We start from the raw sequence: 64,141 nt of genomic DNA, 5'->3' as shown, positions 1-64,141 counted from the left end.
ATTGAGACACAGTCTGCGACTGACCGCCGCCGGGTCCGGTCGCTCGAGCGCTTGCTCCGCCGTACTGTGGTAGCGTGCGTACAGTGTACAGGCGTGTAATCTGCCGCGGCAGCCAGAGCGTGGCCGCTGAGTGAGAGCTAGTGGCGGCGGCGGACGGCACGGTGAGCGTGAGATATGGAGAGAGAGACTCTTAAGAAGGCGATGATGGAGTGCTTCAAGGACGGCGAGTTTCAGTCCATCCTCAAGGAGATCGTGGCTGAAGCGATGGCTGTGAAGGACGCGGAGATCGCCGACCTGCGTGATCAGCTGAAAAAGGCCAACACGCACATCAACGAACTGGAGCAGTACTCCCGCCGGCTGTGCGTCAACGTCAGCGGTGTTCCGGAGACTCCGAACGAGTCCACCGATCAGATCATCATGGATCTCGGTAAGATGGCCGGAGTCACTGTGACCCCCGCTGACCTGGACCGAACACACCGGATCGGTAAGGGCACCGGAGGGAGTCCGAGGATCATCATCGCCAGGTTCACGAACTTCTCAAAGCGCCAGGAGTTCTACAACTCACGACGAGAGCTGCGGAAACCTCGCCCCGTGCGCGGGTCGGTGGTCTCAACGGAAGCTGCTGGGAAGACCTTCGTCTCGGACAATCTCACACGGGATAATCAGCACACGATGTACGTGGCCAGGTGCTTGGAAAAAGAAGGTAAGCTGCACTCCGCTTGGACCGACGTCGGGCGGATGAAGATCCGGCTGCGAGAGGGAGGCCCGACCAAGATCATCCGATCGCTGGAGGAGCTCCGTGAGGCCGCCGACCCTGACCACCGACCTGACGCCGACCCTGCTGAGCCGAGTGATGCTGACCGCGAGGGTTTCCGGCCAGCCCAGGGGCGCAACAGGAAGTCAGCGAGGAAGTAAGAGGTCCTGCGATCAGCGCCACTGTTGAGCGAGATCTGCCTGGGCGCGCCCCTGCCCCTGCCGAGTGCCGACCTCAGCACTTGCCTGGCCGCGCCCCTGCCGCACCCAGCTACCGAGGTCATCCGTGCAGCATTCGTATGCCCCTCTATCTCGCTTGACTGCCCTCTGCCCTGTGTCTGACGACCCGTTCTCCCGTGGACGGCCCTCCGCCGACCCTGACGCTCACCTGGCCGCGCCCCTGTCGAGTTTTTTCGCCGGGGCTGCCAGCGTCTTGTTAATGTGTCCCTCTATCTCGTTTGTCTGCCCCTCTGCCTAGTGTCCGACCACACGTTCTGCCGTGGCCCCGTCTGGCGGGAGCGCCCGGGGCTGTGTGAGTGCACCAGCACTTGACCCCGCTCTCGGACACTCGCACCGCTGGCGACCCCAGGTGGCCTGGGGCGCTGTCTGACGGCCGTGTCTGCGGTGGCGCGTCTCCCTGTTGGTGGCTTTGGCGGCCGGTCGTGCCTCGGACGCGCGGGCCCTCTTGGGACTCGGCAGCGGCCAACTATATTGGGGAGAGCCTGGGAGTGACCTGCCCCTGCCGAGTGTGGACGGGGCCAGTGGTCCGGACCGGTCGGCTCGCTGACATCTGTCAGGGTGCGCAGGTCCGCAGGTCCGGTCCGCCTCACGGGGCGGACCCCGATCGACGGTGGACTTATGTTGGACGGCTGCTGCGGGATGCGGCCGGTTCGACTGACTTGTGTTCTTGTTTTTGATTTGGTACTTGTATTGTGTCCGGGGATTGTCTGTGGGTGGGATCGGGTGTGGACGGGGCTGGAGGGGTGGGTGACACTGGAGAGGGAAGGGAGCCTCTATACCAGTGTTGTGTTCAGGTGCTGTGATTGTGTGTGCGGGGGGGGGGGGGTGAGTGAGGGGAGGGAGGGGAGAGTCATCGGTTTGGTAACGTGTTTTGTACTTGTTTGTTTTATTATTCCGTTCTTCAATATGGAAACTGAATGCCACCCAAGCCCAGATTTGAATGTCAACTGTGCGCTAATTTATCTAGTCTTGCGTTTACACTCGTATTATTTTTAGTTAATTTTGTTTCGTTGATGTGTGTATGCGCTTATCTCTTCTGTTCATTTATTACTTGTTTGCGTGTCGTCCGCCGTCGCCGCTTGATAGTTTACCGACTTGTTTTGTGTTGCAGTGGCCGCCGGCTCACGGGAGAGCATCTCTTTCACTTTTCATCTCTCAGTATCGTCCGATCCCGGCAAAATCGAGCGACTGCCCCCGCCACTACGGACGACAGCAACTGAACTACCCCTCGGCTTCAACCCGGCATCCCTGGTCGCTGGTAAACGTACACTCATCCTCAACATCCTAATCCCCGTACAAAATTGTAAATCAACCTGCAAACCACTGAAAACACATCATCCTCATTCAAGTTCGTACCTTGTCATCAGCATTTCACACAAGCAATGGTCACGTCTAAACGCAAAGCAAAACATAAAAACTTTGCTGCTTATCGGTGGCATAGAACCAAATCCTGGTCCTCTTAAAGAAAAACAAGTAAATATATCCCACATCAACATAAATAGTCGGTGAGACTATTTTTTATTTTAGGTGACTTCAATGCAGGGAACATTTACCTAAACCGAGACAGACAGTACAAGCATAGCGGTTTATCTCCTTTTGACCATCAACTTTACCGTACTGCCGAAACTCATGACCTCGAACAGATCATCCACCAACCTACCAGAATCACCGAAAACACACAGAATATTCGAGATTTGATTTTTACTAGTGACTCACAAATAATAGCTAGTAGTGGAACCATGTCACCATTTTCAAACCTTGACCATTTCCCCGTAATCGCATCCATCAAAATATCGTGCCCATCAAACACAAGCAATGACACACGCAGGCAAATATGGGACTATTCGAACCTCGACTCAGAACTTTTAACACGATTATTGCTTGACGTTGATTGGGAAGACATTTTAGATCACGACGTAAATGAGGCGACTGAAAGATTCATTAATGTTTTACTAGATGCCGGTGAGAAAGCTATTCCTCGAAAGACCATTTACATCAAACCATGTAAAGAACCTTGGCTGTCAACTGAACTTAACAAAAGCATAAGAAAACGCGACAGACTTTTCAAACTAGCAAAACGATCAAACACTAATTACGACTGGAATCGCTGGAAATACCAAAGGAACGTAGTGACGTCATTAAATAGGGAATTAAAGAGACAACATATAGAGAAACAGGTCCGTAAGCTTTTAACTCATAGACGATACCCTTACAAACATCACCAGACATTACGCGAAATAACAGGACGCAAAAAGACTGATACCATCCCACCATTTGAAGGAAAAGACGGAGAAATACTTACTGACAATTACACAAAGGCTACCCTTCTAAACGAATTTTTCGCCGGACAAACCAAAACTGACAAAAGTGGGACACTCTTACAGACAGCTATTCGAAGAACAGACACTTCGCCGGTACCCACTCTGGACAAAATTACCACATCTGAAAGAGAAGTTCTGCAAATTCTAAATTCCCTAGACGCCAACAAATCTACCGGCCCAGACAACATCCCTGTGAAACTTTTAAAATTAACTGCCATCTTAAAGGGACCCTCCCACCTTCAAAAAAGTTTATGAATTGTCATGAAAGTGATGTCGCTCGGTTCAGAAAGAGCGAAAACGAATATCTACCAAATTTCACCGAAAAATATTCACCGGTTTTCAAGATATTAGACTTTTACTTTTGTTTACTTTTTTGGGATCTCCGCTGTTTCTAGCGACTTTATTTTAGAAGTGCAGCGTTTGCGGCAGATGTTGCGCGCAAATAGCATATACCACCGCGTGCTACAAAACGTTTTAGTCAAACATTTAAAAATCGTTAGATATCTGCGCTGACGTCACACATTCAGAGGGGTATTCCTCAGCATTAGCCCCTCTGAATCAAAATGCTGCAATTTTGAAATTCAATATTTCCGATTTAACCCTATTAGTGGCAGGCTCCTGGCTACCCCCTATTAGTGGCAGGGGGGGCTGTTTACGACCCCCCCTTGATATCTCGAGATCTAACGGGCCGATTTTCAAAATTCAAACGGCATTCGATTTCGCGCAACGTGATCTACATTTCTAAAAAATAAAAATTAAAAAATGTCAATAGGGGGGGTAGAGGGGGATAAAAACGGGCAAATTGCAGATACATTTTAGACTGTTTATCACGGCCAGGTTTCTGAACCAATCTTAACGCAACTTTTGCCGATCGATAGAGAATGAACCAGGAATTCACATGGATCCCAAAAATATGCATTTTCAAAAATCATAGGCGGATGCAGATCATTGAGATTGGGGGTACACAAAAAGTATAGGAAATAAGGTTTTTGTTGGTACTGTTTCTAAAAATGGTGGTAATGGTCTTGTTATGTTACAATTTTCTTATGAGAGAACGACCACAATTGTATTGGCCATGCATAGGCGGTGTCAGGGCACCTATGTTGGGAGGTAAAACATAACCCCCCTTTTTGGACGCCTGGATCCGCCTATTATAGCAAAAACGTGTCAAAAGAGGATGCACAATAACTGTTTATGTTATCACATGATACCTTTCATTCACTGTTCGTAAAACTGGTGCAGCATCGTGATCTTCGCCCAAATGACTCGCTTCACGAATAGGACCCCCCGATTCCCAGTGCTCTGGAGCCGCCCCTGGTAAACTTATGGACTTGAAATTTTCAGGGAATGTGCCCAATTTAGTTTTAGGAAAAGTCAGAAAATTTCAGCATCGTAGCTTCAGCGGTTGCGGAGATATTCCCGAAAAACCTGAGGGGTGGATAAAAACAACCCCCCCCCCCTGCCACTAATAGGGTTAAGGCATTTCTCGATGTTGTGAGTGCCGAAACCGGTAATTGTGAGCCAGGGACCCCATTTTGGCTATCTCAACTCAAATCTAATGTTAAGGTGGGAGGGTCCCTTTAATTGCATCCCCTTTGTCGAAACTATTCAACAAATCACTAGCGCTAGGCATTTACCCTTCCAAATTCAAAGAGGCCAACATCAAACCAATATTTAAAAACAAAGGCTCCCCATCTGAGCCCACAAACTACCGCCCCATAAGTCTTCTTTCTTCGTTGTCCAAAGTTTTTGAAAAAATAGTCCACAAACACATATATGCACATCTTTCCCACCATAACCTCTTGACAGATAAACAGAGTGGGTATCGGCGAGGCCATAGCGCAGAACAACAACTATTATACTTGACACATAATTTATACAAAGCATTGGACTCAGAAAGCGATTTTACTGCTATTTACCTGGACATTTCAAAATACTTTGACAAAATTTGGCACGAGGGACTTTTGTACAAATGTAGACATGAATTTGGCATCACTGACTCACTTTACGACTGGCTAAAATCTTACTTGTCTGATAGACGACAGAGAGTTCAGATCGGCGATACCTTTTCAAAAACAGAAATTATCAACGCCGGATGCCCACAGGGTTCGGTTTTGGGTCCTCTTCTAGCCCTCATTTACCTCGATAACCTCTCTACTAGAACACAAAACGACATTTTATTTTTCGCAGACGACGTATCGCTATATGCATCCCATACAAAACAAAATTTGAACACAACACAGACGTCATTACAAAATGATCTCAATGAAATACAAAAATACGGTAAAGAATGGGCGATTACTTTTAACGTAAGCAAAACAATACAACAGACATTTTCACGCAGCCCACAAAACACACCACCTGCTCTTACATTTGGGGACGACATAATACCCATTCACGAAAACCACGCTCATCTGGGAATGACATTTTCAAAGGACTTGCGGTTTCATCAGCACATTAACGAAATTTGCAAAAAGGTAAACAGAACCATGAGCCCATTGTACTCCATTGCTCCATACATCCCCCGAGAAATTTTAGATCAAATTTACAAAACATACACGAGACCACATTTTGACTTTTACGACACAGTTTATGACGGACATATTACGCTCCAGGACACACAGAGACTTGAAGTTTTACAAAACAGAGCGGCTCGGCTTGTGACTGGCACTTTATTTAGAACACCAACTGACAAATTGTTAAAAGACCTAGGATGGAACAAGTTAAAAACAAGAAGAGAGATGCACAAAATAACACTATATCATACACTCAATAGCCACATGCAAAAAACTCCCAACTACATCAAATCAATCATACCGGACACCCGCTCACAAAGAACAGGAAGGACCCTGCGAAATCACAGGAACCATACACTCCAACCACATCGCACCACATCCTATCAGTCATCGTTTTTCCTTTCAACTGCCAAACTATGGAACCACCTCCCAGAATCATTAAGATCCTTGCCACATACATCCTTCAAAAAAGAAATTAACCAGCGACTAGGGATGCCCAAACCCCCAGACTACTACAAAATTGGCTCAAAAACTGGAAATATTTTACATACCCGACTAAGAACTGAAATGTCTTGTCTAAATTCTCATCGTTTTCAAATCAACAAAGCAGATTCGCCTGAATGTTCTTGCGGCCACTTCAAGGAAGATGTCCGCCACTACGTAATATTCTGTCGAAATTATGATGCCCAAAGGAAAACACTATTTGATAACGCTTCTCGTATACTGGGAGAAAATTTTGCAAATTACTCACCCGACCAAAAATTGAACATTCTTATCCACGGAGATCGCTTGAGTGGCGAGGGCAGTCAAGAAATGGCTTACGCCTTTCAAAAGTTTTTGACAAAAACAAATAGATTTTCGTAGTAACAAATAAATTCATTCAAAGTTTTCAAAATTTGCAATCCCGAGGGCTGAGCGGCTGATGGAACACCAAAATTTACCGCTCATGAGCGACTGGTCAGCGGCGGCGGCGGTTGTTTCACATGTTTTATTTTTGTTTCAGAGTGGTGCCTCGAGTTAAGCGATTGCGCTTTTGCACCACTCTGCTATCACTTTTATGTTGCTACATTGTGCCATATGTTTCATTGATCATGCTTTATTTCTCGTGTATCTTTTGTTCCTTAATAAACGTTTTGTGTGTGTGTGTGTGTGAGACGAAAAAGGGGACAATGAGCAATATCTGGGTGAACGATAAGCGTTTGACTTTTGTGTTGGATAAGACTTCTAGATTTGTATTTTGTATTTGTATTTATTCAATAGACCGTCAACAGGCACTTGACCCACTAAAAGACGGAGTCACAAGATTAAAAACAATAAATATGGCACACACAGGCAGCATACACACGCCGGGATAAAAAAGCAGATACACATGTAACTAAAATAGAAAACTGAATTGCTGTTAGCACTGTTTTGAGAGACATGCTTAAACATATAATCAAGTAAAGTAACCGTACTCTCATAGTTAATATCCAAAATCGTAAGAAAAAGGCCTGATAATTCCGAGGAGCTTTCGGCTTACGCCTTCTTCAACTCGCTCTACTTTATTTTCCTTTTTGGCGCAAACACATTGAAATTCAAATCGATAGCAGCTGCAGTTAGGCACAGGCACTTCTCCAAAGGGTTTCATAACATTACATAGGAGTATTATAAAACATAATTATATAATACATTACCAAATATAATGGATAAAATTACAGAATATTTCCTTACATAGGCTGCAGAGTACAAATACATTCACAATGAAACTAATACTGCCTGATTAAACATTTTCCCAGAACAAGGCAAGCCTGCGTTAAACAAATACATAATTCAGTGACAGTTCTACCTAATTCAATACGAATTTTACCATAACCTGAAGATTTACAAAACAAAAACACAAAAACACGCACATATAATACCACTCGAAAAAAACACATACACACGATGTCACAACTAGCCAGTCGAATCGCCACTCAGTCAGACTCAAGTACGAATCAGGGGCCAGGAGGAGGTTTGAGTGTTCAGAGTTTTTTTTGTGCGGAAATGATGATCAGTTTGATGTCCACAGAGTGTGTCCACAGAGTTTGATGATCTGTGGACACGCGAGCGACACTCTGACTCTGAACGTGAGCAGTGCTGCTAACTGCTGAGGGTCAAAGGTAGCAGCCAAGTTATTTGACAAAGGTCTGCCCGGATACAACACCACATAGACGTTAGGCACCAAGCAACACTAACACAATGCGCACACATCCCAATCCATCGTATTGACCAGCATTGTGCGGAAACGACGAGTCATTTTAAGTAGGTGAGACTCGCCGCTCAGTCAGACTCAGGTACAACGAGCACATTCGTGATGCCAAAAACGTAAAACAAGACACCCCTTTTGGCCTCCATCAAACAAAACATCCTGATGTTCAACTGAACAGCAGCAACGTCTCCATTCAAATTCTGCATGTGTCAAGAGACGGCCCAGACCGAAAGATCTGGGAATCCATCTACATTCGAGATCTAAAACCAACTCTGAACACTCAAACCTCCTCCTGGCCCCTGATTCGTACTTGAGTCTGACTGAGTGGCGATTCGACTGGCTAGTTGTGACATCGTGTGTATGTGTTTTTTTCGAGTGGTATTATATGTGCGTGTTTTTGTGTTTTTGTTTTGTAAATCTTCAGGTTATGGTAAAATTCGTATTGAATTAGGTAGAACTGTCACTGAATTATGTATTTGTTTAACGCAGGCTTGCCTTGTTCTGGGAAAATGTTTAATCAGGCAGTATTAGTTTCATTGTGAATGTATTTGTACTCTGCAGCCTATGTAAGGAAATATTCTGTAATTTTATCCATTATATTTGGTAATGTATTATATAATTATGTTTTATAATACTCCTATGTAATGTTATGAAACCCTTTGGAGAAGTGCCTGTGCCTAACTGCAGCTGCTATCGATTTGAATTTCAATGTGTTTGCGCCAAAAAGGAAAATAAAGTAGAGCGAGTTGAAGAAGGCGTAAGCCGAAAGCTCCTCGGAATTATCAGGCCTTTTTCTTACGATTTTGGATATTAACTATGAGAGTACGGTTACTTTACTTGATTATATGTTTAAAATAGAAAACAATGAACAATATAATGAAATAGGCAATGAAGTGAAAATATGAAGAAAAAAATGTGTGAACGACCACTGAGCATGAGTTTTAAAATCCCATGTAAGGTGGGAAAGAAATCATGATACAAGGTAACCAGAATAGCTGAACAAACAGTAAATATGAACACTGAGAGATAAACGATGTATAGGTAGGTACTTTAAAAACACGTAAAAATGTATAAAGTGAGATGAAAAATATAAGAAAACATTAAAAATAGACATATTTAAAATCATTAAAATATAAAATCAATAAGAATCACCTACCAACAGTGACAAGTAGCCCGGAGGTGGTGGTAAGTTCGCAACGTATTTGATAACATGAGCTTTGTACGCAAAAAAGCTGGTCGTGAAAAAGTCGTCTTTGGAATGAGCGAGGAATGAGTTTGTCTCTCTCGCGACACGACAGACCAACCCGTTCTGGACCGTGCTGATTCGGGCGCGACTCTCAGCAAACAGTGCTGCAGTGCGCGTCGGTCGGATAGGCACGCGTAAGGGGAATCGGGATAAGAGTATCTCAGAGTTCAGTTTCTCAGAGAACAGACCCTTTAGGAACAGGAGGTCGTGTTGGGCTCTTCGAGAGGAAAGGAACGGGACACGGAAATGCTTGGATAAATCTGGATAGGTAAGTGATGGGCAAGGATTGTTGGAGTGGTGGTTTAACCAGAGGAGAACCTTGTGCTGAAATTTGCATTTTCAGAAAGAAACAAGATTTTGCATTTTCATGTCGATGTGGATAAATAACCCTCGCCGGACCTATTGATTTTCTACATACGCGCCGGCCGAGGGGGGGGGGGGCGGGTACGACCCCCCTCGCCGTTTCGCCCCTGGTGGAGCTAGCGCGTCGCGGAAAAAACGAGCGTGTGCGCCGTTACGAGACCCAGAGATCGGTACCCGATTTTAAGGTCCCAGGTCAACCGGTGACCTCTGAGGTCAGGTCAAGTGCCCCAAGGTACGGTTCAGTTTTTGGTGAATAACTTCGCAAAAAACGGCCACAGAGCCGCGATTTTGGCAGCATCGTGTTCGCCTTGCTCAGGCGCTTCGAATGATATACTTTTTGTCCGGGTCAGGTCAACTTGGGGTGTTGACCTCAGGTCAAGGTAAGGTCAGGACCCCCAGGTCATGAAGTTGGGCGAAAGAGGTCATGTCGCATATCATTCGATTCGGCAGGTCTTCCTGAGTCCATTGGGGGCTTTCTCGACTCGCTAGCTCAATTTGATCAAGAGTTATTGACGAAAAACTAATATGACCTTGATGACGTCATAAATGACGTCACGCAAGGTCAACATTGCAAAAGTGACGCATCTACCCTTGCAAGGAGTGCATAAAATCACGATTCTGTGTGCTTGAGACAGTTGGAGATCGTTCCCGGCGCCAGAATAGCAGTTTGTATTTTTCCCCATTGACTTATATTGGTGAGGTCACGAAAATGACCTGACCTCATATGACCTTTAGGAAAAATCCGAGATATACAAGTTGTGAGACTCATAATGGATACTAGATCCTGCAAGTTTCATTTCCTTGTGACATCTCCTCTGGCAGTGAGGGCGTTGCGAAGTTGCGACATCTGAAGACCGTGCAGAGGTTCACTTATGACGTCATAGGTCAGTGACCTGACCTGACCCAAAAATGCGATTGGTGTCAAAAGATCCGGCTTGAATCAAAGGTCAGGTATGCCAAGTTACAGCTCTCTATCGCCAGCGTGCTCGGAGCTATCGCGAAAAAACCCTATGGGGGGACGGCACCCGCCCCCCCCCCCCTCCTTGGCCGGCGAGGGATAAGACGAACTAATAACAAAATGAGCCGGGGCACGTAACAACCAATCGCTTTTTTCGGCCACGTATTAGCTATTGGGCAGAAGCGGTGGAACACCTTCAATTAAAGGGGGGCACTGCCGACTTTTGGTCCCACTCCCATTCTTTCCATGCAACGCCCATAGGGCTAATGTTAACCCATTAATGCTGCTTGGGTCATATATGACCCAAAAGCAACATCTTAACATTTTTTCTAAATGGAGGCAAGTGGCACTTTGAGGAACTTGTGCGTGTGTTTTGTTGGATTAGTGAGGTCAGCGACGAGCGTCGGAGCCGCATAAAACTCGTGTGAGCTCGTCCACTGAAGTTTCTGGAGCCAAAGACGACGGGACTGCACAGCCGCCGGTCACTGGCAATGGCGCGCCGTCCCAAAAAGTAAGTCCCCTAGTCGCTTAGGGGGCCCTAGTCGCATGGGGGGGCCTCTGGTCGCATGATATTGAGGCCCCTGATCGCCTGGGGGTACCTTGTCGCCCAGGGGGCCCCTGGTAGCCGGGGGGCCTGGTCGCATGGGGGCCCCTGGTTGCCTGGGGCCCCCGGTCGCCCCTAGTCGCCTGGGGGACCCTGGTCGCCTTGAGCCCCTGGTAGCCTGGGATCCCCTTGTCGCCCGGGGGCCCCTGCTCGCCTGAGGGCCGCTGGTCACCTAGAGGACCCCTGGTAGCCGGGGGCCTGGTCGCATGGGGCCCCCTGGTCGCCTGGGGCCCCTGATCGCTTTGGGGACCTGATTGCATTGGCCCTTGGTCGCCTGGAGGGCCCTGGTCGCCTGGGGCAGTGGGGCGCCCCCTAGTCATCTGGAGGACCTGGTCGCATGGGAACCCCTGGTCGACTGGGGGCCCCTGGTCGTCTGAAAGTACGCTTATCACCTGATTGATCCCAAATCATCTGAGTGGCTTCTGGCTACTGGATATAAGTAGTGACTGGAGTAAGCACTCATCTGAAGGAGCCAATATCTTTCACGGTGCCGGAGATATCACAGAAAAACAAAAAGGCTAAACTCAATACCCCCCAACCTTGGCCCCAAAGGCGTCATTGGCTAACACAGGGATGTGGGTCGATTTGCAATCGCATTTCCTCCAAGTCCTATTCCTCCAATTAATACAGAGTGTCCCAGAATTACCCAAGCATTTATTTTCTGGCTAAAAGTACAACTGCGCTCGATTCCTAGTGAAACATATAATAGCCGCGTTTACATAGGGCTAGTTGCCAGATAGTGGAATTCCGATAACAAGACATTTATTCCCCACTATTATATAATATACCTACATATCCGGAATTGGAGGATGTTCAGTAATTGAGGCGCTCGCTCATAAAATGCCGTGCGTTTCATGTACACTCCTCAAGCAAAAATATTTTTACTTTCCAATTTTCCACATGTTCTCAAGGCTTAGACCGTTACAGAGACCGTTTTAATTGACTTTGATGAAGTTGAACGCGAGAAATTCAAATGCTACATTAGGTTGTAAAGAATTGAATTGCGTTTTCCCACACACGTGGCGTTTTCTCACCTATACGTCTGCATGAGAGACCGGACCCACTATTGCCCCCCTCCCCCCCCCCACCATCGAAAGGTTCTTCATGACTCCCGGGGGCCCCCGGGGAACCTGGGGGGCCCTATACACTGTGGGGGCCCCTTTGAAAGCAGGTGGCCCCCTCCTGGGCGAAATCCTGGGTACGTGCCTGTGCGCACGTGCATACCCCTTCTCCATATCTGGGATCCGCTGGGACGATAACGCTCATATTAAGTATGCCGAATGACACCATGTTGACCTGCAGTTTGTAGTGGTCAGCGAGGGTATTGGCTAGCACGTGCGCACGTGCGCACCCTTTTTCCATAACCGCAGATCGGCTGGACCGATAGAGCTTATATTAAGTATGCTGAATAACACCATGCATATTAGTAGACCTCACAGGTCAGCGAGCGTATTGGTCTGCACACGTGCGGGTGCTTACCCTTTTTAATGACATGTTCCGATTGCTTGGGATCGCATCTTTGGTAGGTTAAGCCAAGGTATCGCCGAGCAGTTATGGAGATTCCAAATGTCGACGAGGGCAGCGGTCTGCTCGTGCGCACGTGCGGACCCGTTTACCTTAGCTCGAATCAACCTGCCAATAATTATTATTTCTTGTGAGCATGCCCTCAGCGTGTAACGCTCACGGCTTACTTTGTATCTTGTATGTGGAGTTCTGAGTTCTGAGTTTCATGGAGTTCTGAGCAAAGTTCACCGGCCATATTGTCCCTGCTACTTGCTAAATTTGATACATGGGCTTGTAGATAGTTGCAGACGTTTGAATCCACATTGACTCTTGGCAAGCCAATCGAGCAGAGGGTATACAATACAGATTCTGGCGTCCGCTGGTATTCCCACCACCCACGAATACCAAAGAATGTAAGAAATAAACTGCAGCGTTGACGGGCATAGACATCCCCTCTTGTAATGCAAGAAATAATGCAAGAATCTCCGTCCAGTGTTCTGCCCACATTGTTAATATGCCCATTGTCATATTAACAATGATATGACTCGATACAATTATAGACCGCTATGTGAGAGTGAAATTAACAAATTAAAAGGAAGAGAGTAAAGCAAGTCTACATTCTGGCGCTCTGATATTAAAAAAACAGCTCTTGGCTTTAGCCCATTTTCCGCTTGTCTATAAACAAAATAGTCTGATGGCCAAGAGTTGCGAACGAAAATTATAATTAAAATCTAAATCTTTTTGTATTTCAGTTCACTGAAAGTTGAACTGAAATACAAAAAGATTTAGATTTTAATTATAATTTTCGTTCGCAACTCTTGGCCATCAGACTTTATAAACATGTCTTACAATACTAAACAAAATAGAGTTTTGGCGCACTTGATTCGAACGGTGACGCTCAGCGATGGCAATTCCCGGGTACACACCGAATCCGTAACCATTACGGCGTTACGGCGTCAAAAAATCGAACTACGCATGCGCGTTGCATTGTGCCCTCCACTTTCGAGATATTTTTTAATCGCCACCGTATTCATTACGGAACGTAACGGTCATTACGGATCCGGTGTGAACCACGCATAATATTATGTTATGTTTGCACTTTACTATCTATTGAATGATCATCCACCTGGCATCTAAATTTGTCTGAAAAAAAACGTGATGTATATTTCTGCCCTTCTTGTCGCCATCGGATAACTTTTTTTCCTCGATAAATATCCTTGGGTCATAAATGACCCAGCCGGCAATAGTGTTGTCAATTTTCTCGTATGTTGAATACAAGGGAAGCAATTGATGATTATACGATTATTTATTTCTGGGGGTTGTGATCAGATCACAGCAGTGGCGCGGGAACCGGGGGGGCTAGGGGGTGCTGAGCCCCCCCAGCTTTTCGGCTGGGGGGGCTCGTAATGTATTTGAGCCCCCCCCCCCCAGCTGGAGGAATCGAAATCGAAAATCTACCAACATAATTTCATAGATTCATACATAGGCGTGGGAACCGGGGGAGGGGGCAGTGGGGGAAGCTTGCCCCCACAACTCTGCGGCCGTGGGGGCGGTGCCCCACAACGTTTCATGAGGCCAGGAACCGTCGGGCAGCTTGTCCTCCCCAAATTAGGGGTTGTAGGTCACAAAGGAAGAAAGCATGTAAGTGAAAAATCCACCTATTTCACTGGCTCGGCAACTCATTTGGCAGATAAAAACATTTACTCCAGGTTGCCAAAACGGTAGTTTCTTCACTCAGCTGAGACGGAATACCTCACTTTTTGAAAATATTTTCTTTTTTTTTTGTTGAAAAGGCCAAGGTCTGAAAAATAAGTGGCCTAAAACCGGTGAGAAAACTAGATTTGGGGGTACCCTAGGTTGATTTCTATTATGGTTCAGCCCCCCCAGTCTGGAAGAAGTTCCCGCGCCACTGGATCACAGTGGCGGATCCAAAGGAGGGGGGTCATATGGGTCCCTCATGACCTCCCCTGGGACCCGGGGACACCACCGACCTATCGTGGGCACCACAGGCCTAGTGTTGCGATGTTGGGATATCATGAGCGGACCGGTTGTCCGGGGCCGTGACGCGGGGCGGGCCGGCGACTCGGCCGGCCGAGGGGCACCACGGGCCTGTCAGGGGTACCACAGGCTTGTTAGGGGCACCACAGGCCTGCAGGAGCACCATCGGCCTAGCAAGAGCACCACAGGTCTGTCAGGGGGCACCACAGACCTGCCAGGGGCACCAGCCAGAGGCCTGCCAGGGGCACCATCGACCTCACAGGGGCACCACCAGCCTCGCACGTGCACCTTGGGCTTGTAAAGGGCTCCACGGGCCTGTCGGGAGCACTTCAGGCTTGTCAGGGGCACCACAATCCTGCCAGGACCCAGGGGCACCAGCGGCCTAGCAGGAGCACCACAGGCCCGCCAGGGGCACCACAGGCCTCCCACGGGCACCACAAACCTAGCAATGGCACCACAGACCTGTCAGGGGTTCCACAAGCCTGTCAGGGGCATCTCAGGCTTGTCAGGGCCCAGGGGCACCACAGTCCTTCCAGGGACACCACAGGCCCGTCAGGCCTATGGTGTCCCCTCTGGAGCACCAGAGGCCTAAAACGCAGTTCACACATGACCGTCAGTCTGTCGGTGTCGGGCCCGTCACCGTCGACCTGACGGCCTGCAGCCCGTCAAACGAAAGTTGAGATTTGGTAGCTCCCATTGGCTGCCATATGTTGTGACAGAAATGGCGCACCATTTTCGAGATTGACGCAGATGGGGAAGGGGATGGGGGGACGGTAGAGGCCGAGAGGTTAAAAATATTCTTTGACCCTCGCCCGCACATGCCATTTTCCCATCCTAGAACGCACATGGGGGGGGGGGGTGGTTGCCACCCCCCCCGCGCCATTTCGTTCCTGTTGGAGATAGAGCTTAGCGGTAAAGACCAAAAAGATTCTTTGGGAAGAGACGAATCCAATGATACCCAGTTTTACCTTCTCAGGTCAGTCATTGACCTTCCAGGTCAGGTCAAACTAAAAAATGTTGCTGTTTTGGGTCACCGTTGGATATCAAGTGGGCTGCTTATCAAATACCGATGACGATGCTATTTTCTGGTGCCAGGCCAGCTAGAACCTCTTTGTCACACTACCCGACCAGAATTTTGCGGCTGAGGTCATTTCAGGTCAAGTTAGGTCAAGGTCAATTATATGTGTTTGTATGTCTGTGTGTGTCTGTGTGTATACTGATGTGTGCACCGATTGTTTTTGGGTCCATATTACATGAAATCATGCTCTGAGAAGCTTTTACCAAAAATGCAGTCAAAAAAATTCAAAAAAAGTAAATTCAGCTTGCCTAAAACGCAATTATCTTAGATGACCTAGGTTGACCTTGACCCTGACCTTGACCCCTGTACATCGTCGAACAACATGTTCCATGATAGGTGGGAGGTAATACTGGCAAAAAGGCCGAAATCAGGGTGTCAAAAGCTCGCAAGGCCCATGGCAAACGCAAGATGTTGAGAATTGGCCATTTGGGTCATGACATGACCTGAAAAACAAGGTCATATCTCCGAAACCAAAAATCACAGAAACTTGAAATTTTCAGTGGACATCAAGAAAGGATAGAGGAGCAGCTATACGAAAAATCAGCCTTCTAGCGGTAAAAATGTTGAGTGCAGAGCAGAAAGACTACCTGCGGGGGGGGGGGTGGCAACCACCCCCCCCCCCATGTGCGGGCGAGGGTTGAATTGCAGAAATAAAATACCACGCATTTACATTTATATGTCAAATAATGCTGCAATTTTATTTAAATGAAAGACACATCGGTTCGCTGATTTAAATCGGGGATCGAATCTCAAGATATCTTGCCGTAATAAACACTTTCATCTCAACAAATTGATGGAGAATGGTATAAATGATCTGAAAAATGCACATAAGCTTCATGCTGCATGAGAATGTTCCATTTCCTCTTCCTCCAACACGCAGACAGCCAAACCGACGGGCCCGTCACCGTCAAAAGTTGAACATTGCTGAACTTTCCAAAGCGACGGCCGTCAGGTCCGGCGCCGGCGCAGTCAGCTGTTGCCGGCCGTCAAACGCTGCCGGTTCACACATGCCCGTCGACCTGACGGCCGTCACTCCGTCGGTTTCGGCCGTTTTGACGGTGTCGGGCCCGTCACCGGCAGACCTTACGGGCAAGTGTGAACTGCGTTTAACAGGGGCACCACAGGCCTGCCAGCGGCACCAACGGCCTCGTCAATGAGACGTTGCGAAGCATTGCAATGCAGTGCCTCTTAATATTGTTTGGCTGAGACCGCTATACAGTATACACAATAAGGTATCTAGCTAAATCGGTTTTCGTGATAACTCCTTATTTGTGACTATGCCAATGCCGGTTGGGTCATTTATGACCCATACTTATAACTTTAGAACCGATGGAACAATTTTTTTAAGCTTGCACAGTTTTCTTACTGGGACCCGTGTGGCTAACATTTGTTAAGGACAACTAAAGAATCAAAAAATAAAAATTCCGGCATTAATGGGTTAAGGTGCCAAAATCAAAGGGGGCACGGTGCCCCGGTGCCCTCCCCGTTCCGCCGCCCATGCTATTGGGGTATCAAGTAAACCATCATTTTTTTGTCAAACTATTTTTCAGTTTGCCGTTTGATCAACGGAGTGATCAATCGTGCTATTTCACCAAGTAGTGCAAGTGGAGTTTTTGTAAATAATATAGGGTGCCCCTGAAAAAGTTTACTCAAAAAATCTTTCATAAAATTTGAAAATTTGTATTCAACTCGTCTGAAATTTGTACAATCCTTTAACAATGCAATGAGAAGTAAGTGTACTTTCATCGGAATCGGTTGTGTTTAGCAAGACTGGTCACCGCGACGAAACAATGAAAATAACCAAATGCTCTCTAAATTACCTGTAATATTTACTCCTCATGGTCTTGGGTCAACACTGTGTGAACATAAAATGGATTGACCCTGAAATAAAAGTTGCATTACAATTTTCGTGTGGAAACTTTTCGGGACACCAAGGCAGTACGTTTTTTTTGCCACCATTCGTTTTTTACGTGCTTTTACGTGCCACCATTCCTGCTACCTACCATCGATTCGCATGAAACTGTGCCAGCTTACTTTTCATTGCATTGGTAAAGCACCGTATAAATTTCAGAATAGTTTAATAGAAAATGCGAGTTTTATCAAAGCTTCTTTGGATAAAAGTTTTTTTTTCAGGACACCTTGTAACTAGGTACTAACTATTGCCAGATCGTTTTGGGTGTGTTCCAACTTCCATAGCAATGTTGTTTAGAGGGCGTTTAAAGTAAATAGGAGTGGCTATTACGGAGTTGGGAGAAGGGAAACTCATGTTACGATTGCTACGTCACAATTATCAAGACGTAACAAAAAATGTTCGTAATTCTACTTTACCTTTAAAATGACATCACGGTTAACCCGCGCGGGGATGGGGTCTCCAGCCGAACGCGCGGGGCTGGGGGGGGGGGTAAATTTTACCCCCCCCCCCCTGTTATCTCCCGAACTAATGGTCCGATTTAGAAAATTCAAACGCCAATCGAAAGATCTCATCACGAACAACTAAAAACATGTACTTAATTTAAATGTACTTAATTCGGCCTTGCACCGTAGTTGCCGAAGAATGGAGTCATGGACTGAGACTGATTGCCTAAAACGTGTTCTTAGGCTACCAAGACAATATTCGTTGCATACAACATCATTCAGAGGTCAAGGTCAAGGTCAGGTCAGGTCAGGTCAGGTCACCAAAAACAAAATATAGAAAAGGCCATGTGCGACACATGTTTTATGGGTCATTTTACTCATAGAATTCAAAAGGCACACTCAATAAGTGATATGGACCACCTCTGGATGAATTTCAGGTCGAGGTCAGGTCAAGGTCAGGTCAAGTGAGGTCAAATTTTGAACTTGGTTGTTAAGGCCTAAAAAGGTGTCTATCTGATGCAATTTTTCACGGCGAATCGAATGGTGCTATTTTTGTTTCCGTACGAGGTCTAGAACTTCCAAAAAATCATTTTTCAAAAATTTTTGTGTGTCGTGACGTCATAAAATTTTGAATAACTCCCACATTTTTGAACCGATTCTTCTGAAAATTGGTATGTAGGTGCACATAGACCACTTCTCTGAAATGTATTCCGGTTTTTTCGATACACTCAAAATTTTTGATTTTATAATCATTTTCCCAAAAAAGTCAGTTTAAAAACAAAAAAATTGGGCCAAAATCCAAAATTTTCAAAAAACCGAGATAGCCATTTGATAGACAAAGAAGAATTACGTATAACCTTATTGTTACGTCTTGATTCCTTTAAAAATGAAGCTGTTAGCGGCGTTTGAAATTTTGCCGTTTTTGAGGCGAAAATGGCGAACATGACGTCACTAAAACGTCAATTTCTCAAAAATTTTCCGACGGATTTCGCTCAAATTTTCAGGGAACGTGTCAAATTGATGTAAGAAAAGGTACTGAATGTTTGGCGGCGCTGCGCGCCGCCGTTTTTGAGATATTGCAAAAATTCGCGAGGGGGGGGGGTAAAATTTACCCCCCAGCCCCGCGCGGGTTTTAATGTTCTAAAAATCCAAACCTTTGATTTATGTACGGCCTGTGCACCTATATTCCAACTTTTCAAATAAGCAATTCATAAATGTAGGTCAGGAGCTATTCAAATTTTAGTGGCGTGATTGCACATACAATTTCCAAATATGAGATTTTTTGACGTGTAAGCCTGGTACGGGAATAGGTACAAATAGCACCATTCGATTCGCCGTGAAAAACTTCAGCATTTAGACGCCTTTTTTGGTCTTAATAATTAACTTCAAAAACTTAACCTCATTGCCCTTGACCTGACTTCGACATAACATCCATCCAAATATGGCTCATATCACTAATCGAGCATGCCCATTGAGTTCTATCGGTAACATGACAAGGCCTGTAATAAAAAAGCTTGCAGTTTTACCCTTGGCCTGACATTGACCTGACCTGTGACGTACTTTGGTAAACAAATTATGCTCCGAAGGTCCGTCTTGATGAGAGCTTTTAAGTGTCATTTTCCCTATCAGTTCGGCCATCTGCGGCCATCAGTTCGAAATTTAGACATGGGGCACAATGCCCCCCCCCCCCGCCAGTGGGGTGCGTGAGACTGAACAGCCCAGCGGGGCACGGGTGAAGGCCATTTGATCTTAGGTCATCATGTGACTGGGTGAAATGTTCAGTGAGAAAATAGCTTCCGGTCATGTTCAGCTGCCTGATGCCATCGGCAGAGCTGTAGTGTTATTTAATGGGTCCCAGTACGGTACCTATGCTTTGCCAACTTGAGGACAGTGACCTTTGTTGACCTCTCTAGGTCAAATGGCCGGGAGTGCCACTGAATGGTTTTAGCTGTTTTTAGGGCCTTGGCTTGAGCCACATACTCCCTACATCCACACTCCACAGGCCGCCAAGGGTTGGTGAGAGAGTGAGACGTTGGTGAGAGAGTGAGACGTTGGTGAGAGTTGGTGTGAGCTGAAAGTCGATCGACAGGAGTATAGAAAAGTCGACGTTTTGACGTCATGAGAGGCCAGGTCAACTTTTGTCTCTGAAGATACCAATTTGGTCGGAGGAAAGACATTGGAAGCATGAGATCCCCACCACCAGGGTTCCGGGGTAGCTGTTCCTAATTTGTAAATATTTGCCACTGCTACTGAGAGACAGGTGGCTCCGATCCTCCGTGGCATCGCCGCATCATCTGTCCGTAGGCGGCGGCACTGGTCGCTCGCTAGAGGGCAGCAGCACAGAAACATCCTCGCCAAGGTGAGTGGTAACTGGACAAAAGATCGTAAAGCAGAAAATTGTAAGGGAGAACTGAGAAGATCGAAGGAAGTTGATTATATGCAAAATATCGTAATGGATAAAGATCGTACGACATGATACTCGTATGGACGAATACATGGGTGTAGGAGCGCCAAAAATATTGGTGAAGGATGCCACCTGAACCTTATGAAAAGGGACAGGACCGTGCCAACCAACACGCACAGTGCAAGCGGGGGGGGGGGGGGGGGCGAATTTCGCCAACCCCTTGTTTTTCGCAGATATCTTATCATCCCATTAACGTCAAATTTTCAATGCCTGCCTAAAATTGAATTGTGCATCTTGCCATGACAGCAAGATGTAAATCAGGGCCTCGGCTAAGGAATTTTTCGCTACTGGGGCAAATGGTCAAAGTGTGTTAACCCGCGCCCTGCTGGGAGGGGGGGGGGAGGTTTTTGAACACCCCCCCTGCGGTTTTTCGTGGATATCTGAAAAACGGCGGCATCTTATCATCCATCAATTTTATACATTTTGTGAAAATTTCAGACCAGGGTCCTTCAAGGTCAGGTCACCAGGTCGCTACATGTGACCTCACCTCATAAACACATCATAAAATGTTTCAATGTATGCCATAGCTACACCAAGTGACGGATCGCTTTGAAGCTTTCAGCAATTGATAAGTGCAACAGTATGTACAAAATTCGGAATTTTCATATCGGTGACCTAAGGTCGGGTCAATTTTGCGACCTCTCTAGGTACCTATTATAAGTCAATGGGAGAAAATTCAAAACCGTCTTTTTCGGACGAAAGTCATTCTAAACACTCTCAAACACTAAATTACAAGTAACTTTGACACACTGAACATGAAAACGGCACCCGTGACCCCTGTTTATGCCCCTAAGGTCATCTCAGGTCTTGAATGGTATCTAACAGTTTTTTGCGACTAACTTTTGAAAGAGGCATGCTAGAGCGATGAAAACGCCTTATATATATGTTCAGCTCGACGATACAGATTCACTAATATGCAACATGACAATGTCCGGTCAAATCATGACCTTGACCAGAGGTCAAATTTTTAAGTTGAACTTTCAATGTCAAATTATAGTTCATTCGATGCGTCTTGACAAGAGGAACACGATGTCGGTAAAAGAAAGCTCGTGCAAGGCTTGAGTCAAAAGTTATTGCAGAAAAACTGTTCCCGAAAAATCGTCTATTTTGGCAGTTTTTGCCCCCTGCAGGCAAAACTGTTGACGTTAGGTCAAATCTGAGAGAATTACTCAGAAAGGGCGTTAATAGGGCTATCGAATGCGCTTTTCCGTGGCGCTGTAGCTCTATTGGTTCCCGAGCTATGCGTTGGCTTCTTGGAAATTGTCGACATTCGACCTGGAAATCGGCGAAATTTTGCCTTCAATGACCTCTGGTGACCTGACCTTTGACCTGACCAAAAAAGCGACCGAAGTGATTTCGTCATTATTTTTCGCGCTCTTTCGAACGCCGCCTTCCGCGTATCGCTACGTGGCCCAGGAGCCGAGTTAGAAGGGGGGGGGGGTGTTCAAACACCCCCCCCCCAGCAGGGCGTGGAAATCCAGGACCCCCAGCCGGGCGCGGGTTAAAAAACAGACATTTGATCAACCGTCGAATCCAGTAGTTATAAGCATAGGTAGGTGAAGACCCTCCCTTGCATTGTCCAAGATTGGTGAAGGATCCTTCACCAATCTGAAACTTTGGTGAAAGGTATCCTTCACCAAAGAGATACGTTGCTACACCTATGGACGAATATACATTCTTGTATAGTCACCGTGCATTCTTGGACGATACCACGAAAGCGAAATATTTCTATCGAGAGTTTTCAAAGGATTTCATGCACGAGGCCTTGGCCGAGTGCATGAAATTCTTTGAAAACTCGAGATAGAAATATTTCGTCGCGGTAGAGTCCTAGATATTATTTCCTGTATGTTTCTTAATATCGTTCGTTATTTGCTTAAAAAAGGCCGAAATATGCATAAATAAAATACAGTAACAACATATACAACAACAACAACATAACAACAGTCATATATACCATAGGCGCGGGAGCCGGGGGGCAGTGGGGGCAGCTTGCCCCCCCAACTCTGGGGCCGTGGGGGCGGTGCCCCCACAGCTTTGAGACGGAATACCACATTTTTTTTTGCAAATGTTTTCTTTTTTTGTTGAAAAAGCCATGGGGTGAAAAATAAGTGGCCTAAAACCGGTGAGAAAACTAGATTTGGGGGTACCCCAGGTTGACCTCTATTATGGTGTGCCCCCCCAGTCGGAAAGTAGTTCCCGCGCCCCTGTTAACTACACGTTAAATACTGAAATACTGGTAGTTCTAATTACTTAACAGTTCAGCAAAGCTTACAAATTTTCTTTAAAACAGAAGCCATCGGTGAAATCAAGCTATCCAAGAAAACCATCCAAGAAAACGTCTCGCGCAAAGTTTCTTGGATGGCTGGATCAGGGTATATTGGCTGGATTGCATTGCAAGACTGCATCAAACATACAGGAAAGATCGTATTCGCTAAAGATCGTCAAGGAAAATGACCGTAGGTATGCCAAAAAGTTGTATGTGATAAAGATCGTCCTACGGCACAATGATCGCGTGGACAAAAGATCGTATGCGCAAAAGATCGTCAGTGAAAATGATCGTGTTTCAAAAGCTCGTAATGAGATAAAGATCGTAAAGTCAAGATATGGTATTTACATGGTGCAACCCAACTCCAGCGCATACAAAGCTTATCAATTTCTGTGTTCGTGTCGTAAGTGGCCGTCGTAAGCTCGACCATACGTTGATGTTGTGTCAGATCTTAGGTGGCTCAATGGCACCTAAAAGCAACGCGTTGTATATGTGCCGAATAAATGAAAGTAAGTTCACTTTCAACTAGTTTCTGACCAATGATCGGTCCTTAATAGGTATTCGGTTCCATACCTATATCGGATATATCGTAAGAAAACTACAAAGAGTCGCAAATCTATAATTTGGCATCTGACGTTACTGTGACGTCATTTGAAATGCAATCGACATTAAAGGGACCCTCCCACCTTAACATTAGATTTGAGATAGCCAAAATGGGGTCCCTGGCTCACAATTACCGGTTTCGGCACTCACAACATCGAGAAATGCCTTAAATCGGAAATATTGAATTTCAAAATTGCAGCATTTTGATTCAGAGGGGCTAATGCTTAGGAATACCCCTCTGAATGTGTGACGTCAGCGCAGATATCTAACGATTTTTAAATGTTTGACTAAAACGTTTTGTAGCACGCGGTGGTATGTGCTATTTGCGCGCAACATCTGCCGCAAACGCCGCACTTCTAAAATAAAGTCGCTAGAAACAGCGGAGATCCCAAAAAAGTAAACAAAAGTAAAAGTCTAATATCTTGAAAACCGGTGAATATTTTTCGGTGAAATTTGGTAGATATTCGTTTTCGCTCTTTCTGAACCGAGCGACATCACTTTCATGCCAATTCATAAACTTTTTTGAAGGTGGGAGGGTCCCTTTAAATTTGGACACAACCTCGGCCAGGTATTCAGAAAGACGTGTGCAAAGTTTCGCTTCTCAATCTCTTCGCGTTGCGACGATATCGTCGCAGAAGTAAAGGGGGCAACTATTTGCCCCCCCCCCCAGTGCAGTGGTCGGCAGGTGGCGCGGAGCAATGCCACTCGCTGCACCCGGTAGGGGGGGGGGAGTCTCGGGAGCAACAAAAGGTGGCAGCAACCTGAAAATTTTACGACCACCTTTTACTCCTAAAATGTTGTCGATATTCCGCAACCACGATTGCAAATCTTGAAACAAGTTCTACACGATTGCTATTGATTTATCGATGTCCGATGTAATCCACTATATAAATAGTACGACATTATTGGTAACATGTGAAATATGATGACCCTCTTTGGCATAGGGGGCACGCCCAGCCGTGAGGGGCACACCTATGTCTGTGATCCCCAGTTTTTTTTTTTGGGGGGGGGAGGGAAATCCACACCCTTGCTCTAGCATCGAAACCCATGGTAGTCAACTAGTCACACTCATAATTGTGGATTTCTTGGTTCTTAGGTGTTGTTTTTATCCGCTGGGACTGAGAGCGTGAGATGATGTTTTTCGTACTCCAGCGTAGATGGGTAGCCATACGGCTTCCACGGTTGACAGTGATGACATCAATCATCTTTTGCAAACTCGTTAAAGATTTGGGCTGTACGGGGATTCGAACCCCGGGCCTTTGGATTAGCGCTCCAATGCTCTACCTCTGAGCTATACAGACCAAATACTTTAACGAGCTTTCTGCCAAGATTTATGCGGATCATTCTTAGGTGTTGTTTTTATCCGCTGGGACTGAGAGCGTGAGATGATGTTTTTCGTACTCCAGCGTAGATGGGTAGCCATACGGCTTCCACGGTTGACAGTGATGACATCAATCATCTTTTGCAAACTCGTTAAAGATTTGGGCTGTACGGGGATTCGAACCCCGGGCCTTTGGATTAGCGCTCCAATGCTCTACCTCTGAGCTATACAGACCAAATACTTTAACGAGCTTTCTGCCAAGATTTATGCGGATCATTCTTAGGTGTTGTTTTTATCCGCTGGGACTGAGAGCGTGAGATGATGTTTTTCGTACTCCAGCGTAGATGGGTAGCCATACGGCTTCCACGGTTGACAGTGATGACATCAATCATCTTTTGCAAACTCGTTAAAGATTTGGGCTGTACGGGGATTCGAACCCCGGGCCTTTGGATTAGCGCTCCAATGCTCTACCTCTGAGCTATACATTTAGATTGTAGGAATACATAGATTTCTATGTATATCTACATTTAGATTGTAGATATACATAGATTTCTTGGTATAATTGTGGGCATGTCAAATTTAAAAGTTGGTGGATATCATGTCGTCATAAATATTCCTAATTTTTATATCTCGGATTCCTTTTATAGGTGACCTAAGCATGGGTGTGTAGGGTAATATCATTGGGGGAATGCTAGCTTGAGCACCCCCAATAAGACAATTGAGCACCCCAACAGGGACACCCCACTGGCCACAGCGGCACACCCAAACGTGGCGATTTTTCGTAAAATATTTTGTGACTAACGCTCTTTATCCTATACAATAACTTGCTACAATATTATTCTTCACGATTATTTACTTGAAGAACTTTGCGTAACGGTCGTGCGATCTTTTACAACATACGATTTTTATCTTACAATCATTCACCCACGATCTTTTTCATACGACCCTTTGTTTCACGATCTTTAGCTTACGATACTTGGTCGTGCGATCTTTTGCGACATACGATCTTCATCTTACGATCATTTCTTACGACATTTTTCAATACTATCTTTTGATCTACGATCATTTGCTTACGATGTTTAGCCGTGCGATCTCTTGCGACATGCGATCTTCATATTACGATCATATTCCTACAATCTCCTTTCATACGGCCATTTTTTACGATCTTTGGCGGACAATTTTTTCGTCGTGCGATCTTCTACAACATACGATCTTTATCTTACGATCATTTTCCTACGATCTTTTTCCATACGATCTTTTGTCCTACGATCTTTTGTCACGTAATCATATAATACTTTCAATAACAAAAAAAAAAATGTTATATGCAGGTTTCAAACACATTAGCTACGTGTAAAGCATTTGGTATAGGTACATAGCTGTTGAGTTTATGCAGGCTTGTACTTGACAAACGTTGACAATGCGAATTGCGAGCGATTCACTTGACGGGTCGGCTCACGGTATGTGTTTGACCAGCGTTCACTATTACTGGCCTCAGGGGCCTTATTAGTCAATGCGAGGGCATCTGATCTATGTAGGTACCTACCCGTCAAATGAACAACTATAAGCTTCATCAATATAGTAAATTTGCGACTCGTCGGCGGTCACAACCGCAACAAGCACTAGAGCACTTAAATTCACATTGCGCACAGCAAGAAACATCTCTCTCTCTCTCTCTCTCTCTCTCTCTCTCTCTCTCTCTCTCTCTCTCTCTCTCTCTCTCTCTCTCTCTCTCTCTCTCTCTCTCTCTCTCTCTCTCTCTCTCTCCTTCTCTCTCTCTCTCTCTCTCTCTCTCTCTCTCTCTCTCTCTCTCTCTCTCTCTCTCTCTCTCCCTCTCCCTCTCTCTCTCTATCTATCTATCTCTCTATCTTTCTCTCTCCTTTTTCTTTCTCCCTCTTTCTCTCGCTCTCTCTCTCTCTCACACTAGGGGAAGTTGGGGGAACGCCGAAGACTTTTTTTCTGACGCCCGTAGCACGCAAGGTAGACAACATAAGCTATTCTTGTTGGCGTCATTCGAGAGGCCAGTCTTTTGCCTTTCAAACATACCAGGCGCATTTGATGAATTCGCATACCGTTAAGCGCACAAACTAAAAATATCAAAGAAGTGACTTTTTCGGCGTTGCCCCGGACTGCGGGGAAAGCCGAAAATGGGAGAAATGATCTACGGGGAATGCCGACATTGATGTTTTGCTATTTTATCTCAAACTTTATCCAGAATTCATCAAAGCTGACACGCGTTTTAAGAGCTTGAGGACGCGGTGCACACTGGAAGTTATAATTGTGTGATATAATAAGAACATGCCAGGTAAATCATTCCTTATAGGTAACAGGCCGTTGTGTCGGTTGAAAGTGTAATTTGTGTGACTAAAAATACGCGTTGCTATTCTACAGCAGTAAAGTCCACGTAGCGTGCTTTTAACACGTGCGTAATCGCACGTTTTCGGCATTACCCCAGCCTGCCATACTTTCATTTGCAGGCCCATAACTTTTCAACGTGCTGTATAAATTTCAAATAGGCAGCACACTTATGCAAAGACATGCTAAAGATTACTTGACCGAATTGGCCAGACAAACGGTAGCATAATGAGTAAGAAATGCAGCTTCAAAGGCGCATGTAGGACAAGGGAAACGTACCTTGAAAACGCTCTTGGCGCCCTCACAGTCGAAGTATTCCGAATGACGACTCGTAACAAACATGCGATAATTGTAGTCACTTAAGCTTCAGAGCATCACTGACAGGTGGCATCCATGTCTTACGGTTTTCGAAATATCTCGAATTTCGGCTTTGCCCCAACTCGGGCATTGCCCCAACTTCCCCTACAACAGAGCCTTGGAAAGCTGGGTCAAATCAATTCCGTTCATTTTACTAATCAACTGTTATTGGAGTGAACACCCAATCCAGGCGCTATCACACTACACCGGTCAATCAACCACATCTGTACAAAAGGGACCAAAACACTAGATACTTCGACGAATTCCTGATGAGCTTAGGACACTGAGCGAAAGCTACTCTTGATGGAGACCTATCGTAGCCAGCAATGCTAATCTGTTGATAAACGTTTGCTTAATGACAAAAAGTGTTGAACTCTGATCTAGCTCTGCCCCTCTGCCGGTGCCATCTGCACAGTGCGGCGGGCGGCGGCGCGGCTGGAGTCTGGGCCGCTCTGTCCGCTCCGGGCGTGTGCCACACCCACTCTGCCCGGCATCGACCTCCCGCCCCCCCCCCTCCCGCCGGCGGTCGGCGCCTGCGCCGGGGGGGGGGGTCTGCCTCCGACCGTCGTCGGTGACCGCCGGCGCCGCTGTGCCAGCAGTCAGCTGTCGGCCCGGGCTGATGACACAGCGACCATCAGCGCCGTGAGACTGCAGAGCAGCGCCGTGCCGCGCCAGCCGCCGTCATGGGGTGGTTCCAGGATAACCTGATCGCCTACAAACTCCAGTACTTCCTCAACTTTGGAGGTAGGTCAGCTGCACCGCGATGGTGTATGCGGATTCTTATGACAGAATGTGCATTTGCTATATACCTAGCATAAAACTCATTTTCTCACATTTGAGCATTGGTGGACATTTAGGAAAAGCCGTTTTCACGACGGAACATCTGGCCAATGCACCAAACGTGACCAACTATGCACCAAATCTCTTTTTCAACAGATATCTTCATATCAAGAACTTATTTCAGTGTTTTAATCGAAAAAATGTCTGAAAGTTTGGAAAATCAGGTATATAAGCAACTGTGCAACCGAAACTGTAAATTCGAAGGAACACAACAAGCTAATTTGACCAAATCTGCACCAAATCTGCACCAAATCACACTTGTGAACCAAATGTTTACCAAATAGCTATCGTGAAAACGGCTAATACCTACCTTCGTTGGCTTCGATATGATAAACTATTTACCACATCTTAAACTAATAATTAGGTATTAGGCATTCACTAAAACCATTTAATTGCTATCTCCAGTCCATATCTTATCTACATTTGGTATTTATCACCAACCCAACGGATATAATACCAGCAAAACGCATTTTGGGCAAAGAACGAGCGAGCACGAGAGGGCCCTGCACGTGTGGAAGAGCGAGTGGATACTTCTGTGATTTAAGTGGTCCCTGTGTGTGTACCCAAGTGTTTCTCCCAAGTGTTTTAGTTGCGTTACGTCTAGGGGATTCGTAGATAAAATGTCTGCTGCCACACCGAGTGCTTTAATTACGTTACGTCTAGGGGATTCGTAGATAAAATGTCTGCTGCCACCCGCGATGATAGTTCACCCGGCCTACTGATCTCTGCCCAACACACCCGTCCCTCTGCCCCTCTGTACCATCCATCACACCATCACACAAAGACACGTACAGTGGGCTAAAATATATTCGAACAGGCCGAAAAGGGTAAACGTCAATAATTGAACAATTGCCTGGAGTCCTTAGAAGCTAAAAAGTAAACGTTGCCGAAAAAGGCGGACTCAGGCTGAGAATACCCGGTATATGTTACCGTGGTAGTAAATAAAAGTGGCCGAAATAGGGTGCTAAAAAACACATAACCGAACAATATGCCGAAGCACAAGGTTACCGAAAACAGAATGACCGAAACAGTGTCAAGACAGTGCCGAACAAGTATTCGGAACGGAATGGGCCGAAACAGTGCCGAACAAGTTGCCAAAACAGTGCCAAAAGTAATCGAAACAGAATGTCGAAACAGTGCCAAACCAAAATGGCAAAATCACCAAAGTGTAGAGCGCTTATTGGTCGCTCGATTATGTACCGAGCTCTTCGGTTGTTTGGGGTGGGTAAAGCTGAGCCTTGGCATCGGGGGAGTGTTTGTTGGTGGCTCCATCCGTAGGCCGTAGTCTTGCGCTCTGAAAAAGGGAGAAGTTAAACGGACACGATAACGCCGTGTAGTTTATCGGCCCGGTTCACCTGTTGTTGTTGTTGTTGACTCCCCACGTAGCGGTCGCTACGTAGCCTCCCGGCTCTGGAGGTACCTGGCGGCGGCCCCCAGGGCCGCCACCACGCCGCTGCTCCGGACCTCCTCCTCCCTCGGGTATATGTTGCCTAGGTGTCGTAGGCGTAGTCGCATCAGTGCTGGGCAGCGTAGCAGGATGTGTTCTGGCGTGTCCGCCTCCCCCTCGCCACAGCAGCGGCAGCCGGCCGCCCGGCACGCCAGCGAGTTACACTGTGCGCAGTCCCGGCCGGGGTTCCTGCCGATCCGATGCAGGTACTGCGCAGATCCCGACCAGTGACCAGCGCGCAGTTGGTGCACATCAACCGCCACCTCGCGTGGTGTAGTGCTGGGTAGCGGTGCGGGTAGGTGGCCGTCCATCAGCCGCCTGTACCAGCCGTCCGGCCAGTTGTTGGTCGCCTCCTTTCTGGCGATCCGGGACGCCGCACGGTACACTGTGCGGACGTCGACCGGGACTCCCTGCTGTGGGAGGGCGGCGGCTTCCTTGGCGATGGCGTCCACCCGCTCATTTCCTTCCAGCTCGCAGTGGGACGGCACCCATTGCAGGTGGACTCTTCGGTCCCCATCAGCCACCAGTGCCGCCATGTGCTCCCAGATGGCGGCACCTAGAGGGGACGTCTGGGCCGCTGGTCCTCCCTTCAGCGTCGCAAGTGACGCCTGTGAGTCGGAGCATATGATTATATCCTGCTCGAGGGGTGGGTGCTCCAGGAGATGTTGTACTGCCGTCTTCAGCGCCACCATCTCAGCCCGGTAGCTAGAGCATATTTTCCCCGCCGCCTCTCGCAGAACTTCAGTCGTTCCGTCTGGGTGCTCGATGAGGACCCCGGCGCCGCCATCCGTCACTCCGCCGGTCGCCGACCCGTCGGTCCAAGCCCACGTCGCACACTGGGGGAGCGCTCCCAAGCACGCCTCCGCAGCGCTTCTCCTCATCGACGCGGTCGCTCCGACCGGGAGCGGGCCGACGTCCAGGCGGATCGACACGTTTTCCGTCGCTGTCCACGGGGGCGGTCTCGTGGCTAGGCGAGCTTCGACGGGCAACTCCACGCCCGCGCGGTCCCACACCGCTCTCCCGCGGTCTCTCCATCCGGTCACGGACTTGAGACGCGGCACGGGGGCCGCTACTGCTACGGCGTGCAGCGGATCCTCCGGCGGTAGAGAGTGCGCTTTCGCCAGCAGGCGTGCTGCCAGCGCATCCCTCCTCGCCGCCATCGGCACGACGCCCGCCTCTGCTCTCACAGCGTGTCTCGGGGTGGAGATCGGACAGCCGGTGATGGTGCGTGCCGCCGCCAACATCTCCACTTCCAAGACGCCGAGATGCGTTGTCGCAGCCGCAGGCAGCCACGCCGCCGCCGCGTGTTCTATGGCGCCGCGGACGTATCCGTTAGCTACCGTCCGGAGGAGCCTCTCGCCGAGCCCCCACGACCTTCCGGTGAGCTGTCTGAGTTGGTTGATTCTTGGTCTTGTCTTTCTTCGTAGACGACGGCAGTGCGGCCCGAAGTGCAGGAGTCTGTCCAATGTGACGCCCAGAAGGTGGAGAGTCTCCCGCGCCTCGACCGTGCTACCGGCTACCTTGATGCGGCAGTCCTTGGCGTCCTTGGCTTGCTGCGAGAGAACCAGAAGTTGGGTCTTCTCGCCGGAGACTCTCATCTTGGATTCGCGCGCCCACCTTGTTAGCGCGTCGGCTGCCCTCTGGGCCCTCTCCCTCGCCACTTCAATGGTGTTGCCCGCGCAGAGCACCGCCGTGTCATCCGCATACATGTAGGGTGTGCATCCGGGGATCTTCTTGATGACCTCCACCAGCGGCGCCGCCCATAACACAAACAAGCTGGGCGACAGCACGCTGCCCTGGGGTAGTCCGGCGCGGAAGACCCGCTCACCGGAGAGATCCCCGCGAACCTCCACTCTCGTCCTTCGGTCTCTCAGCCACTGCCACACCCAGCGGACAAGACACAGCGGCAGTCCCTGTTCGGTCAGGCTGAGCCGGAGGAGGCGGTGGTCCACTACATCATACGCTCGGGCAAAGTCAAAGGCCACGAGGACGTATTTCTGTGCCACGCTTCCATCAGGCCTCCTCGCCGCCGTTCTTCGATCGACCGCCGGTCGCTGCCATCCGTCCTGCACCTCTTGGACGAGGCGGCCGATGTTGTCCTCCACCGACCGCCCCGCTCGGAAACCCGTCTGTTCTGGAGGGAGCAACCCTCGGCTTTCCGCGAAGTAGGTAAGTCGGGCCAAGATCATGCGCTCCAACAGCTTGCTCAGGTTGCTGGTGAGTGCTATCGGCCTGTAGCTGCCCAAGAGCCTCTTGTCCTTGCCGGCTTTCGGAATCGGTATCACCGTCGCGACGCGCCACTCTTTCGGGACCTCTCCGGAGCTCCACGAACTGTTAAAGGTTCTGAGGAGTTCTTTCTTGGCGATCGGGCCGAGGTGGCGGAGCATCTCGTTGGAGATACCGTCAGGGCCCGGTGTTTTCTTCAGCTTGGTTTCCACGATCTGGGCGTTGAGCTCAGCCAGGGAGAAGGGCGCGCACATCTCTGTTCGCCGGTCTCGGCACTCACATAACCGTGCCGCCGGTTGAGACAACTTGCGCTTTGCGGTGAGGTCGACCTTCTTGTTTCTGACATGACGCGAGACTTGCGCGTATGTCTTAACGAAGGCGTTAGCTTTCTGCTTGTCCGTAACCAGAAGCTTTTTGTCGTCGTCCATCATCGCCTGGCCGTCTCGGTGCTCATCGTCGGTCGCTCCTTCCCACTTTTTCAGAATCTTGGAAACCCTTCCGAGGCTTGCTGGGCGATTCAGTGTCGTTCCCACAAACTCGTGGAACTGCTCTCTGGAGACCCGTCCCTCAACCTCGGCGGCGCGCTGCTTTGCTGCGATCCAGCGCGTCCGACTGTCCGGGTCGTCGGGTCGGATCTCACGTCTGGCAGCTTGACGGTCACGGATGGCTTCTTGCAGGTCAGGATGGAGGGCCCACGGTCGGGGGTCCGCTCGCGCTCCTTTCGGAATGTGTCGCTTGGCCGCGTTCTGGATGGTTTCCGTCAGGCGTGTGGCGGCCTCCTGAGCCGTCCGCGTCGGCACCGCCCCGGTCAGGGCAGCCTCGCAGTCGTCCTGGAAGGCTCGCCAGTCCGCCTTGTGGTGAGCCCATCTGGCCTTCCTCTTCCTCTGAGGACGCGCGTCGGATGCCCGGATGGTGATCTTCATCGGTAGGTGATCGCTGCCGAGGTCTTGACCAACTTCCCAGGTCGATCTGCGCGCCATCATCTCGCCGCACACCGCGAGGTCCGGTGCGGAGTGACTACCAGAGCGGTAGCTGGTGAATGTCGGCTCTCCAGAGTTTAGAGGCCGCCATCCGATGTCGTCCAGCCAGTCCGCCACTCGCTGTCCCACCTCGTCCGGCCCATCGCAGGCGGCGTCCCACAGGGGGTGGTGCGCATTAAAGTCCCCCAGGACCAGCGTTTTGTCGTCTGTCGGGATGGACGCTGGGTCGAAGTTGTCGGCACGATCGTCTCCCGTCGCCCGGATCGGCGGTCTGTATATGTTGATGACAGTCAGGTAGGGTCGTCCATCCATTCCTCCGTCCAGCAGCCGGATCCCACAGATCTCCGTCGTATCGTCGGCAGCCGTCGTCATCTGGTCGTCGATGATCTCGAAGTGTCGACCGGCTCTGACGTACAGGGCCACGTCTCCACCCTTGACGACCGTTGCGCCCGTGACTCTTCCGCGTGCCCTACGCACCACCACCGGCGGCTGGTACCCCGGCAGTCTTGGAGCGATCTTCGGGAGCTGAGCCTCTTGAACGGCCAGTACGTCAGCTTTGACCGCGGGAAGCCAGCGTTGGAGCTCTCCGACCTTCTTGCGGAGCCCTTCCGCATTCCACGACACCACGGTCGTGTGGCTTCTTCCTGCTCGGTTGCGACGGTACCTCCTGTTCTTCGCTCTCCGATGACCGCTGCCCAGCGCCGCCGGCGGTGGCGCCCCTCCGTCGGCGCTCACGGAGGGGGGCGCGGGGCGCCGGCTAGTCATCTAGCGGGCCGGGGCCGGCGTACGGCCCGCCGGCTCCCGGTCCCGCTGGTGAACATCCGCTGTTCTGGGCGAAGGTTGTCCCGGTGATGATGGTAGTGAGGTCCGAGAGCAGCAGCAGCGGCGGCGGCCGGGGGGCCACCGCCAGGCGCCCCTCCGGATGGGGCACCAAGGACTCCGTTTGGTTGCCCCCCGGCCGCTGTCGTGGGCCCGAAGGTCCCGGCCGGGGGCGGGCCCGGAGGCCCACACCTCCCACCCCTTGAAGGCGGAGTCCACCAGGCACCCGGTTCACCTCGTACGTACTATGGGCCTGTGGAAAGTGCTAGGGGAAACTGTAAAACCTGTAAAGAATACTAGGGTAGCTTGGTGAATAGCCTGGGCCTGTTGTCGCCGGAATCAGTATCTGTAAATAGAGAACGTTAGTGGGGATGAGGTATGACCTCAGCTTTGGTCGGCCGTGCCGACCAAAGGTGAGGTGACTTAAGACTTACATTGTTGGGTTGCTGGTGGAGCGTTCAGTCGAGTCGGAGCACTGCACAGTAGGCCGGACTGGAGCGAGAGTGACGCTGGCTTGGAGGTTAGCCCTTTTATACGCCTCCAGCAGCCGTTCTCGCATACATTATCGCTTGTTGTCAACCCACGCCTTCCTCGTTTATCTCGGTCTGACCTCGGTCTACCCTTCTCCCGTCTGTCCCAACGTTGTTTTTTATCAGGGTTTGTCTGCTTCTAATCTGCATATCCGCCACCACACTACCGCGCTATTTTATGGTGCTATTGTCTACTTCTAATCTCCTTTACGCATACCCATCACCACAATATCCACCACCACAAACAGGTTGCACATTGTCATTGTGTTCTTCTCTCGTTGTTTTTTGGTCAGGGTCGGCTTCTCTGCTGCGGTGTGGCACAATGTTGTATGTGGCAAGTGAGGTCGACACACACACACACACACACATTACAAGGCAGCAGTGCATACAGTTTAACTAGACCGAAGCGCTATTTTTTCACATCCCTCCCTATTTTATAAAGATGCACGGACTTCCTCCTTTGGGGTCAAAAATCGTCGTTGCGCCGCTACGGGTCTCAAGTTGTCCAGTCTGTCCAGTCATGTCGTGCGCGGATGGGAAGTAAGGATAGCTACGAAGGATGCCTGGAGATATCCGGAAGAGAGCTCTATTCGCCAAAGTCCTATCCAGTGTTTGTTCCTTGCCCTTACATTCTTTCCATCTTTGGGTTACTCCTAATCACGGTTTGTACGCGACGCGATTGATATACCTTATATAATAAAGCCAATCTTAAGATCTTGTAGTCATTTAGTTGCCGATAGTGGATAGATCCTCTGTCACAAAAGATGCTAATCTGAATCATCTGGGAACCATATTCACCTTCTGTTGACCACTCTGCTGATTTTAGGACCGTCAAGGGAGGATAAGTTTTTGGGATACCCGTTGGAGTCAGACGTGAAGCAAATTTTCAGCTGCGCGACCACGCTGTGCCGACCGACCACGCTGTGCCTACCGACCGCTCTCAAGATTGCCACTTACTTCGGGGGCGAATGCGTCGAGGGGGTGTGATCGGTTGCCTCGGTTGTCACAGAGGCGCTGTCTCCCGTCGTCGAGTGGTACTCGGAATCAAACCGAGAGCAAAAGGGCTACGAAGTGACTGCTGGGGATGAAGCCAACCTGTCGGCCGAGAGATCTGGACTCGGTGTGGACCCTATTGGGTATCCTTGATACCGCTGTTGAGCTGCCAGGACAGCCACCGGTGCCAATGCGAATACCTGAGGGCATCGAGAGGGGCCGGTTGATGTAAACCTCATGGCTATGTCGTGGGCTCAAGAGTCGAGACGGTTCTGAACCGAAGCGATCTGGTCTGCACACTCTAACGTTCATCATTGGTGATGACGTTATGGATCCTCATGGATCTCGTCTCAAGGCTTCTCAAGGCTGATACTCCAACCCTCTGCAGTTTTAGAGCACCAACGAGCTCAAGGTTGATCGTTGTACTCACCTCGACTCAGAATATAGCCGACCGTCTGCTAGACCTTTAGCAAGTGAGCACTTCCCGTCGTCGTATCAAGGAGTTCTTACACGGTAACGTCCATGGTTCGGCGTCGCCGACGTCGAGACCTCACTAGGCGGTGACTTTCTGGAGCCTCGGTCGGTGAGCCCATCAGGTCCTTCACACGGCGATGTAGCTTCCACATCGCTACGGACAACAGCATAACGGTCACCAAGTTCAACGTAAGTAACCCGGTGAATCCGGTGATCTGGCTCTGCGGGTTTGATATCCATCTGTAGGGATGATAAGGAGACAATTGATTTTGGAGTGCCTCATACTGCTGAATGGTTTTGTTAAAGGTTCTGAGCCTCATCGCATCTTTACCGATATCTGTGGTTTCAGTGAGATGGTTCAAGAAGGACGAGATGTTTACGGGAGGCGTCAACATTGATGTGATATTACTCCAGAGACTCATGGAAAAGTTAAGCGAGAAAAGATCCACTATCGGTGCATCTGGCAGACTGATCCTAAATTGCCCCTTACCGTTGACGTAACTGGGAACCCTAATTGACCCGAGGGATGCTTCGCATCCCGGCTGTAAGCGGAACATACCGGTACCGGTCAGCTCATATTGCCCGGCGGGGTGGTGAGGAGGAGCACTCGTCCTGCTCTGGTTAGAGCAGCGGACCAGTAGCGTTCCTTTTGCTGCTCCATATAACCACACTCCCATACCAACGTGGCGAAACATCGGCCCATCGTGGTATTGCACCTGTGTCGGGCAGCTGGTTCCGGTCGGCTGGTCTGAAAACAGATCATACAAACAACGGCTTTCTTGAGATCGAGGCGACTGTACTGCTTCCTTGAGCGCACAAACCCTAGGGCTTTTCCCTTTACACTGTGCCTCGCGACGATTTGTCATGGTGAAGAAGTTGCCTGGACTGCCGGGCTGTGTCGTGAAAAAATCGGATCCTGATTTCTGAATGGCCAAATAAGGGGAGTCAAATCGGTAGGAAAAGAAGAGCTTCTCCGGGAACTTCGGGTGAACCACAGGCATTGCGATGGCTTCGTAGAGCTGATACCTACCAGACTCCTTGATGATTGGGATCGCCATGCAAAAATTGACCCCGCCCTCCGTTTGGTGGGTTTCCGTGGTTATGTAACGAAGGTAGGAATAATGGTCGTCTGTTTCATACAAAAGTTTCCATCCGACTGGAAGATGTTGTCCTAAGTTTAACAGGATATCTCTGAAGACCTTATCCTCCAGTAGTTCCCAGGCTAGAGCTCCTTCACCTGCTTGGGCAACAATGCGCTGTATGGTATAAAGACCCTTTTGGGACTGGGCCAGACCCTCGCGAATTAAGTCAGCCGCTATCACAAGCTCTAATCCTGCGGTAGCATGTGCCACTCCTATACTGAGCCGACTGTCCACGGTCTGAATTTGGCTTAGAGCGGCTGTCACCCCGTTAATTGAAGCTTTGATTCGAATGACTTCTTCTCCGTTGTGGAGAGTTTGTGAAGCTACAGTTTTAACATAACTGAACTGTTGGTCAACACGGTGAGATATATTTTCAGTTTGGTTGGCCAGTGAAGCGATTTGTGCCGACTGACTTTCAATGTCTCTCTCGGTACTAAATCCAAACAAATATTTTCCAACGTCACTTACGATGTTAACTAAGCCGCGACGTTGCCGGGCGTCATTCTCCCGGATAGTTCGTTTAACAGAATTGAGAGTTTGTTGGTAGGCGCTAAGGTCCTCTTTGAAGGCGGTGGAGAATTTCTTCCACGTGGCCGTCAATGCGTCTATCACTGGAACTTTGTCGGACTCGACCTGGCCCCTCACGGCTTGTAGATGCTGCTCTACCCGAGATATCTGTTCCAGGAGGGAGGTATGGGCTTGCTCATACGTCACCAAGCTGATGGTGGTGCAGATTGTCCAGTCAGAACCCGTGATTATGACTTCACCCAGGGGCTGGAAGTACACCCCGTGATGAAGTTGTATCTTCGCCTGGTTTTGGTCCCCTCCGACGTCTCGGGACAACAGCAGTAGCCAGACCAAATACACCAGCCGCCTAAAACAAAACGGGTAGGATCAATCGCTAGTGGATGAGTAGGGTCACTGGTCAGCATGGGTTAAGGGGAAAAACGTTGAGGTGCTTGACGCCTTCTGCTCGACCTTCGAGGGGCGACAGGCGGTGAGGGAATCGTCATATAGTAGCCGTCATCATCAGGGGTTTCCGAATCAGCTGTCTCTAATGTCTCGGAACTATCTGAGCTCAGTCTATTGGTTCCTAAGGTCTCCAATACATTAGTCACCCCGCTGTCTGACCCTGTCCTGTCTGACCTTGTCAGAGGTCTGGTCCTTTCTGGTCTGGGCAGAGCTAGTCCAACCAAGTCTGTGTCCTGTTCGTCGTCCGGTCCTGACTCACTAACATCGCTACTATCGACTGAGGGAGCCTGATCCCTCCTGAATGTATGGACTTTCCTCAAGGCGTCCCGATACACAGATGAGACATGCTGGGGTTTGAGACGGTCACAATGCACTTTCTCTGGGGGATGCTTCGAGCCTGGTTTCCTTACCTCGTACGTGAGACCATTGTCGTGAAGTCCCACTACCACGTATCCAGGTTCCCATTTCTTTGTCAGTTTTGAAGCATCTCCTGGTTTGACGGCAGGACGATATAGGTAGACCAGATCTCCGAGCTCGTACTTCTTGTCTCGTGCTCGTCGGTTGTAGTAGTCTCGTTGGTATCGTCTCGCGGTCTTCTGGTTCTCGATCGTTTTGCTGATAGCGTCGTACTGCCGCTCCTTTAACTGGGTCACCAGGTCAGAAAGTTCTGCGGAATAGTCGGGTGGTTTTGATGCCAGCGCTTGTTCTATCGGCAACCTAAACTGTCTGCCGTACATCAGGAATGCTGGGCTCCAGCGGTTGCTGGTTTGGAACGTGGAGTTCACCGCGTACTGGGATGCACCCAGGAATACGTGCCATTCTCGCTGCGTTCGATCTAGCGCCGTGGCTAGCATGGTTTTCACTACTCCACACATCCGTTCTACATTGGAGTTAGCTTGGCTGTGATAGGCAGAAATGAAAACATGTCGGACATCAAGTAACCGGTTGATTTCAGCAAGGAGCGACGCACGGTATTGGGGACCGTTGTCTGACACCAGGTAGCAGGGGATGCCGTATCGGAAAAAAGTTGCGACCAGGGCTTGGGCAACCGTTTCGGCTGTGGTGTCCTGTAGAGGAACGAGCTCCACGAACTTGGTGAAGGCGCACACGATCAAAAGGATCCAACGGTAACCTTGAGGGGTTTCGGGGAGAGGACCCATGATGTCGGTGTGAACCGTTTCCCATGGTCCATATGTGACTGGGGTCTTACCCAGAGGGGCATGGAGTGCCCGCCGGTTGCGTTTCGTGCTGTGGCATTTGACACAACTGTCACAGTAGGCTTTCACATCTGACGTCATCGAAGGCCAATAGAATTGTCTGCTCAGGTGTTCCTGTACAGCCCTTGCATGGTAATGGCCTGCCAAAGGATGGCTATGATGCTCTGCAATTAGCTGAGGGGTCATCTCACGGGGTACCACCACTCGTACTGGGTCAGCCTCGGTGGGTTGATAACATAGGATTCCCTCGCTATTCAAGTGATACGACGGTAGGTCACGCCAGAGGCGACGGTTGCCTCGGACTCGTTTCCCTTCCAACGTTTCAATCAATGGTATCCACAATGGGTCTGACCTTTGCAGTCTGGCGATCTCCGACAGATGGTTGTCCAGAGTTGACTCCGCCTCGGGAGAGGCTGCGCGCTGTGGAGTGACTCTGGGAGTTGTCGGAGGCGCTGCTACACGTGAGGTCTCCGAGAGGACGGATCCAGTCCTCCTGCGGGCCCCGGTGGGTCGACCAGAGGTTTTCGTTGTGGTTCGAGGTCCTGATGATGCAGCGGTCTGTTCGACGCCGTCTGCCGTGGCCTGGTCCCCGTCTTTCGAGGCCTGGTCCTCTGTTCCTGAAGTTGTCGAGAACAGGGCGGCTATACCGATGCCGATGTCAGGGTCGTCGAGGGTTAGTTCTCGCTGAAGATCCTTCCAGTCGTCCTGTACCGCTCCGCGAGAAAGAGAGTCAGCCACGACATTCTTTGGACCAGGGACATATCGTATCGTCATGTTCAGACCTTGTAGTGCTAATTTCCACCGCTCCAGGCGGGTGTTTTGGACTCTACCTTTTTGGGCATGACTGAGGACATATTTGAGAGGGGCGTGATCGCTTTCCAGAACAAAGGATCGCCCATGTATGTAGTAATGGAATGCCTGAATACAAGAAACGATGGCCAACGCTTCTTTCTCAATAGTACTGTAATTTTTCTCTGCCTTGTTCAACGTACGTGAATAGAAGGCAATGGGACGCCTCTCACCTGTTTCTGTTTCCTGGCTGATCCATCCTCCCACACCTTTGTCACTTGCATCTGAAGCGACGATGAAGGGACGGTTAGGGGAGAAATCGGGATATGCCAGTACGTCGGAGTTGACCAGGGCATCTTTGAGAGCTTCAAATGCCGCGTTACACTCAGGGGTCCAGTTGAAGTGGATCCCTTTTCTCGTGAGAGCGTTAAGGGGTGTGGCAATTGTCGCGAAATTGGGGACATGTTTCCTAAAGTAAGAACACAATGCCACAAAGGATCTCACATCCTTCGCGTTCTGTGGGGTGGGATACTCCTTGATTGATCGAATCTTGGCAGGATTTGGAGCAACTCCACTTGGTCCGATATGTCGACCTAAGAACTTGAGACCCTCCGTTGAGAACAGATGCGTTTTTGAAGGTTTGAGTTTCAGGTTGTTCTCCCGTAACCGCCGAAGAACTCGTCGCCACGTTCCCAGATGATGCTCGAACGTTGGGCTGTACATGCACAGGTCGTCAATGAACAGAACCAGTCCTTCGTCGGCCAGGATATCGTCAAAGATTTCCATGCCAAGTCGTGCAAATGTGTATGGGCTCTCGGAGAGCCCCATGCTCAACACTCGAAATTCGAGCTTGTCCCATGGTAGGACAAAGGCGGTCTTGTGACGATCGCTTTCCTTGATGGGCACCTGATGGAAGGCGGCGGCCAAGTCAGACGAACTGAACCACTTCGGGTGGTTTTCACCTACCTTGGCCAGGAGTTCGTCTGGATTGGGAAGAGGAAACGTCCGCTTCTTGCTGATGGCGTTCAACTTTTGATAGTTGACACATAGTCGGAGGCTTTTGTCTGGTTTCTCCACCAGCACCACTGGTGAGCTGTATTCTGAATGACTTTTTTGAATCAATTTCTTGTCCAACATTTCCTGAATGATCTTCCTGACCTCAGGTTCTTGAGATTTCGGAATCCTGTAGGGTTGAGAAACGACTGGTTCGTCCGTCAGGGTCTTGATGTCATGCGTGATCCTGGTGCACAACCCCAAGGGATCGTGATCGAGGGCGAAGCAGTCTCGAAATTCCACCAGGAGGTTCTGGACTTGGGCTAGGTGGTTATCGTCCAGGTCTCCGTACTTGAATGCTGCTAGAAATTCTTTGTGATCCGATGGTTCCAAAGACGACCGTGTCTTCGTATCGCCTGAAGGGCTGGCTCTAGAGGGACACTCTTGTCTCTGTCTCACCTGTTGCACGGGAGGTCCTAGATGTGCTGTCACGACGGCGTGGTCCTGTGAAGCTGTGCCTGTCTCTTCACCAGGCGCTTCATCCGTGCTGGGGCTCAGCAGCTCAGAGAATGGTATGACTTGAGCCTGTGTGAGGAATCCCAGCGGCTCGTCATTCCGGAACTTGTAACTCCGGGAGGTGTAGTTGGCGATTCCGATCATGAGTCCTTCGCCGATTCGGTCGGCTTCAATGATGCAGCGCAGGGGCTTGACTGGCTCGTCCGCATTCTGGTTGTGCGGATGGAACTCCCAGGAGTCCTGAGGAGACGATTCGATGCGTTGAATCGTGTCGGGGTTAACCTGTGCTCGGATAAAAGTAACCGAGTGAGGGCTGACATGCTGATGTCTGCCTACCGCTGCCACAGGTATGATGGGCGAGCACGGTTGTTGTTGCTGTGAATCGAACAAACGGACGGGGTGCCCTCTGACATGGAGCAAGAAGTTGGAAAGATCATGATGAATCTGGTGTCTGGGCTCGGCCAAGAAGTCTAGCCCTATGATGGCTTCATATGGTCTGAGGTTTCTGACTATATGAAACAAGTGGGTCACCGTTAGCCCAGGAGCGAGAGAGAAGGTTACTTCTCCACATCCGATCAGCTCTAGTGCTTGACCGGTGACGGATTTCAATGACAGATCTGAGGTCACGATGGGGTTGTCACTGAGGGTTTTGTACGCATCGAAGTCGAGAAGCGAGTGAGACGCTCCGCTGTCTATGAGCGCATATACCTCCTGGCTACGGGCGGATAAAACTGTTAACTGGTGGGTGGCTGAGGACTCCGGCCCTGCGAGTTTTTTGAGCAGCGGTTAGCCGTGTGTCCGGGTAGTTTGCAGCACGCACACACGATGTTCGTGCACTCTTCAGCCCTGTGGTTCTCGTTACAGAAGGGACATTGCGGCTGAGGGCAGTGGCGAATCAGGTGATTCGGACTGTTGCATCGGTAACATCTCGGCTTTGACTCGTACCTGGGCTGGTTTCCAGCTGCTTGTCCATGGAAATCGGTTCGGAAGGGCCCATTCGGCTGGTTCTCTTCCTGGTTCCGACGAGTCTGGTAGGCTGGTCGCCGTCCTCGGCCTCCTCGTGCTGGGTTTCGAGCGCCTCCTCGACCACGGCCGGACTGGAATCGGGGCTGGTGGTTGTCGCTCCGGTCGCTGCTGTCATAAGATGCCTGACCTGCGTTGTCGCAATGATCTCCTAAGTCATTGAACATGGCGTTGATGGTTGACTTCCGGAAATACCTGGCGTTCACCTCTTCCATGTGAGCGGCGACACGGACAGCTTCCTCGAAGTCGCTGATCTGACGTTCTACTACAGGGCGACTCAGCATGGGTGGAAGGCCTGATATAAATTGTTCCAAGGCAATGCGGTTCAGAATGTTTTTCTGGGTGTCTCGCTGTTCAAGGGAACCGACATCGCTGGCTAACTCGGGGTATGCCAGTCGGGTCAAACGCTCAATTTCGTATGCGAACTTCCTTACCGGAGTGTCTCGTCCCATTCGTGCAGAGTGCAGTCTATTCACCTGGGTGGTTGGGTTGGTCACTCCTCCATATTGTTCTAGTAGCGCCTGTTTCACCCTGGTCCATGTGTACTGTGACGGACTTAGCCTATCACGCAAGCCTTCTAGGAACGGGATGACGTTGGTGTCTACTCGTAGAAATAGTAACGGCAGCAGTTCCTCATCCTGGATGTTGGTGATTTTTCTGAGGAGGTCCACTTTTTGAAGCCAATCACTGATCGCTTTGCCGTTATATTCCCCTTTGAACGAGAACAGGTGACGCAGAATAAAAGCGTCGGAATGACCGGTTCCCCGATCATCGGGATCTCTAAGTGCATGAAATTGGTGACCTCTAGTCTCATTCCCCGTCTCCCACTGTGATCGGGACTGACCTTGACCTGAAGCGTATGGTTCTAGCTGCGGAAGAGGGGGAGGTGGTCGTCCACCGATGCCGCCCAATGTGCTCCTTCCGGCTGCACCCGCACCGGGCGCCGTCTCGTACTCGTAGTATTCTTCCTCCGGGGCTGGCGGTGCGGTTGCGGTGGGGTTTCCCGCTGCACCCGCCTTTGCGTGTCCCTCGTCGTCCGATTTGACCATGCTAGAAAGAAACATCATTAGCATTGGTACTTTGTCGCTGGTACAAGTGGCCTATTGTCCCCACCACTGTACACCTGGCCCTTAAACCTAAGACGTGAGCTGGCCGAGAATACCACCCATACCCGGCCGGTGTATGTTCGCGGTGGGCATAGTTCCCCCAGAGGACCACCCTCTGCTATGCTAATACCTCTGGTAGAACGGTGGGGCAATCCCGAACTACCAGTTCTCCCCAGCTCCCACGCGTCCAGGTAGCGACGCCCGTCCTGCTCCCCGTGAACAGACGGTTTGACCTCGGTGGGCTACTTTCCTTGCCCGTCTCTCTGAAGCGTATACGAGCGGACAACGCACCCCGGCAGGTGACATGGTGCATACATATGTGGGATGCTATAAGTCAGTTCGTTCGTTGTCTGAATTAGTGTTACTCTCTGTCGATTCGTCGTGTCATGTCGGGTTTTGGTCTGTCGCCCGTTAGCCATCTTTTAGAAAGCAAAGAAAAATATTATTAGTTAGTTTTATTGTCATTTTCGGCTTTGACAACAGCGGCAAGAAGGGTAGCCATCCACTCCGCCGCCTCCTGATCCCAATCTTCGTCGTCTGGTAACGGAGGTGGCGGAGTGAAGCAGGCGTACTGATATGACTCGATGTTATCTGAGTCATATCCGTTTTCGTCGAACTCGTTTTTGTCATTGTCCGATACCTCGTCTCGTTCGTGGTGGCGTTCGTCCGACCTTTGAACACAAAATGTCGTAATTAGTTATATCATGTCTAGGAGGAAGTGCTTAAATTATACAAAAAAAAAAAACATTACCAAGCACTTATAACTAGCCGTAGAATTTATGAACCGGCCGTAATAATATCACACAAGATAGTATACTGTTAACACATGGGACAGTAACACGGTAACAAACCCTATATGGCGGTATCTGTTGAGATAGATGATCTGTAGGACAAACATACGAATATACAAACACAAGCGGGGAATCATTAAGCGTGACGCGGGATGGGACGTGACGTACTGCGGAATCATGACAAGAACAAACATCAACATCACTTGACTGGCTCAATTAGTCACATCACAACATCACCGGGTACACAGCACCAGGTTCTGTTCGATCAGAACAGATTTTAATATACCGTAAGAGCCCCCAGTGTGATTTAAGTGGTCCCTGTGTGTGTACCCAAGTGTTTCTCCCAAGTGTTTTAGTTGCGTTACGTCTAGGGGATTCGTAGATAAAATGTCTGCTGCCACACCGAGTGCTTTAATTACGTTACGTCTAGGGGATTCGTAGATAAAATGTCTGCTGCCACCCGCGATGATAGTTCACCCGGCCTACTGATCTCTGCCCAACACACCCGTCCCTCTGCCCCTCTGTACCATCCATCACACCATCACACAAAGACACGTACAGTGGGCTAAAATATATTCGAACAGGCCGAAAAGGGTAAACGTCAATAATTGAACAATTGCCTGGAGTCCTTAGAAGCTAAAAAGTAAACGTTGCCGAAAAAGGCGGACTCAGGCTGAGAATACCCGGTATATGTTACCGTGGTAGTAAATAAAAGTGGCCGAAATAGGGTGCTAAAAAACACATAACCGAACAATATGCCGAAGCACAAGGTTACCGAAAACAGAATGACCGAAACAGTGTCAAGACAGTGCCGAACAAGTATTCGGAACGGAATGGGCCGAAACAGTGCCGAACAAGTTGCCAAAACAGTGCCAAAAGTAATCGAAACAGAATGTCGAAACAGTGCCAAACCAAAATGGCAAAATCACCAAAGTGTAGAGCGCTTATTGGTCGCTCGATTATGTACCGAGCTCTTCGGTTGTTTGGGGTGGGTAAAGCTGAGCCTTGGCATCGGGGGAGTGTTTGTTGGTGGCTCCATCCGTAGGCCGTAGTCTTGCGCTCTGAAAAAGGGAGAAGTTAAACGGACACGATAACGCCGTGTAGTTTATCGGCCCGGTTCACCTCGTACGTACTATGGGCCTGTGGAAAGTGCTAGGGGAAACTGTAAAACCTGTAAAGAATACTAGGGTAGCTTGGTGAATAGCCTGGGCCTGTTGTCGCCGGAATCAGTATCTGTAAATAGAGAACGTTAGTGGGGATGAGGTATGACCTCAGCTTTGGTCGGCCGTGCCGACCAAAGGTGAGGTGACTTAAGACTTACATTGTTGGGTTGCTGGTGGAGCGTTCAGTCGAGTCGGAGCACTGCACAGTAGGCCGGACTGGAGCGAGAGTGACGCTGGCTTGGAGGTTAGCCCTTTTATACGCCTCCAGCAGCCGTTCTCGCATACATTATCGCTTGTTGTCAACCCACGCCTTCCTCGTTTATCTCGGTCTGACCTCGGTCTACCCTTCTCCCGTCTGTCCCAACGTTGTTTTTTATCAGGGTTTGTCTGCTTCTAATCTGCATATCCGCCACCACACTACCGCGCTATTTTATGGTGCCATTGTCTACTTCTAATCTCCTTTACGCATACCCATCACCACAATATCCACCACCACAAACAGGTTGCACATTGTCATTGTGTTCTTCTCTCGTTGTTTTTTGGTCAGGGTCGGCTTCTCTGCTGCGGTGTGGCACAATGTTGTATGTGGCAAGTGAGGTCGACACACACACACACACACACATTACAAGGCAGCAGTGCATACAGTTTAACTAGACCGAAGCGCTATTTTTTCACACTTCCAACGGGCTGTGCACGGCAGCCTACTAAGCGGTCGCTAATAGTGTGCCAAATTTGGGCTCAATCGGCCCAGCCGTTCACGAGATCTGGAAGCAGCATCCTGCACGTGCGTATGTGCAGTAGTACCCTAACCGTAACACATATGAATACTTTGCCTGGTGGATGCCTACCTACATGCCAAGTTTCAGCGAAACCGCCCCAGTAATTACCGAGTTATTGTAATAGGAACAAATTTGACACCTCTTATTTTTGCATTTTGCACGTGCACTGGGGGTGACCCACATGCATCGAGAGTATCCGACCTTTGGGAAGGGATGTAACCACCATACAAAAACTACCGCATGTCAATTGCCCAAGCGGCTGCCGAGATATAGGCATTTAAAAATCACCACTTCTGCAAAACAGCTTGAACACCCCTGACGTTTCCCGTGCCGGTGCCATGTGTCACGACGGTCACCTAGATGCATCGAGGGTAGTCAATTATGGAGTAGAAGGGATGGGGCTACCCAACAAAAAAGACTGCAGGCCAATCGGTCGAGCGGTTGTTGAGATATGAGCCTCTCAAAATCGTTACAGGCGGCCGGGTCGGGCCGGGTCGAGACGCTCATACCGAGATTTTTTCGTTATGTTGAAAAGACTTCGCTTCGCTCGCTCGTAATTATCCCAGAGACTGAAGTCAATGCCAGTCAAATTATGCCAAGCCGTGTAAAGACAAACTAGAAAGTTATGCTGACCGTCCCGACTCCGAGATAGGTAAGCATTTCTTGACCACGACCCAGGTGCCAGGCGTGTGCTGCGTGCCTTGCGGTACAGCATATCTGCAGGCGTTTTACCTCTGGCGCCATCTATTGACAGCAATTTAAACCGCCAAGCGCATTTGTGTCTTTATCGGTCTCTCGCTCTCTCTCTCTCTCTCTCTCTCTCTCTCTCTCTCTCCTCTCTCTCTCTCTCTCTCTCTCTCTCTCTCTCTCTCTCTCTCTCTCTCTCTCTCTCTCTCTCTCTCTCTCTCTCTCTCTCTCCTGCGCGGACCCACCTGACGGCCATTCTTTCTCCGGCAGGTCTGGGCTCGGCCTCGCCGTTCCTGCACGTGCTGGGCCGCCAGCTGGGGTTCACTCAGGTGGCCATTGGCTGGGTGTTCGCCTCGGCGCCGTTCCTGGACATGCTCTGTAAGCCGCTCATCTGCAGCTGGGCGGACCGCCGCCAGGCCGCCCGGCTCGTCTTTCTGGTGATCCTCTCCGTCACCACCGTGGCGCTCACCTCTGTGGTGCTGGTGCCGCCGCTGCCGGCTGCCGCTAACTCGACTCTGACGAACGCCAGCGACACCAGCGACCCTGGCGGCGGATCGGGGGACCTGCGCCAGTACCAGTTCTGGCTGTACGCGATGCTGGTACTGGTGGCGTGGATCGGCGTCAGCACCAATCAGACCATGGCCGACGGCATGACCGCCAGGGTGGCCGGTGAGTACCGCGCAGGGCAGCCAGGGTGGCCGGTGAGTACCGCGTAGGGCAGCCAGGGTGGCCGGTGAGTACCGCGTAGGGCAGCCAGGGTGGCCGGTGAGTACCGCGTAGGGCAGCCAGGGTGGCCGGTGAGTACCGCGTAGGGCAGCCAGGGTGGCCGGTGAGTACCGCGTAAGGCAGCCAGGGTGGCCGGTGAGTACCGCGTAAGGCAGCCAGGGTGGCCGGTGAGTACCGCGCAGGGCAGCCAGGGTGGCCGGTGAGTACCGCGTAAGGCAGCCAGGGTGGCCGGTGAGTACCGCGTAAGGCAGCCAGGGTGGCCGGTGAGTACCGCGCAGGGCAGCCAGGGTGGCCGGTGAGTACCGCGTAAGGCAGCTAGGGTGGCCGGTGAGTACCGCGTAGGGCAGCCAGGGTGGCCGGTGAGTACCGCGTAAGGCAGCCAGGGTGGCCGGTGAGTACCGCGCAGGGCAGCCAGGGTGGCCGGTGAGTACCGCGTAAGGCAGCTAGGGTGGCCGGTGAGTACCGCGTAGGGCAGCCAGGGTGGCCGGTGAGTACCGCGTAAGGCAGCCAGGGTGGCCGGTGAGTACCGCGCAGGGCAGCCAGGGTGGCCGGTGAGTACCGCGTAAGGCAGCTAGGGTGGCCGGTGAGTACCGCGTAGGGCAGCCAGGGTGGCCGGTGAGTACCGCGTAAGGCAGCCAGGGTGGCCGGTGAGTACCGCGCAGGGCAGCCAGGGTGGCCGGTGAGTACCGCGTAAGGCAGCTAGGGTGGCCGGTGAGTACCGCGTAGGGCAGCCAGGGTGGCCGGTGAGTACCGCGTAAGGCAGCCAGGGTGGCCGGTGAGTACCGCGTGGGGCAGCCAGGGTGGCCGGTGAGTACCGCGTAAGGCAGCCAGGGTGGCCGGTGAGTACCGCGTAGGGCAGCCAGGGTGGCCGGTGAGTACCGCGTAGGGCAGCCAGGGTGGCCGGTGAGTACCGCGTAGGGCAGCCAGGGTGGCCGGTGAGTACCGCGTAGGGCAGCCAGGGTGGCAGGTGAGTACCGCGCAGGGCAGCCAGGGTGGCCGGTGAGTACCGCGTAGGGCAGCCAGGGTGGCCGGTGAGTACCGCGTAGGGCAGCCAGGGTGGCCGGTGAGTACCGCGCAGGGCAGCCAGGGTGGCCGGTGAGTACCGAGTAGGGCAGCCAGGGTGGCCGGTGAGTACCGCGTAGGGCAGACCAAGGCTGTATGAGCAGACCCGAAACGATAGCAGAGCCGCCAATCAGCACCACCGTCGCCGCTCATTTCGAGCGGTCGCATTTTACGGCCTTTTATGAAATCAGCCGCAGGTGCAGGCTCACTGCCAGGCGTGTGCCGCGTGCCTTGCGGTACAGCATACCTGCAGGCGCTTTACCTCTGGCGCCATCTATTGGCAGCAATGTAATGGGGCTGAAGTGGATCATCGATGTCCGAGAAGTTGGATTCTTGTTTCTCATTGGCATTAATGGGCTATAAAACGCAATTAAATATGAACATCGCACTCTCACAGCTGATAATTAGCAAAGAATGCCAAAAGTAGCTTGTGCCTTCCCCGTTTTTTAGTTTTTTTTTTCTCAGCGGCCGAAGGGGAGGACACTGGTTCCCATGCTCGTGACATGGCGGTTTTTGCGGCAATAGCTTTGAACGCCCTACAAGTAAAGAACGGATCATGCCAAAGTGATTTACCAAAACCGGACCCCCGTCTTTGAGTCTTCGACCTGGCCTGAGAGGTAAGGTTCGGGTCGACCTGAGTGAGACCTTCAAATTTAGCGCTAATTGCTATTCTCGTGACGGCGCATACGTTTATTTTTCTGCGAAGCTCTAGCTCAAGAGTAAACGGTGGTGGGGTCATGGCTGTCAATACAGCCCATATCCAATCTGCAGCTTCAGCCTGCATTCATCCCAGATTCGGGATACCCCGGGACGACTGTTCAATTCTTCAATTGCGTCGGACACAAATTCGGACACACTCTCGTGTTAGGAAATACGAGCTCCAAACCATTCTGTGACACTCTTCGGCGTTTGAAACGTCAACAAAGGTCACGGCCCCCCAACTCTGCACAACAGATGTGTGGCATAGAGCTAGCGCAGATGATGGCATCAAACGACTCGCCAGGACATGGGGCTACTGTCCTGCTACCGGCTGTACCCCCAAAGGTCATGTGATGACCTTAGGTAATATACGGGTGGAGTCGATGTTACATATTTACCAGCGCTTTACAGGAAAAGTTACTACGGTCAATCGGATTATGTGCCGTAGATCGCAATTATTCCTCCTCGCATAAGATTAAGAACTTCTGTTGTGCAAGTGTTTGTTTTGACGTGACCCTTTAATGACCCTTGGTCCCTGCGTGACTTGAAAGTTCAGATTGACGGTTGACCAGTAGCTTGACGTCATGACGAGTCGTTTACTGCCATATCGATATGCCAGGATTTAGCTCAACTGGGTGGGCAAATTTGGGGACCGTGAGCTTTGTTTGACCTCTCTTTAGGTCAAGCGGCTTGGAGTGCCACCGAACAGTTTGGGTTACGCATCCCCTACCGCAAGGGATCTGTTGTGTGTGAGTTTTAACCCGCGCCCCGTTGGGCTCTGCCGAGCAACGCGCCCTGTTGGGGGGGGGGCAATTTGGCCCCCCCTAAGATCTCGAGAACCACGCAACCTAGCGACAAGCGGTAAACGGTGTTGGATAGCCCTACCAGGGAACTACCTTGTGACCCAATTTTATTGACCTAGGTCAAATCGATGACGTCACAGGTCAGGTCAAAGGTCGAATTGTCACCGTTTACAGGCATTTCAAGAAATGCGTTGTAAAATCGAGTAAAATACATTTCATTGAAAATCATCGATGGGGAAATGTTCTTAAAACACATATTTTGCTAGTTGAGGTCACTGATACCAGGTCAGGTCACAGAGGTCAGGTCACTGGTGGGTCACAATATGAAAGTGTCGTGTGATACATGTTTTATGGTTCATTTTACATGACAAATGCGATTATGTGGGTCAGGCAGCCTTTGGGGCCAGCTTAGGTCACGTTTTGGTCAAGGTCAGGTCAAGGTCAGGTCAAGGTCAGGTCAAGGTCAGGTCAAGGTCAGGTCAAGGTCAGGTCAAGGTCAGGTCAAGGTCAGGTCAAGGTCAGGTCAAATTAGGTCAAATTTCAAAGTTGATATTTTTGCATAAAATGGGTATCGAATCTATGCAACTCGTCACGGGGAGTTCAATTTGACGTCAAAAATTTGACGTTATCATTTTTGAACAGTTTTTTCGCTATAACTTGGCCAAAAAACGAGATATCGATCTGAAATTTGGTATGTATATAGAAGAGCGCAGGAACTATCACATTTATTCCGTTTTTTCGAAATTCGGATTTTTTTTTAGTTTTTCTAAAAAATATTTTTTATTGAATTTTTGGGGGTCAAAAACCCAAAATTTTGAAAATCCGAGATAGCAGTTTTGTAGCGCCGTTTTTGTCTACTAGACCATATAAAGAACTTTGAAATTGCTTGATAACTGTAGATTTGGTGAGCGTTTCAAGATTGCATGTTTTTTGCTCATTTTTGCTCGAACTTGACCTCAGTTTGACCTAAGGTGACCTAAGTCATCAATAACTCCTGACCTAAGGTGACCTAAGACTTGAAGTTTGGTGTGAAGGTGTCAAATCGATGCCCGGGAAGGTACTGAAAATTTGGCGGCGCTGCGCGCCGCCGTTTTCTGGCTATTCAGGAAAAACCACAGGGGGGGGGGGCAAATTGGCCCCCCAACGGGGCGAGAGTTAAGTGATCCGAAGTCCGAAGTGACTGGAATCTGTGCTCAGTTAAGGCCGTATTGACACACTCGAACTATTTGTACCCCTCTCGGTTGAAAAGTACAGTCCACAGCAGAAGTACATAATGTACGGTTTCAGTCATGGGTATGTTCTGCTTCTGAAGCTTAGGAACAATTAGCTAGACTACAATGAAACTTTGAATGTAGCTTACATGTATCGTCACCCATACAGCTGCAACTTTATCCATTGATGCCTTCTTTTCAATCACTCCGCAAAAAAAATCGCCAGTCAAAGCCATCCGTTCAGATTAGTAAAACCGCACATTACTTTAGCGGTGGACTGTACACTGTACATACATACGCATAAAACTAATATGTTTGGCTCGAGTGTCTAAAGGTCTGTAAATGAGTGAATGAATTTGAATGACTAATTACCAACGCCGACAATTTAAAGTGCGGTGTGCAGCCATAAGCCATCAGCCGGGCACGGCTTTTATCAATGTTTACCGTCATGACCGCTGTAACATTGACATTGATTAGTGTGGAGTCTGATCGGGTCATCGCTCTGCCGAGTGCATTCATGCTGAGACACAGGCATGCAATGGCATCAGTGTACAACGCGGAGATGCGTCGTCACTCCTTCGGCCTCGAGCAAGCATAATAAACTACCAGCTAAGCTACATATACTGTACCGGCTGCCAGCAGCATCCCGATCATCGGCTGAAAGCCAGCGAACGGGCGGCAGTCGTCCTAGTTGTCGTCGTTTATCAAGCTACTTATGATTTTCCAAACAAAATAATTTAGCATATGCATATCACCAATGCTACATCCTTATCCATAGATATAAAGTGGGGAACACGATCAAATCTTCAGAATTCCTCAGATACAGGGAACTTATGTGTTTATCACTCGCCGGACCATCGCCGGACCGCGGCCGAGGGGGTCGATTGAACCCACCACGCTAATGCGCCGCTAAAATTCAACTAGAATTTAGCGGTAAAGTGGTCGTATGCGCCATTACAAGGCAGAGTGACTGGTAGGAATCCATCCACTGAAAGTGTCTCAGGTTAACCGGTGACCTCTGAGGTCAGGTCAAGTGGCCAAAGGCACGGGATCGGTTTTTGGTAAATAACTTCGCCAAAAAATGGTCGCAGACCCACGGTTTTGGAAGCATCGTGTTCGGCTAGCTCAGACGCGTCGAGTGGTATACTTTTTGTACGGGTGAGGTCAAATTAAGGTATTGACCTCGTGACAAGGTCAGGTCAGAGCTCTCTGGTCATGAAGCTGGTGGGGTATGGTCATGTTGCCTATCATTCGATTCGGCAGGTTTTTCTGAGTCCATTTAACCCTCGCATGTGTAGGGGGGGGGGGTCGGATGGACCCCCCCATGGTTTTTCGCGAATAACTCGCGTAAAAAGCGGCCGATCGCGACGAAACTTTCAGTACCCTCGCATCGATCAATTTGACACCTACCCTGAAAATTTCATGACCCTAACCCAAATGACCTTTGACCTGTGACCTCTTTTCCGAGACCATGTTTGGCCGGAATCGCGATTTCGCGTATGTCGGCTCGCACTAGCCGCGTGTTTGCAAGCTTTTCGTGGTTTCAAACGTTCAAACATGTGATTTGATGTTACTCCCGTGTGTGTCAAGGTCACCTGAAGGTCAGGTCAGGTCATTGACCTTTGGTGACCTCGGGTGACCTCGGGTCACTTTTTCGTGCTTTACATGTTTCTAGGCTAGTTTTTGGAGCTGAATTCGAATTTAGCAACCATTTGAACATTTACGAAGTAGTTTTGGTGACTTCGTAACATGTTACGAAGCTGTCAGAGGCGGTTGACACGTACTACGAATACCCGTCACGACGCCTACTGGTTGACCTGACCTGACCTGACCCGACCTGGTCTAAATGCTTCAAGACATCATCTGTGATCAAAACTTACACGATATTCGTGATCAGCACCCCGAAAAACCCTTTAGCAGCCACACTTTACGACTTTCTAGCAGGTCCCGATTTTCCCGACTTTAGGTCATTGACCTGACCTGGAAGGTCAACCAATGACCTAGGACCTTAAAATTGGGTATCATCGGCTTCCTCTCGTCACGGGCAACACGCTCGTTTTTTCCGCGAAGCTCTAGCTCGATCAGGGGCCAAACGGCAAGGGGGGGGGGTCCAACCGACCCCCCCCCTACACATTAGAAGCTGGCAAACGCCGCACACATGCGTGGGTTAAAGGGACTATCCAACCTTTAACATGGGGCTTGAGTTGATATAGCCAAGTTTGCGGCGAGGTTCAGAAACCACTATCTATCTAGGTTGCAACCCGCGCGGCCTCTTGGTGTTGAAGAAATTCGTTCCCTTCATTTGAAAATGGGCCTTGTACAAGGCCCTATCTTCAACATGGAGCGACCGTTAGTGTGACGTCACCTCGTTTAGTCATTCTGATTTAAATGGGTTTGTTCGTTAAAAAATCGCTTAAAACTTGGTCTGAACTTTGTTGTGGTGCCTACAGAGTAAAAAGAATCAGCTTTATGACAGTAATGTGGCCTGGGGAGGGAGGTAATTTTGGGCTGTGACGTCACATATTTGAAAGTTTGTGTTTGGAATATGGGAAGCCTAAGATGTTTAATGAAAAATAAATGCCAGAACCGTGTTCCTGGTCATCCAATCTATAAAGTCGGGCACAATTTAACGTATATAGTAAACGACTTTAAGGCTTTCCCGATTCGCTAGCTCAATTTGGTCGGGAGTAATTGAAGAAAAACTTACGACCCTAGTGACGTCATAAATTACGTCACGCAAGGGTAACAATGCAAATGTGAAACATCGAACCTTGCAAGGAGTGCATGAAATCACGATTTTATATGCTTGAGATAGTTTCTGATCATTCCCGGCGCCAAAATAGCAATTTCCATATTTCCCGATTGACTTATAAGGGTGAGGTCACGTGACCGACCTGACCTCATGTGATCATGTGGAAAACGTCCGAGATCTAGGTATACGTTGTGAGAACTCTGGAGGATACCAATTACCAAGTCCTGTAAGTTTCATCTCCCTGTAAAAGCGTCTCTGGCACTGAGTACATTGCAAAGTTGCTACATAACGTATATAAGACCGTGGAGAGGTTCACTTATGACGTCATAGGTCAGTGACCTGACCTGGCCTGTAAATGTGGTTGGTGTCACAAGGTCCGCCTTGAATCAAAGATCAGGTATGCCATGTTTCAGCTCTAACTGCTAAATCGAACGGTATGCGACACGACACTCGAACAGTTTCGTGACCTGAGGGGTCTGGCGCGACCTTGAGACGAGGTCAACACCTTAAATTGACCTCACCGAAACAAAAAGTATACTACTCGACGCGCCTGAGCTAGGCAAACACGATGATGCCAAAATCGCGGCCCTGTGGCCATTTTTTGGCGAAGTTATTTACCAAAAACTGAACCCGTGTCTAAGGTCACCCGACCTGACCTAAGACGTTACCGATTAACCTGAGACCTTAAAAGTGGATATGCATCTGCGGTAGGTAGTTAATTGAAATTTAGAGTGCGCGATGTACGGCCAACGGCCAACATGTCTAGTAGTAAGTCGTTGTTGACGGAAGCCCTTGACAGAGCGGCTAGATGGGTGCCGGGTTGGCACGGTTGGCCGCTGAGTGACTGTGTGTTGTGTCCTCACTCCTCAGAGCGGCTGGCCGCTGGATGCTGCCTGTCTGCCGCCTGTTCTCAGAGCGGCTGGATGCTGCCTGTCTGCCGTGTTCTCAGAGCGGCTGGATGCTGCCTGTCTGCCGTGTTCTCAGAGCGGCTGGCCGCTGCCTGTCTGCCGTGTCCTCAGAGCGGCTGGATGCCGGTTTCTGTGGACGGAGGGGTGACTCTACTGATGTGTCCACAGAGCGGTTGGGCGCCGATTTCGGCCGTCAGCGCCTCTGTGGACGCTGGGGTGACTCTATGATGTGTCCACAGAGCGGCTGGGCGCCGATTTCGGCCGTCAGCGGCTGTGGGGCACGGTGGGCCTCAGCACCATGAGCACCGTCTCCGGCTACCTGATCGAGCTGACCAGCAGCGGCGGCACCACCAACTACAGCGTCGGCTTCTACGTGTGCGGCGCCTTCATGTCGCTCGACGTCCTCCTCTCCGTCTTCTTCTTCAAGGTCGGTGGCCCGGGGCGGGTCCGCAGTGGCGTCCTGGGTTGGGCGGGAAACGTGCGCTATTTATGGGAACTGGGAAGAATGCGTATATTTTGGTATGGTATGCTGAACGTCAATGTTCAGCTCGAGCTCACGGGGCCTGGTCCACTTACTACTTCGGACCGGGACTGGTGGCGGTCCCGCTGGCATACGCTGATGCTGGCAGTAGTGGGTGATGTGCGATGACCGTCTCATGTATTTTTACCTCTAGTGCGTACTGCGTAGTTGTTATCGAAACATACGTACCTACGCTGTTTATAAAATCAGCATATTTTGGGGCCTTGACAGTGATGGTACGGCATCATTAGTGGTCTGATCCATGGCAGATGTGAGCACTGCGCCATATGCCGTTTACTTATATATGTCCAGAGTGACATTCATCCATCTTAGTACTTACACATGTTGACGACCCTCAAATGGATCTACGACCTTGCACTTAAGGTTCTGACCTTAGACCTTTGACCTTTGACCTTTGACACATACCTACAAGACATACCTATATTTGTATTTATTTCATTAAAGAAATAGCCCAACGGCTTTCTGCTCATAGGTGTTTGAAACTGAGATGTGTCTTGCGCTTAGCTTACTGACAATCTGACAAACCAGTCGAGTCCTTCGAACGGCTTCAGTTCAGTCACTTTTTTGATTGGTTTGCTTAATTGGTGCATTTTTCGGCTAACCATTTGTACGAATTATTCGGCGAATTACTAGCTAAAATTGTGCGTTTAAAGGAAATAGTTCACTTTTTAACATGGGTTTTGAACTGGAATAGCAGTTCCGTAGCCTGGGCTGAGACGAGCATAAATCAGGAGCTTTTACAGCCCAACGATCACCCTAGGCAAAGATATTCTATTTCTCGTCCCGAAAAAGGTGTCTTGCGTTGAGGATGTGTGCCTTGCATATATTCGCATCCAGTATGAAAAGAGCATGGGTACCGAAAATTCTTCAGAAACTAGAGAAATTGTCTACGAGAACTCTAGAGAAATTCTCGTACTGATCAATAAGGACATTCAGCAGCAGCAGATCGTCCAAATGCCGGTGGCCGCGATCATTTCTCTAGTTTCTGAAGAATTTTCGGGACCCATGCTCTTTTCATACTGGATCGCCTGTGCCTTACAAAAACTGAAAAGTTCTTCTTATTATCAAAATATAGAAAATAATCTTTTGTTATAAATAGGTTTTATTTTCTTTGCTGATCATTTTGAACATAAAAAATCATAAATCCATTGCAAAAAAAATAATTTCGTGAAAGTGAACTATTTCCTTTAAGTTGCGCATGAGTGACAATGACAAAGATATAATGGCTCATTCAGCCCCATTCCTGGCAGTGCCCTGCAATTAGCACGGGATATATCACACATGAATAGTGAACAACTAGGTTAGTCATACCAATCACTAATATACCCTGGCAGATCCCAAGGCTGGGAGAGGGGGAGATAAACCGCTACTGTGACCTGTCAGGTCACACTGCCTAGCCCCTTCTCCTTAAAAGTTCCAATGAAGCCTCTTCCTACCCTGACAGGTCCTATACAGGGAGTGCAGATGTCTATGACCTCTCCCTCTGGTAGATCCCGCCGGGTGTTCAGACCCCTCCCCTCCTCTGACAGGTGCCGCAGGGGGTGCAGAAGCCCACCACCCCTCCCCTCCCTCTGGTAGCTCCTCAGGGTGTTCAGACCCCCCTCTGACAGGTGCCGCAGGGGGTGCAGAAGCCCACCACCTCTCTGGAGCTGGTGGCCGCCCTCCGGCACTGGCCCGTCTTCTGTTTCGCCGCCTGCTGTACAGCCATTGGCATCTGCACCGGCCTCCTCTGGAGCTTCCATATCTGGTCAGTGGCCGGGCTGCCAGAGCCGCCCCGGGTAGGCTCTTCTATTTAACTTTTCCTGATTGGTGCTGTGCCTCAAGCTAAGCTGATTTGCACCCTGGATCTGTACTTACGCTCCTGATAAAGCGGGCAGCTCCGTGCGCCTCGGTGCGTCTCTCAGGTTGCTCAGTGCGCGCTCCCCCCTCGGTGCGTCTCGCAGGTAGCTCAGTGCGCGCTCCCCCCTCGGTGCGTCTCGCAGGTACCTGGAGGACCTGGCGCGGACCGCCGGCTATCCGCCCAGCCGAGTGCAGCTGCTCGAGGGGCTGACACTGCTGGTGAAGGGCCTCGGCTGCCAGATTCCGCTCATGTTCATGTCAGGTGAGTTGGTGCGCGGCTCGATCGCGCTCCGTACCGATGGTGCTGCTACCTGGCGGATGTTTTTTCCCCGCTAGGTGGCACTGAGGTAATAGAAGCCCTGGTCAATGCCATTGGCCATTGGCCAATGGTATTTCGGGTATTATGACTGACTTTATGCCCTCCTTCAGGTGCCGTGCTGAGACGACTGGGCCACAAGACTGCTCTGACGGTCAGCATGGCCTCTCTGGGGCTGTACTGCGTGCTGTACTCGCAGCTGGTCGACCCGTGGTACTGCCTGCTGATGGAGCCGTTGGCCGGTACGTCGCACACCGCTGGAAAAGTCAGAGCTCAGTGTCAAAAATATTATTTTTGTCTGATGTATTCTATCAAAGCGTGAAATTCTAAGGTTGTCTCCGAGTGCTTTTCATTGAACGACTATCACCTCTGAGCACGTCTGACCGCTGATAATTTCCTTCACCGTCTCCGTCCCCTTTCGGCAGGCGCTGCGTTCGGCCTGCTCTACCCGGCCATCGCCTCGTACGCCTGCAGCATCGCTCCACTGGGCACCGTGGTCACCACACAGGCCATCATGGCCGCCTCCTTCGACGGACTGGGTGCGGCCATATTGACGACCACGCGCGAGAATGCTCGGGTGATGTGTGACAGTTGCTCAGAGAATCCGCGAGGGCAACGTATCAAATCATTCGCCAAAGTCACAGGTTTTTATTTTCACGGTTGAATTTAGGAGCCATAATTAATTTGCGGCAGAAGGGTTTCGTTTTTAAACGAGGAATGCTTTAATTTTTACGTCATTGTCCGTCCTGGAGACTTTTTCCTGGAAGCTGAAACACATACCTGTCGGCGTGGGGACCGTGTGTGTTTTGGGTGGGAACTGGGTAGCCCCTGTTTGATCATCGCGTGTCTGCATACCCCGCTCACAGGTGTTGGTGTGGGCACGCTGCTCTCTGCCTACGTGTTCTCGCGGTACGGTGGCTCGGCCACGTTCCTGTCGTTCGGTGTATCGGCGCTGATCGTGGCTGTCCTCTACTGGAGCATCTCCAGCCTGGCGGAGCGGTTCGCCACTCAGGGTGAGCGGCAGCCACCTCATCATCACCGGGAGCAGGGCGTACCAACAGGGCGACCGAGGACCAATGGTTGTGACTTATTTTATTTGACATTTATCCTAATTTGTACCCGATAGTAACGTTAGTTTGCTAATGGTTTGCTAAATGTTTTTGACACTTCAATTACAGTTACAAATACCGTGTGAGCCGCAGTGGTGTAGTATTGCTTTTAAAATGTACCTATGTAAAGAAGGAACGGAAACACTTAGTCGATTTTTTTGGCATTCAATATTTTTTTTTTATACATTTACCTTTTTCTCCGCAGACGCGGAGCCGGCCATTGTGTTCGCGGAAGACGGTGCCATCGACGCGACGCCGTCCCAGGTCGCCCTGATCCCTGAGGACCAGCAGGGAGGCGGGGATGAGGACTCAGTGTCCTCGGCCGCTCCTCCGGCGGTAGAGGACGACCAGTCCTCCGCGGTGGTGTTTCTGCCGGGAGACACGTCCTCCGCGGCCGGAGAGGTGAGCTGAGGAACTGTGTCCCCAGGTGAGCTGAGCAGCTGTGTCCTCCGGGAGGTGAGCTGAGCAGCTGTGTCCCCCGGGAGGTGAGCTGAGCAGCTGTGTCCTCCGGGAGGTGAGCTGAGGAGCTGTGTCCTCCGGGCGAGCTGAGCAGCTGTGTCCTCCGGGAGGTGAGCTGAGCAGCTGTGTCCTCCGGGTGAGCTGAGCAGCTGTGTCCTCCGGGAGGTGAGCTGAGCAGCTGTGTCACCCAGGTGAGCTGAGCAGCTGTGTCCTCCGGGAGGTGAGCTGAGCAGCTGTGTCCTCCGGGAGGCGAGCTGAGCAGCTGTGTCCCCCAGGTGAGCTGGGCAGCTGTGTCCTCCGGGAGGTGAGCTGAGCAGCTGTGTCCTCCACTGGGGACTTTGATGTATGTACGTATAGATAAGCCGAGTAGCTGCTCCGAGGGCCACCAAGGTGTATCTGATCGTGTAGTTGCGCTCAGGGTGAGGCGGATAACGCCTCCTTTACAACTGGATGTATATGTATAGGCATCGTGCGACGTTTTGCGTCAATAGTTTATAGTACAACGTATGCGCTCAGTAAGAATAGGTCAAAGCATAGTGTAATAAATAACAATGTTATTTATCACATTATCTTAAAAGTTCGAGCTTATCAGGGGATATGTTCATAATGATATGAATATGAATATGACGTGTAATTGTTCGTGATGACGTCTACGTGTATAAACGCACATACATTTTTATATATTGTATGACAGGGACAGTTGTAGGAATTTATGTGCTGAGTAGTCTGAATACATTTATACCGTGGACATCTTCTGCCCTATCGCCACATCAAAATCTAGTCTGAATACCAGACGGTTGTGTCTCAACACTAGCCGGAACTTGTGTTGGTCGTGCCTAGACGCGTCGAATGATATGTATATCTTTTCTGTTTGGGTGAATTCAGCTTGTAGTGCTGACCTCAGGTCAAGGCCAGGTCAGAGCCAGTCAGCTCATGAAGCTGGTCGATGGAGGTCATGCTGCATATCATTCGATTCGGCAGGTCATTCCCAGTTTAATGGTGGCTATTCCGATTCATGAGCTCAAACTACATAATCAGGGGTTATCGACGTAAAACAATCGATGAATTGTTTGACTTCACCTATGACTTCACTTCACTATGACGTTACGCAAGGTCCCGGAATAACTCATTAACATTTTCGCCAACAAAGGTGTATTCACTGCTGTCTATCTCCAATCATCCTCTGTCTCTCTCTCCTCCGAGCCCTCTCGCCACCACCCAGCTCCCAGGCTCCCTCCCTCTCTCGCCACCACCCACCTCCCAGGCTCCCTCCCTCTCGCCCCCACCCAGCTCCCAGGCTCCCTCCCTCTCTCCAACCACCCAGCTCCCAGCGTCTCCTCTCCCTCTCTCCACCACCCAGCTCTCTGCAGCCTCTCTCCTCGCTCTCCGCCGACCGCCGCGGGCGTCTCTGCCACGCGGTGTGCACGAGTCAATAACCCCTGCACCGAGGGCGCGGCGGAGCGGCACTTCGACCGACCAGCCTCTGTGGCAGCAGCAGTGGGCCGGCCTCAGTGGCACCAAGGTCGATCGTTTTTAGACACCTTTTAATGCGGCAACGTTTTCGCACCCGTTATTAAAATTCCAGACTCAAGGTCTTTCAAGGTCAGGTCACCAGATCACGGCAAATGACCGTATTTCAGGGAAAAAGTTTTTATTGTTGTTAGTTGCAGCGACTTACCGTTGACTTTGAAATTTTCAGCGGAGGATTTTTTTTATATCAGTGAACTAAAGCTCAGCTCAATTTTGCGGCGGTCTTTTCATTTGGTTTAAGTCAATGGGAGAAAACTGAATTGTGCTTCTTTTGGACAGAAGTCATACTGTCAAAAGTCAAACTCTCAAACATCGGGTAATAGGTTAACTTACACATTGAACGGATGCCTACAGTTTGCACCTGTGACCCATTTATATGCCCTGAGGTCATTTTAGGTGTAATAAAAGGCTTCCAGCATTTTTCGACAATAACTTAGTGACCTGTAAGAGCAATGAAAAAAATATCGTATGTGTTAAAGGGACCCTCCCACCTTAACATTAGATTTGAGTTGAGATAGCCAAAATGGGGTCCCTGGCTCACAATTACCGGTTTCGGCACTCACAACATCGAGAAATGCCTTAAATCGGAAATATTGAATTTCAAAATTGCAGCATTTTGATTCAGAGGGGCTAATGCATAGGAATACCCCTCTGAATGTGTGACGTCAGCGCAGATATCTAACGATTTTTTAATGTTTGACTAAAACGTTTTGTAGCACGCGGTGGTATATGCTGCTTTGCGCGCAACAAATGCCGCATTTTCAAATAAAGTCGCTAGGAACAGCGGAGATCCCAAAAAGTAAACAAAAGTAAAAGTCTAATATCTTGAAAACCGGTGAATATTTTTCGATGAAATTTGGTAGATATTCGTTTTTGCTCTTTCTGAACCGAGCGACATCACTTTCATGCCAATTCATTAACTTTTTTGAAGGTGGGAGGGTCCCTTTAAGTTCGACTGGTCTGCAAAGGACATTCCCCGGTCGGGTCGTGTCTCTTTGGTAAACTTTTCAAAATATACTAAAAGGTCGAATGTTAGTTCGTTTGACACTTCTCGTCAAGCTGAACACGATATACCGGTAAAATAAAATGTCATGCAATTTTTGAGCCAGAAGTTATCGCGGAAAAACTGTTACCACAAGAACGTCCATTTTGATAGCATTTGCCCTCTTGTGAACGGGATGCGCTTAGGCACTGTAGCTCTACTCTTTTCGGAGTTATGCGCCGATTTGTCAAAACCTGTAGAAAGGCGAAATGTGACCTTTGATGACCTCTGGTGACCTGCCCTTATTCCTGACCAATAGTTGACGGAAATGCTCTCCTGGTTCTGAGCACTGTTTTAAATTTTAGTAGACATTATGCAAATTACAAAGGACATACAAATTTATGCAAATTGCAATGACAGTAGGTATGCAAATTTGCATAATAACAATGCAAGTTTTGAGCCACACATTGCCGAACAGATGAAAATTAAAAAAAAAAACGTAACATAGTATCGGGAGCTTTCGGCTTTGTGCCTTTATCAACAGTTAGGTGTGATGAAGTTTAAATCGTTAATATTTCATGGAAATTTTCACATAGACCGTTATGTGATAATCAACCTAACGGCTGATATAAAGGAACAAAGCCGAAAGCTACATTACTGTATTTCGTTTTTTGAATTTTTTATTTTTTCGGCAAATCCGAGATATGGGTTATTACCTTTTTATAATTATGAAATGCTTTCCTTATTATTTTTTGACGCTATTACGAATGCCGCTTACCGGGTGTCGCTAGGTAGCTAAGGAGCCGAGATAGGCCACTAATAGCTAGGGGGTGCTCAACACTTTCGGCCCGGCGTGAACGGCGTTGAGCACCGACCCGGCGAGGGTCATCATTTCGACAATTCGCCCACAGTAATTACTTCATGTGCATCCATATCATATATTTAATACCGGCAATCACAGCCCGTCTGGCAGTCACCGAGTGGCGCAGCTCGATTTCAGCCAGACCACTTCCATTGCTGTCGTCACCTTTTCACGCATACCTGGCACGTCGATCGTGGGCAGCATCATCAGATTGGGCTCAGAGGAGAACACGTAAAAACCCATCTCCTGCATGGCCAAAAATATCCCATAGAAACTACGATAAAAGTCCACATGCTTTTCCAGCGGCAGGTACTCCTTGAAATGCAGCTCTATGCCGATCTGTTCGACGTTTCTGAAAAGCGCCGACGCGCGCATCTGCTCGGTCTGCTGCCTGAGCACGCCGTACTCGGAGTACTCGACGTCCATCTTCAGGTAGTGGATGGTGCTGCTCCGGTGGCCCAGCCGCTCCACGAAGAAGTCGAGGGTGCGCACTTCCACGCCGTCCCTGCGCTCGTTGCGGTCGCCGACGGCCATCTGGGTGAACTGGATGGCGTCCTCGACCGGGCTGGAGTAGTTGACGAACGGGTCGAACGCCTGCACGTCGCAGCCGAACCGCTCCATGGCCATGTCGAACGACCAGTCGGTGGCGATACCGAACGAGTAGACGAGGCACTGGTCGCTGGAGCGCAGCGCGAACTCGGGGTCCAGGCAGACGAACTTGTGGCCGTCCATGGCCGGCGTTCCGTCATCGTCCCGCGTGTCCTGGCAATACGGTGAGGCATTAAGTATGTGTGGTCAAAACTGCAAACCCTAGACATAGAAATTTATCTGTGTTTCTTTGTTTATCTATTAATTTAATTTAATTTATTAATTCATCTTCCCTCAAACGGGTATTTGAAGTGACTGATAAAAAGTTACAGCCGTATAAGGAGTTACGGAACACCACCTGCTCCTTATTGCAATTACACTCCAAATAAAGTGTAAAAGCGACGCCACCGTCATTTTCATAACTCGCTTGTGAGCCTGAATGCAAAACATTCAGCAAAGATGCAATGCATCGCTAGGGACAACAATGTCTGAAACTATTTCTCCACAAAAATATAGACACGTTATGCCGCACGTTTCACGATCTGTAAATGAGTAATGCAGCGAATATCATAAGTTAAACGTCACGGCGAGTGCGCACGATGTGACCCCACGTACCCCGACGCCGCCGAAGCGGACCAGCTGGCGGCAGGCGCTGGGGTTTGGCGAGGTGAGGTAGGTGAAGAAGTCCCTGAACATGGTGCTGTCGTCGTTGGACAGCGGCGGCAGCAGGTTCACGGCCATG

General features: G+C 49.7%; 4 protein-coding genes and 2 non-coding genes across 6 annotated transcripts in view; 1 reads left to right on the top strand and 5 right to left on the bottom strand.

Annotated features, from left to right (window-relative positions):
* Window positions 1-24,724: 24,724 nt before the first annotated feature.
* Trnas-gcu lies at window positions 24,725-24,797 on the bottom strand. Its single transcript has one exon. It is a non-coding gene; the product is annotated as a tRNA-Ser (tRNA).
* Window positions 24,798-24,978: 181 nt separating this feature from the next.
* Window positions 24,979-25,051, bottom strand: Trnas-gcu. The gene has a single exon. It is a non-coding gene; the product is annotated as a tRNA-Ser (tRNA).
* A 3,071-nt stretch (window positions 25,052-28,122) lies between these two features.
* LOC122364159 lies at window positions 28,123-60,187 on the top strand. Its single transcript, XM_043334299.1, has 9 exons — window positions 28,123-28,269; window positions 47,283-47,681; window positions 55,413-55,600; window positions 57,325-57,461; window positions 57,697-57,815; window positions 57,983-58,111; window positions 58,295-58,408; window positions 58,736-58,882; window positions 59,184-60,187. The coding sequence occupies exons 1-9, from the start codon at window positions 28,209-28,211 to the stop codon at window positions 59,387-59,389; spliced, it is 1,500 nt and encodes a 499-aa protein (XP_043190234.1). The 5' UTR covers window positions 28,123-28,208; the 3' UTR covers window positions 59,390-60,187.
* On the bottom strand, window positions 29,157-36,892 carry LOC122364160. The gene is made up of 2 exons (XM_043334300.1): window positions 34,272-36,892; window positions 29,157-29,659 (listed from the first exon to the last, which is right to left on the bottom strand). The coding sequence occupies exon 1, from the start codon at window positions 36,890-36,892 to the stop codon at window positions 35,867-35,869; it is 1,026 nt and encodes a 341-aa protein (XP_043190235.1). The 3' UTR covers window positions 29,157-29,659; window positions 34,272-35,866.
* Window positions 29,157-38,931, bottom strand: LOC122364162. The gene is made up of 2 exons (XM_043334301.1): window positions 34,073-38,931; window positions 29,157-29,720 (listed from the first exon to the last, which is right to left on the bottom strand). The coding sequence occupies exon 1, from the start codon at window positions 38,821-38,823 to the stop codon at window positions 37,912-37,914; it is 912 nt and encodes a 303-aa protein (XP_043190236.1). The 5' UTR covers window positions 38,824-38,931; the 3' UTR covers window positions 29,157-29,720; window positions 34,073-37,911.
* Window positions 60,188-62,878: 2,691 nt separating the features above from the next.
* The window catches only part of LOC122364166, a 1,291-nt gene continuing 28 nt past the window's right edge, over window positions 62,879-64,141 (bottom strand). Inside the window, exons 1-2 of the mRNA XM_043334311.1 lie at window positions 64,015-64,141; window positions 62,879-63,573 (exon numbers count right to left, since the gene is read on the bottom strand). The exon at window positions 64,015-64,141 is cut by the window's right edge and continues 28 nt beyond it. Of these exons, the coding sequence (XP_043190246.1) occupies window positions 62,923-63,573; window positions 64,015-64,140 (777 nt within the window). The 5' untranslated portion in view covers window position 64,141 and the 3' untranslated portion in view covers window positions 62,879-62,922. The remainder of the gene's footprint in view (window positions 63,574-64,014) is intronic.

This window comes from Amphibalanus amphitrite, unplaced genomic scaffold (assembly GCF_019059575.1).
Source record: "Amphibalanus amphitrite isolate SeventyFive unplaced genomic scaffold, NRLGWU_Aamphi_draft 000659F_arrow, whole genome shotgun sequence".
NCBI lineage: Eukaryota > Metazoa > Arthropoda > Thecostraca > Balanomorpha > Balanidae > Amphibalanus > Amphibalanus amphitrite.
The sequence above is the reverse complement of the archived record's forward strand: the minus strand, read 5'-3'. Positions and strand labels throughout refer to the sequence as shown.

Bases quoted from the DNA above. Each gene is read 5' to 3' on its own strand.
- LOC122364159 (XM_043334299.1), top strand. From the start codon at position 28,209: ATGGGGTGGTTCCAGGATAACCTGATCGCCTACAAACTCCAGTACTTC. The intron at 55,601-57,324 runs GTCGGTGGCCCG...CCCCTCTGACAG, and splicing joins TCTCCGTCTTCTTCTTCAAG to GTGCCGCAGGGGGTGCAGAA. The intron at 57,816-57,982 runs GTGAGTTGGTGC...GCCCTCCTTCAG, and splicing joins TCCGCTCATGTTCATGTCAG to GTGCCGTGCTGAGACGACTG.
- LOC122364160 (XM_043334300.1), bottom strand. From the start codon at position 36,892: ATGGCGATCCCAATCATCAAGGAGTCTGGTAGGTATCAGCTCTACGAA.
- LOC122364162 (XM_043334301.1), bottom strand. From the start codon at position 38,823: ATGTGTGGAGTAGTGAAAACCATGCTAGCCACGGCGCTAGATCGAACG.